At 30.5% G+C, this 72,089-nt stretch overlaps 4 protein-coding genes, 1 long non-coding RNA gene and 1 pseudogene across 8 annotated transcripts in view; 3 read left to right on the top strand and 3 right to left on the bottom strand.

The window, feature by feature from the left end:
* Window positions 1-1,964, top strand: part of LOC145334334 (phenoloxidase-activating factor 2-like) — an 11,800-nt gene extending 9,836 nt beyond the window's left edge. For both annotated transcript variants that reach the window (XM_080179764.1, XM_080179763.1), the window contains exons 24-30: window positions 121-180; window positions 284-329; window positions 565-586; window positions 761-826; window positions 1,139-1,171; window positions 1,508-1,595; window positions 1,789-1,964. In XM_080179764.1, coding sequence (XP_080035890.1) covers window positions 121-180; window positions 284-329; window positions 565-586; window positions 761-826; window positions 1,139-1,171; window positions 1,508-1,595; window positions 1,789-1,809 — 336 coding nt within the window. In that variant the 3' untranslated portion in view covers window positions 1,810-1,964. The remainder of the gene's footprint in view (window positions 1-120; window positions 181-283; window positions 330-564; window positions 587-760; window positions 827-1,138; window positions 1,172-1,507; window positions 1,596-1,788) is intronic.
* A 1,374-nt stretch (window positions 1,965-3,338) lies between these two features.
* LOC145334335 (phenoloxidase-activating factor 2-like) lies at window positions 3,339-9,651 on the bottom strand. 2 transcript variants are annotated; one of them, XM_080179765.1, is made up of 30 exons: window positions 9,450-9,650; window positions 9,305-9,338; window positions 9,109-9,165; window positions 8,867-8,923; window positions 8,706-8,761; window positions 8,493-8,528; window positions 8,362-8,398; window positions 8,180-8,250; window positions 8,044-8,100; window positions 7,816-7,899; window positions 7,724-7,743; window positions 7,563-7,608; window positions 7,416-7,443; window positions 7,233-7,291; window positions 7,106-7,131; window positions 6,884-6,945; window positions 6,763-6,809; window positions 6,644-6,701; window positions 6,458-6,540; window positions 6,238-6,303; window positions 5,913-5,984; window positions 5,769-5,829; window positions 5,351-5,413; window positions 5,175-5,234; window positions 4,935-4,980; window positions 4,591-4,817; window positions 3,951-3,968; window positions 3,784-3,825; window positions 3,590-3,665; window positions 3,339-3,467 (listed from the first exon to the last, which is right to left on the bottom strand). In XM_080179765.1, the coding sequence occupies exons 1-26, from the start codon at window positions 9,521-9,523 to the stop codon at window positions 4,777-4,779; spliced, it is 1,401 nt and encodes a 466-aa protein (XP_080035891.1). In that variant the 5' UTR covers window positions 9,524-9,650; the 3' UTR covers window positions 3,339-3,467; window positions 3,590-3,665; window positions 3,784-3,825; window positions 3,951-3,968; window positions 4,591-4,776. The 2 variants fall into 2 exon arrangements, with proteins under 2 accessions (XP_080035891.1, XP_080035892.1); XM_080179766.1 differs by lacking the exon at window positions 4,935-4,980 and having other exon boundaries at window positions 9,450-9,651.
* A 9,538-nt stretch (window positions 9,652-19,189) lies between these two features.
* LOC145334333 (uncharacterized) lies at window positions 19,190-27,653 on the bottom strand (annotated as a pseudogene). The gene is made up of 29 exons (XR_013884810.1): window positions 27,571-27,653; window positions 27,447-27,510; window positions 26,523-26,696; window positions 26,188-26,250; window positions 25,831-25,992; window positions 25,370-25,750; window positions 25,153-25,194; window positions 24,772-24,897; window positions 24,600-24,695; window positions 24,242-24,306; window positions 24,101-24,185; window positions 23,923-24,012; window positions 23,763-23,801; window positions 23,516-23,641; window positions 22,856-22,948; window positions 22,638-22,702; window positions 22,262-22,355; window positions 22,119-22,160; window positions 22,004-22,019; window positions 21,780-21,852; window positions 21,588-21,637; window positions 21,374-21,428; window positions 21,216-21,260; window positions 21,022-21,148; window positions 20,905-20,962; window positions 20,516-20,580; window positions 20,198-20,305; window positions 19,615-19,748; window positions 19,190-19,344 (listed from the first exon to the last, which is right to left on the bottom strand). The product of XR_013884810.1 is annotated as an uncharacterized LOC145334333 (transcript).
* A 6,750-nt stretch (window positions 27,654-34,403) lies between these two features.
* On the bottom strand, window positions 34,404-45,462 carry LOC145333531 (uncharacterized). Its single transcript, XM_080178687.1, has 11 exons — window positions 45,410-45,462; window positions 41,535-41,603; window positions 40,967-41,102; window positions 40,489-40,508; window positions 39,325-39,378; window positions 38,062-38,128; window positions 37,480-37,535; window positions 37,030-37,100; window positions 36,473-36,512; window positions 35,350-35,423; window positions 34,404-35,010 (listed from the first exon to the last, which is right to left on the bottom strand). The coding sequence occupies exons 1-9, from the start codon at window positions 45,446-45,448 to the stop codon at window positions 36,488-36,490; spliced, it is 537 nt and encodes a 178-aa protein (XP_080034813.1). The 5' UTR covers window positions 45,449-45,462; the 3' UTR covers window positions 34,404-35,010; window positions 35,350-35,423; window positions 36,473-36,487.
* Window positions 45,463-55,490: 10,028 nt separating this feature from the next.
* Window positions 55,491-57,011, top strand: LOC145334350 (uncharacterized). The gene is made up of 3 exons (XR_013884816.1): window positions 55,491-55,664; window positions 55,727-56,413; window positions 56,521-57,011. It is a non-coding gene; the product is annotated as an uncharacterized LOC145334350 (long non-coding RNA).
* Window positions 57,012-66,229: 9,218 nt separating this feature from the next.
* LOC145333214 (uncharacterized) lies at window positions 66,230-67,645 on the top strand. Its single transcript, XM_080178358.1, has one exon. The coding sequence runs from the start codon at window positions 66,230-66,232 to the stop codon at window positions 67,643-67,645; it is 1,416 nt and encodes a 471-aa protein (XP_080034484.1).
* Window positions 67,646-72,089: the final 4,444 nt, after the last annotated feature.

Raw genomic sequence — 72,089 nt, 5'->3', positions numbered from 1 at the left:
TCTAGGGGCGTATCTGCTAGTGTTAAATATAAAGATAAAATATTTGTTTGAAAATTAATTTTAATTTTGTTAGTTACATTTGTTTGTTAATAAATAATTTTGATTTAATTTATTGTTCAGGAAGAGGACACATGCAGAGGAGATGGAGGTAGTCCTCATGTTTGTAAACACAACAATCAAGTATGTTACATTATATTCATCAATTTTATTCAAAAATAATTTATTCATCAATTTTATTCAAAAATAATTAAAATCTTACAGAAAGTTAATTTGTTCAATTTAGTGGGTCCAAGTTGGTGCAGTAGCTTTTGGATTCGGATGTGGAAAAGGTATTTTTTCATTCCAATTCCCTTACTACACCTAAAGATTTTAATATCTGTCTGTGTCTTATGTTATTTATGTTGCAAATATTAGGACAAGCAAGTCTTGTATCTCATTCTCCACCATTCACTCAATTTATTTAAAGCTACAGAATGTATTTAATTTTAAAGTTTACCAGTTGAAATAACTCTTAAAATATTTAAATAATCCAAATTTTAATCAAAATTGTTTTATTTATTTTAGAGGGAATTCCATCAGTGTACAGGTATGAATAAAATGTTTGTATAAACTTCAGTTCAGATAACATTTTACTGTTTAGTGTTTTATTGAAAAAAATATTCATGATTCCTTAACTAGATTTGTTTAAGGTATAAAATGTATAGATTAAAAATAAGTTACAGTCCATTATTATAAATATACTCTCATTGTGTTACTAAAGTGCTGTAGCCCCAGAAATGTGCTGGATTGATTGGGTCATGTCTTGCCAAGAATACCTGCCAGAAAGGTAAGCATCTTTAGCTACTCTATAGCCAAGTTCACAAAAGATTGTAATTTCTGTACAATTGTAAACCAAAAAAGAGCTTAATTAATATGTATAAATCAGAATAAATTGTTTTTTGTCGGTTTTGTGACATGTTAAAATGATTGCTCCACAGGGTTAGGCAGTTGGCCCCGCAGGGGCTAGAAATACTTGAAAAGTTAATGTGAAAATACAACGAAATGCTCTTTAAGATGCAATATCATCAAACCAACAGTACCATAATATTTTATTTATAGTATAGAAATATTTATTATACCAAATCTAATTTTTAATTAGTGTTTCCAATGTTGTTGATCAAAGAACTACTGGGTAAGGTTTTCTAATTATTGAAATATTTAAAGAATAATTCTGGAAATACAATTCATTATTTCCAAAAGTACTCTAATATATTTTCTCATATTTATTTGAATCCGGTGGATAGGAACCGGTTCTCATCCATACAAAAAAAAACTATGTCTAGCATCGTATTATATCCAGCTTTCTACGAATATAAAAATGTACAATCATAAGATTAAAACCAGTTTTTTTATCCCGTGCCTTCGGCACCTCAGGCTAAAAAACTGGTTTTAATCTTTTAATTGTACATTCTATATCCGCGGAAAGCCATTTATAATACGATGAAAGAAAACTATTCTTGAATTTAAGAGCGCAAATAACAGTTGAGAGTGTTAATGGCATTCCAAGAAGAGATTGCTCACAATGGCTGAATAATCATCCAGATCTCTTACAACAGGTAAATCAATATTATAGCTTTATATTAAAATGTTCATTTATTATCTTTTAACTTAATTTACAAAAAAAATTATTTTATATAAGTTTGGGTGTACCAAGAATATAATTCCTAACTTATATATTTATCAAGTTTTAAATTAGTTAATGCCATGTTATTTTAGAAACTTTGTAATTATTTATCATCTTTTTTTTAGTGTAAGGTGAATTATCTGTAACAGAGATAAAACTGTTCATCTGAATATTTGTTGAGTTCACGAAGTAAATTTAGATTTTTGTGTCTCATAACTAACATATTTAATGGGAATAAATGTATCAATAATGCCATCTTAGTTATATATTCAATGTCATAATAATAAATATTATAAATATTCTTCACTGTTAAACCAATTTATTTTTCTAGTTGATAAATCCTTAAAGTTACATAACAGGATGTCTGTTTGTTTGTTTGTCTGTTAGTTTCTACTAAGGGATCTTGCAAACCGCTGAACCAATCAGGTTCTCCGGGAAGGTTTATACCACCACCTCCCAAGAGAAATCACCCCTAGAAAAATTACACCCCTCAAAAAAAGTAATGTTTTTAAAACTAAAATATAAAATGGGGTTTGGGTGGGTTGAACTTTTTTTACTTTACTTATTTTTAAATCTAAAATTTAAAAAATTGGTTTTGGGATTTAACTTCCCCCTCCTAAAGTGCTCCTAAAGGCCTCTAGGGGGCGTAGCTGCTAGTACATAATAAAATATCAGATGATGGGCCAATGGATTACCCCGTTAATTTCATGTAATAAAACAGGGTGGGAGGGAGAGACAACTAGCTAAAAAAGACATACAGTGCACAAAAAAGCTACAAAAAATAAACAAATCCTGGTAACTACATTTTTAACATAAAATTATTGTTTGTTATAATTTCAATCATTATTTCTGATTTCCAATAAAAGTAATTTTTAAACATAATATATAATTTGATTTTATTAGTAAACCCTAGAAATTCTTATTTAATTTTGCCAATTAAATGCCAATTATTTTATTTAATAGTTATTTCTTTCATCGTATTATAAACGGCTTTCTGCGGATATAGAATGTACAATTATAAGATTAAAACTAGTTTTTTAGCCCCGAGTTGCCGAAGGCACGGGCTAAAAAAAACTAGTTTTAATCTTATGATTGTACATTAAGAGATATAAGTTTTCCGGAATTTTAATGTAGGGAGTAGATTTGAAATCTGCATCAAATTTTAAGGATTTTTTATAAAATTCGTTTTTGTAAAATTCTTTATCTAAAAGCGAAAATACATTTTAAGTTAATTAATTTTGACCAATAGGATAGGTGGATTTTAAACTACCTGCGCTCTAATTGGTTGAATGATGTGCGACATCCAATCAGAGCGCAGATTTTTTAAATCCACCAATCACAGATGCCAAAATTAATTAACTTAATTTGTATTTCCGCTTTTAGATAAAGAATTATACAAAAAACGAATATTATAAAAAATCCTTAAAACTTGATGCAGATTTCAAATCTACTCCCTACATTACAATTCCGGAAAACTTATATCTCTTATTGTACATTTCTATATTCGTAGAAAGCTGGATATAATACGATGATATACATAGTTTTTTTCGTATGGATGAGAACCGGTTCCTATCCACCGGATTCAAATGAATACGAGAAAATATATTTATCATATTTTTAATAGAACAAATTATTGATTGTTTACCAAGCAAAAATGTGATTAAAACAATTCAAATTTACTTTTGATAATATATTTCCTTTTTTCTACTACATTTTATAAGAAAAATTACAATATGTACACAATTAACAATTTATTCTTCAAAACTGTTTACCATGATTATTCTCAGACATACTCTACAGTGCACTAAAAACATTACTTTTTAAAATCCATTTCAAAATATTAGAATAAATTCAAATGCATAAAACATTTAAGAAAACAAATTTTAAAAGGAAGCATAATTATCTAATGAAAAGTTTCTATCATACCCTGTTGGTTAGATTTTTATTTTCATTTGTCCATGTATCACAATCTCCATTTTGTATATTGTTGACACTTGGCACTCTAAATATACACAAGAACAAAGGTTGTGTGTTTGATTGAGCCATTCCCACAAGAAAAAATTAATACATATATCTATTGATTTTTCTTAAATATATTAAATTTATTCCAATTTGCTTACCTACAATTTGGTGATAAATTCCTAATGTCAAAATCGTCTACACTGTAACCAAATAGAAATGATAGCTTTTTTGCAAGTTTTTGAGAAATAAAAAGTTTAAATATTGTAAAAGAAATTGTTATGAATAGACAAATAAAAAATTTTTAGAGCTTTTTATCATTCAATGCCTTGCCAAATTGTAACAACTAAAACAAAAAAAGGAAAGTTATACAAATTGAATTTAGATATGAACAAATGAAGCTCAGACTAAATTAAAAATATCATTTACATATGCAACTAATAATTTCTTCAGACATTTTTTATTAATCATTTACCATTTAAAAGAAGCCTTTAGGCTGAAAGATTGCAACAAGTAGACCCAATACCCCTAATTTGAATCCTCCAGCTTCAATAACAAAAAAAACTATAGATATTTTAAATTGTTATTTTAGGGGGAATATTTATCTTTATGCCAAAATATTCCTATGATTTTGCTTCAGGTTGGTAAAATTTTATATTAAAATTCCTTATAGTAGTAGTTGCTTTATTCTAGCTTTAGGGGAGGGCGAGGAAGGTCAGGAAAATAGTCTAAATCTAATAGGACTAACAATTTTTGTGATAATTTACTCCAGAAAAAAACTTTACATGTATATTAGGATTAGAATTAGGTTTTCAATTCCATTAAAATGTCATTTAAAATTGCCTATAACTTTTATGCTATTGTAGCTGGAGGTTTTAAATGAGAAAGTCTTTCAGAAGCTAAAGTGGTGTATATCCTGCAGAATTCCTGTAACCTAATTCATTTAAGCCATTAACAATTTATTATACCTGTCTGGGCAGGACATAACATAGTCAATCCAGCACATTTCTTTTGCAACATTACTTTAAACAAAACACAACAACATAATATTTTCAAAAACAAATCATTTTTAAATGTTTGGTTTATATAGCCAAATTCATTAATTGAAGAAAAGGTTTCATATTCTAAATTGAATGCAAAATCAAAATCTAAAATTATATTTTGTTTGTGTTCCTGCTTATTGATGGAGTACCAGCTGAAAAGTATTTACAATTATCAAATTAATTTGCAACAATTATATTTCTAGACAATTTCTAATTTCTACTTGAGAAAAATTATGCATTTTAAAATATAACAAAGAATAAAAACTAACTCTGATTGCAATTAAATCCAAAGGCAACTGTTCCATATTGCACCCACTGATAAAAATGGTAATAATTAGAAATAAGATAACACATTTAAAATATTCAAATTTACTTACCAACTCTCAAGTATTCAAATAGAAAGTTTGTTTGATATTTTGTTACAGTTCTTAAAAGACCTAAAGTGTGTGACTGACTGTACTAGGCACAAACAAAAAAAAAGACCTCATAGATTAGCTTGTTTCACTTACTTTACCATTAACTTTACAGACATATGGAGAACCACCATCTTCTTTACATATATTTGCAACCTGCATGTAATGTAAATTACAAGCAATTAATTTCAACATAAATTAGTAAAAGAAAATATTTTTCAGTTTGTTTTTATACTTGCTAAAAAAATGTCAACAGACAGAGCAGTGCTTACCCCGTTCCCTCCAGCACAAATCCAATGATCATACACTACAAATGTTTTGCCATTCTTAAACCTGTTTTTAAATTATTAAGATAATTCACTAACATGTAATTGTACATATGTTGTTTACGAAGAATTTATAAAATATTTAACTAGAGAAAATAATATACACTGAAATCAGTGCTAAAGTTACAATGAATTATTAAATTGTGAAATTTAAAAAAAAAAACAAGGATCTATCTATAAAACCTTTCATTGGTCACAAAAAGAGGAATGGAATATATATATATTTTGTAGCTTATCTAAGTAACTGACAGACAGAGTAAGTTGTTTACTGAATACTTTTTAGTAAAGATTTCTTACTTAGCTGAGAAAATCATATTACCCTCTTTGCTAAAACATTTTATTCTATTTCTTAAAATAATTTCCTTGGTAAATTTTGTATAGTGATTTGACAACTGTCACTGTCTACTACTGGCAACTTGATTTTTCTAAATAGTACATTCAAGTTTTAGAATTGTTCAACGTTGTTAAGTTTAATTCTTAATTCTTACATTATAATTACTTAACTTACTTTAGGAGATCATTATATTCTGAGCCATAATACTCCTTAGATCCCCACCCAGAAAAGTAACACTCTTGTGATCTAAAATTTCGATCCATTACTAGTATATTAAATTTAAGGTTAACTAACAAAGAAAATATAGATTATACAGATTTTAAATCAAATTTTTAAAGCATATTTTTGCACATAATATGTCAATGGTATATCTTATATCATTATATATATACAATTCGCAAGCATAATATTTTTCTTCCAACCTTTTTTTCCCCTATAGCTAATTTTATGTAAATTCCATGTTAATCCATACCTAAATTTATACAATATATATACATACCTAGTTTGGTCCTTTGGTTTAGGCAAGCAAACTGGGCTCATATGGTTCATAAAGTTAAAGGGTTTCCTAAAAATATAAAAGAAGTTCTAAATTTAAAGTTTTTCTATTTTTAAATCTAATTAAAACATAAACACTTTCTTTACTTCAAGAAATAAATGGTTATGTTTAAGTTTTAAATTTAACACTATTTTAGTTTAAAAGATTATATAAAATTTCTTACTTAACAACAAGTATAGCAATATTGTGTGTTAAATAGAAGGGATCATATTCAGGGTGCAATAAGATTGTTGCCACTGTTTGGTCCTGAAAAAAAAACAATGTTTTAATTTCATTATCATTTTCTCTTACATTGTATTTAAGATTTTTTTAAATGTATAATCTCTCTAATTTACATATCTTCACATACCTGAGGTGTAGGGAGATTTAGTTCCCTTTGTCCAATATTAACACTTAAAACTCCACATCTGATAATCAATATTTAATACACATTAAAATTATAATTTTGATTTTTATTACTTTACTTACCTTGCAACAAGGTCATCCTTTCTTATGTCATGTATTTTGTTTGTTTTCTAAACAAGTTAATTAAGAAAACTTTGATGATTCACTCTTATTTAATTTTTAAACTTTCAGTAACAAAACTTACCATATAGTACAATTTATGTGCTGATGTTAGTAAAAACTTTTTTCCAATCAAAGATGCTGGACCTAACATTTAAAATTGAATCATTAATACATTTGTATCATTCCTCTTTTGATATATTTAACAACTTATTTATATTGGAAGGTTATCATATTAATACACTCCAACTACATATATATTTTGGAAAGATTTTTTTACATTGTAAAATAAAAGAGCAAATATTACCTCTATAAACAGGAGATTCTTCTTTGCTGTAATAATTCAAAATATTTATGTGTTTTTTGTTATTTGAAAGATGTTTTTCTGTAAAAAAAAGTTTCCCATGATGTTTAAACATTACATAAAATTTAACCTATAAAAAAGACACATATGAGGAAATTCACCAACTTGTGCTGCATAATCTTCAATTTCCTGAAAATATTAGCTTTAAATTGCATAACAACTAAAAAATTTCACAATTGTTGTTTAAAAAAGCACAGCTTCAAGCTTGTTATGTATTTCAAGCTGCACATTTGTAATACAAATTTTATCTTACTTGTCCAGGTTTGTTACTGCTGATAAATCTAAGAAATAGAAATCAATAAATTGTAATCATTTCCAGTTTTAAAAAACAAAAAGAATTAAATTTTCAATGATTGTTGATGAAGTGTGATAAATAATTTGAAAAATAACTCATTCTTACCTTGTTCCAGTATTAGCAATCCTACCACATTCATTAAAGTTGTTCCCTATAGAAAATATTTTTAAAAAGCTATACTAATTGTATTTTTTTAGAAAACTATAATTACACTAAATAAACTCATGTCCAGGATTGACTTTTAAAGAGATTAACAAACTTTTGACCTGGCTCTTGGCATTTTCTTCTAAATTAGAAAGAAAAAATTAATTATAAAGAACTTCATATTTGACAAGTTTTATTTTTTATGTAAACTTACACTTCTGCTTGACTTTTTGGTTTCTTGCAGCAGGTAAGATGACCAGGACAAGTTTTATCGGCTAAATCTATATTTCCAGCATTGCTGTAATAATGATATGGCTATTATTCTATAAAAGTGACAATAAAAATGTAAACCTAATAACATGTAATTATCAAGTGATAATTTATGTAGATTAGAGCAAATTCTTCTACTTCTTAAAGTAATAATTAGAAGAAAGTACATTACCTAGAGCAACCACTACTATCTAAAGAACGAGCTCCAAGATAGTTTACTTTACCATCACTAATAAATAATAGGAAATAGATTTAGAAAAGAAGAATTCTAAATTATTTTTCATTTTTATTGTTTTATTGTTTCATACCTGCACTGATATTTCTCTACACACTTATATTCATCTCCAAGATCTTCACATTTTTTATTGCAGGAACAGTCCTTATAAAAAGCCAAAATTATTAATTCAATAAGTGCTAAATAAATTAGTCAAACATTCTTTTAAATTGATAAAGTCATTTTTACCTTACATAAAATGAATAAATATATTACCTTGGCATCTAACAATCTTACATCAAAATCGTCTGCACTGAAAAAAATAATTACGCTTAAAATTTTTTACAAGTATATGATGTAAAAATATTTTTTTCAAATTAGAATTAAATGTAAAGTATAATGATTACTTTGCTATACAACATCCATTAATTTTGCTGATACATCTAAACTCAAAACAAATATTATTAATGCTTAGTTTGACAGAATCCCTCAAACAACAAAAAATGTGTTCCTTTGTATAATTTTCAATATTTACTAATTTTTAGAAATAGGTTAAGATTTAATATTTAATACAGATTTACACTCACTTTAGTGTAATTGAAATAATAAGAAAAAAGAACCTATATTCTCCATTTTCAAAAACTTTTTCTTCTCCGTTTTCACATGTAATAGATCCCTAAAAAGTTTGATTGTTCTTTATAAAACAAAACACTTAAAATAGGATTTTTAAAACTTGTTTAATCTAATTAATTCTTTTTGATCTAACAAAAAATATACTTACCTGAAAACCAGATTCTATTTCAACACACTTGTCTAACTGTATATCAAACTGTTTGCCCTAAAATAAAAAAAAGTTAATACAATTAGTTATTTATGCAAGGTAACCATAATATAATGATGTTATTTTATTGCAAAGTTTATTAGTCCAATATAAACAAATACAAAATCTAACCTTAAAACATCAAATTGGTATTTGTAATCCGATGTTTTTTTAAATAACTTATTTATTTCAAATATGAATACCTGTCCACAGTTGATAATACAACTTCCTGAGGTTTCAACAATTTCTAAAATGCCACACTACAAATAGAACTCAGGGATAATAAAACTGTGGTCACCCATTAATTTTAATATAGAACAATAAAAGTGAGTTTTAAACTTTTTATTTGCTTTTATAGTAAAAATATTATTTTATATCAATTTATGATGGTAAATTTACCTTTTGTTGGGCTAGTAAGGGCAAAATCCAAGTACTAAATAAACTTTATTAATTGATATATAATAATGATTAGGTATTTAATGTTCTAAATGTAAATTTCTTTGGTAAGTTTACTTGCTGATACACTATAAGTATATACTTGTACCTTACAGACAGTAATATACCTAATCTCATTTTGTTTCCTGTAATTCTAAGTTCAAATTTAAAACAATTTTGCATGTAGCAAGAAAAACTATAGCAATAAATATCAACATTTCTGAGTAATAATTAATTTTTAAAATAGAATAGGGATTTACATAGAACTTTTTAACTTTATGATTCCTTAGTTTTGTGTTATATTTCAATTAGTATTTTTTGTTACGTTTTAATTGTTATATGGATAATTATATGTATTTAACAATGCTAAAGTTGAATATACATCACTGTGGGCTAGAATTGAATCAAGACAAAAGTAAGTGCCGAGCCCTGGGACCTATGTAGGGTGAAAATAGACATAAATCCTTGATGATTCCAGGTGGAGACAAAATATTTCAGCGGGGTCTTTTAGTTTTTTTTCAATTTTAAGTTCTGAAAAAAAATTAAAAAAAATATGAAAATCTTCAATAAAAAACAAACAAAAAATAATTTTTAATATTTTTTTTTATTTAAAGATACAAACAATTTATATAAATACTATAAGCTTTAAAAAAATCACAATTTTTAAATTTAGACTTTCAATATAAAGATTTGTAGAAAAAACCTAACAACAAATTCTAACATATTTCTGATCAACATAGCAATAAAACGTCTTTTGCAAAATCTTTATCATCAAAAATAAATAGCACTTACTAAAGACTTTTTTCCATTTAAACTTATACTTTTCACATTAATTAACTTTAAAGATTGATTTTTTTTAAAAGAAAGGTTGCGTGATTTTTTTATTCATAATTAATTGCCTAATTTTGAGATTCAGATAAAAAACCTTACTGCTTTATATCATGGGATACTCTACTAGCAGCGGCTACGCCTCTAGAGGCATATAGGGGCCCTTAGGTTGGGGGGGAAGACGAACCCCCCTTACAATTTCAGTTTTTTTTAATGAAAAAGTTTAAAACATTTATTTTGGAGAGTTAATTCTCTTGGGATAGTGATGGTACCCTTCCCCAAAATAGTAATAAACCTTACCAGGACATATAAGAAGCTACCATGTAAAGGAGAACCATATTGGTTCAGTGGTTAGTGAGATCCCTTGGTGCACAAAGACTCACATAGAACCTGTTACTTTATTATAAAGATACATATATACACAGAAACTCTACAATCAGAGTATGTCTGTTTGTTCATCCGTCTATATTTATTTGTTACTAGCGGATACGCCCCTAGAGGCCTTTAGGGGCACTTAAGAGAGAAGGAAGGGGTTGAATTCTACAACTAGATTTTTATTTTAGAAAAAGTTATTTTTTGTGTGTTGTGGTCCTTTTTTAAGGGGCGATTTCTCTTCTCTTTCTCAAAAAAAGTTATAAACCTTCCAAGGACCAATGAGAAGCTACATAGTAGAGTAAAAAAAGAACCATGTCAGTTCTTAAGCATCAGAAAGATGTACAAACAGACATCAATCTATTTTGTATCATAAATAGTGCTTTAAAGCAGGGATAGAACTATCATCTGGAAAAAAAAAATTTTCCTATCGTTTAAAAGTTATATCCCTGTATAAAAAAAATAGGATGTCCGTGTGGTTTTTCTGTCTGTGCCTAAAGTTCTTGCTAACCGCTGGACCAATTTGGTTCCTCTTTATTGACCTATCTTTTAGACTGATAATAGGATCAACATATTAAGGAGTAGTTTAGTATCTATTAATCCTTATATAAAAGTAACAGTTTCTGTGTCTGTCTGTTTGTGTGTGTGTGTGTGTGTGTGTGTGTGTGTGTGTGTGTGTGAGGGTGTCTGTCGGGTCCGAAGATTCTTTGTAACCGCTTAACTGATATAGTTCTTCTTGGTTCCAGCTTTTCATGGTCCTGAGAATTTTTTAGTCTAGAAAAAAATGAGTTCCTACCCAACTTTAAAAAAAAAACTTTTCCTTTACATACTATAACTGAAGATAGGGGAGGAGTCAACTTCCCCCCACTTATCAAGGGCCCCTAGATGCCTCTATGGGCAAAACCGCTAGTGATAAAATAATTTTTATCTTGAATTATGATTAAATTATTCTTTTTCCATTTAATAAAATATAATTGTAATTATCAACCTCAAAGAATATCCAGAATTAGGTAATTGGATTTAACAAGAGAAAAAGACAACATCCATAATTAGTGAAGCTCTCAAGTTTAAAAGAATACAAATAAAGAAAATAGCAAATGTAACATACCGATACAAAAATATATTAATCAGAGCGAGATGGGACAATGGGCTGTTTATTAGACTAGTTCCCATAGTTTAATATAGCAATTTGTTATTCGTTGGCTTAACTACTTAGGGAACCTGTTGCGTTGTTGGTTGGATTATTAAATCAAGTGCCCAACGTTTCAACCATTAACTGAAACATACAGAAGGGTTATCCATGTATCATATTTGGGAATGTAAATCAATTTAGCGGTCATTGTCTTATCCCTTTAGATCCCTGAATAGTAATTAACAATGACCAATGGTTCTTTTTTTTCTATGTAACTTCTCATTGGTTCTTGGAAGGTTTATAACTTTTTTTGGGAGGGTACCTCCACCATCCTAGGAGAAATCACCCCCTAAAAAAGGACCCCATTTCACACACAAAAAATAACTTTTTCTTTTAAAGTCTAAAATAAAAATCTAGTTGTAGAATTCAACCACTTCTTCCCCTCTCAAGTGCCCCTAAAGGCCTCTAGGGGCGTAGCCGCTAGTAACAAATAAATATAGACGGATGAACAAACAGACATACTCTGATTGTAGAGTTTCTGTGTATATATGTATCTTTATAATAAAGTAACAGGTTCTATGTGAGTCTTTGTGCACCAAGGGATCTCACTAACCACTGAACCAATATGGTTCTCCTTTACATGGTAGCTTCTTATATGTCCTGGTAAGGTTTATTACTATTTTGGGGAAGGGTACCATCACTATCCCAAGAGAATTAACTCTCCAAAATAAATGTTTTAAACTTTTTCATTAAAAAAAAACTGTAATTGTAAGAGGGGTTCGTCTTCCCCCCCCCAACCTAAGGGCCCCTATATGCCTCTAGAGGCGTAGCCGCTGCTAGTAGAGTATCCCATGATATAAAGCAGTAAGGTTTTTTATCTGAATCTCAAAATTAGGCAATTAATTATGAATAAAAAAATCACGCAACCTTTCTTTAAAAAAAAATCAATCTTTAAAGTTAATTAATGTGAAAAGTATAAGTTTAAATGAAAAAAAGTCTTTAGTAAGTGCTATTTATTTTTGATGATAAAGATTTTGCAAAAGACGTTTTATTGCTATGTTGATCAGAAATATGTTAGAATTTGTTGTTAGGTTTTTTCTACAAATCTTTATATTGAAAGTCTAAATTTAAAAATTGTGATTTTTTTAAAGCTTATAGTATTTATATAAATTGTTTGTATCTTTAAATAAAAAAAAATATTAAAAAATATTTTTTGTTTGTTTTTTATTGAAGATTTTCATATTTTTTTAAATTTTTTTTCAGAACTTAAAATTGAAAAAAAACCAAAAGACCCCGCTGAAATATTTTGTCTCCACCTGGAATCATCAAGGATTTATGTCTATTTTCACCCTACATAGGTCCCAGGGCTCGGCACTTACTTTTGTCTTGATTCAATTGTAGCCCACAGTGACATTTTATCATGTAGATACATCTAGTAAACACAGTTTCAACTATGTTTCTACAGCTTTAAGTTTGCCAAAAATTGTTTTGTCTGTTCATTTTATATACCCCAGTACCATATGGATGGTAGGGAACTTATCTATGGTTAGATGTGAAATTATTATCAAATTAAAACCATAAAGTTAGTAAAACATGTTTAATGATTTCAAGCTTAGATAGTCTTGTATCTAAGAAGCAAAAAGATTAACTGCAATCTACTGGTTATTTACAATACAACGCAATAAACTAGTACAATAAAAACTTATGTAAGCAACCAATTATAGGATCAGCCTATCAGGGAAAAGAAAACAGTTTTTAAAAAGGTTGACAATCTAGTTGAATACACTTCACGTACTTTTAAGTAGCAAATTTACTCTAGAATTTACTTTGTCTCTCTGTCCATCATAAAGTTCATAACGCTATGGGGAATATGTAATTTTCTCGGCTGCTATTAAAGATTGACAGCTGCAATTTTTGGTGAAGATTCCTTTGACTTATGCCTACCTAGTCTAAACATTGTCCACTTGTTGATCGGTTATGCAATGCATCAAAAGTAATAACACTTACTTCTAAAGGTTTCTTTGATTAGTTTGCATATTTTATCTTTTCTTTGTTATGGCAACTGAACATCTGCTCTATTACTCATTTTGTCCATTCCTCAACATTTCTTAAAATTAAAACAAATTTTACACTAGAAGGACACAAAATATAAAATATTGCATAATTTTAACTTTCTCCTTTGTAATTTTTTTTTCGTAATAATTCCCTGAATGAAACCAGACAGACACATAAAAGTAATCCTGATTTTCTAGATGAAAGCAATAGCATACAAAATAAATGGATTTGTTGGCTTATGGTATACGAGCGGCTTCGCCCCTAGAATCTTGGGGCTTCACTCCAAGACGCGTAGGAAAGTCCAACCCCCTCCTCTTATTGACGTTGTTTTGTGTGTTATTATCAGCGTAGCATACAATACCTATTTTTGCGACAATTTTAACATCACAGAAATTGGGGTGGGTTTTCAAAGGAAGAAAATATATGTTTTTTTCCTTATGTTGTCTGCATTTAAATCAATCAGTTACATTCAGTTACCAATCCAAACAGCGTGCGATTATTGCGTATGATATACAAAGTAGCTTATAATATAATAAAATATATTCGAAATACAATGTCATCGTCTGTATTTTAAGCGGAAATGCAGTGAAATTGTCTTTTAAAAATTACAAAAACCCCAATTTTTTTGTGAATTTTTTTTTTGTGGAAAGTGGGAGTTCATTGGGGCAGTGGGGTTCCCCCACCACAATTACTGATTTTTTTAATTTAAAAAAAATGCAGAGGACCAGTAGGTATGTCCCAGAAGATTAGAGCCCAATTTGTTCAGCAGTTACTAAGATTTTACAAAATATGTAAATTAATTTTTTGGGAGGAGTTGGGTTTTTTAGTTTTTTGGGGCGTTGGGGGTGTCCCACCCTCTAGAAAATAGCTTAAAACCATCACAGGACCAGTAGGTATATTTCCTGAAGAGTAGAGCCCCATTGGTTCAGCGATTACTGAGATCTTGAGCTTCAGACGGACAGACAGACGGACGGACATCTTCTTTGTATTATAGATATTAGTAGATACCCCCCCCCCCCCCCCCTAGAAGCCTCTAGAGCACTTAAGAGGAACGGGGAAGGGAGTTGACCATGCCACCTCCCTCCATCTATTATTTCAGTATTAAGAAGTTTTTATGTGGGAGGGGGGCGATTTCTTTTAGACGGGTGGTGGTAACCTCTCTCAAAATAGTTATGAACCTTCCCAGGACTTATAAAAGCTATCCTGTTAAGGAGAACAATATAGGTTTAGGGGTAAGCGAGATCCTTTGGTACACATTAGACCTTTTCATGAAAATACACTTTTTCGAATTTCAGTCTTCTGCTAACCTAAAAAGTTACTTTAGGAGCCTAGAAATACATGTACAAAATTTCAGCTCTCTATCTCTACTGGCGACCTAGCGCCAGGCATGTAAAATATCAACAGATAACGGTAGCACGGCGGTTTTAACAATATCTCAGCAATGTGCAGGTTTTAAGCTCTTCTGTATATTTCAATTTAAACACATAAGGACAAAGGTATATTATCCCAAAAATCTTTTGTCAAAGTCTACTCTACACCTAGCGCCAGTCAGTTTTCTAAAATCATGCATTTTATACCTGTGAAAATAGAAATCGCCAGCGCTAGGTGTAAAGTAGACTTTGACAAAAGATTTTTGGGATATTATATCTTTTGCCTTATATGTTTAAATTGAAATATGCAGAACACCTAAATTCATCTTCCAAGCCGTACCAAACTCAGTAACATTTACAGATTTCATTTTGGGACTTTCCTTCTAAGGGCTTGTTTGGCAAAAGACCCCCAAAACAAAAAATATGCGTTCTGGATTTATTTTTTAAGATATCAACCTAATTTTTGTTTAGAAAACTTTTTCACATAACCAAACTCAGCAACCTCTACAGATTTCATTTTGGGACTTTCCTTCCAGGGGCTAGTGGAGCAAAAGACACCCAAAACACAAAAATATGAGTTCTGAGCTTATTTTTAAAGATATCAACCTGATTTTTTTAAAAGAAAACTTTTAAAATAAAACTGAACTAAGTAACCATTGCACATTTCATTTTTGGACTTTCCTTTGAAAGACTTGTGGAGGAAAAGACCCCACTAAACATAAAAATATGAGTTCTGAGCTTATATTTAAAAATATCAACCTGATTTTTTTAAAGAAAACTTTTTTAACATAACAAAACTAAGTAATGTTTACAGATTTCATCAAAACACTAAAATATGGGGGGGTCTTTTGCTCCACAACAATCTTTAAACATTACTGAGTTCGGTTATGTTCAAAAAGTTTTCTTTAATAAAATCAGGTTGATATTTTTAAATATAAGCTCAGAACTCATATTTTTTGTGTTTTGGGGGGTCTTTAGCTCCACTAGCCTCTAGAAGAAAAGTCCCAAAATGAAATCTGCAAAGGTTACTAAGTTCTGTTATGTGAAAAAAGTTTTCTCAAAAAAAAATTAGGTTGATATCTTTAAAAATAAGCTTAAAACTCATATTTTTAGTTTTGGGGGTATTTTGCCCAACCAGCCCCTTTGAAATAGTCCAAAAATGAAATCTGTAAACATCACTGAGTTTGGTTATGTTAAAAAAAATTTCTTTAAAAAATCGGGTTGATATCTTTAAATATCAGCTCAGAACTCATATTTTTTGTGTTTTGGGGGGTCTTTTGCTCCACAAGCCCCTGAAAGGAAAGTCCCAAAATGAAATGTTTAAATATTACTGAGTTCAGTTTTATTTAAAAAGTTTTCTTTTAAAAAAATCAGGTTGATATCTTTAAAAATAAGTTCAGAACTCATATTTTTGTGTTTTGAGTGTCTTTTGCTCCACTAGCCCCTGGAAGGAAAGTCCCAAAATGAAATCTGTATAGGTTGCTGAGTTTGGTTATGTGGAAAAGTTTTCTCAAAAAAAATTAGGTTGATATCTTTAAAATAAGTCCAGAACTCATATTTTTAATTTTGGGGGTCTTTTGACAAACAAGCCCCTAGAAGGAAAGTCCCAAAATGAAATCTGTAAATGTTACTGAGTTTGGTTATGTTAAAAAAGTTTACAAAAAAAATCAGGTTGATATCTTTAAAAATAAGCTCAGAACTCATATTTTTAGTGTTTTGGGGGGTCTTTTGCTCCACAAGCCCCTAAAAGGAAAGTCCCAAAAAGAAATCTGTAAACATTACATTACAATCTGTTCGGTTATGTTAAAAAAGTTTTCTTTCTGTGTGTTGATATCTCTTTTACTTCTTGAGATAACTACTGTTGGCCGAAGAGGGGGGCAAGCAGGGGCACAGAAGTTTAACTGCCATTTTTTGCCGGTTTTGGTGCTGGAGGCGCCGATTTTTTTTAACTGAGCATAATATCTTAATAAGTTGTAATTATAAGCAGTGAAAAAAGTGACAAAAAAGATATTTTTTAGGCCTTTTCAAAGGGCAGTTTTGAAATCCCGTTATTTAACAAAAAAAAATTAAATGCTCAGAGAATGGCTTGGAAGATGAATTTAGTTGTTCTGCATATTTCAAATTAAACACATAAGGCCAAAGATATAATATCCCAAAAATCTTTTGTCAAAGTCTACTCTACACCTAGCGCTGACGATTTCTATTTTCACAGGTATAAAATGCATGATTTTAGAAAACTGACTGGCGCTAGGTGTAGAGTAGACTTTGACAAAAGATTTTTGGGATAATATATCTTTGTACTTATGTGTTTAAATTGAAATATGCAGAAGAGCTTAAAACCTGCACATTGCTGAGATATTGTTAAAACCACCGTGCTACCGTTATCTGTTGATATTTTACATGCCTGGCGCTAGGTCGCCAGTAAATATGGAGAGCTGAAATTTTGTACATGTATTTCTAGGCTCCTAAAGTAACTTTTTAGGTTAGCAGAAGACTGAAATTCGATAAAGTGTATTTTCATGAAAAGGTCTAGTGCACATAAACAGACAGAAAGATAAATCCTGTTACTTTTATATAAGGATTATTACTTGGATGCTGCTCCAGAATCATAAATAGCTAGAATAACGGTTTCTTCTACTCAATTTCCACCCATTTACTTCATCCCCCCAACTCCTACTGGATTAACAAACTGTCCTATAAATCTCAAAAAACGCGCGGCTAGAGCTAACTACACATGGAAGAACACACTTCTTTGTAGAAAATATATTTCGCTTTATTCAAGCCTTCTCAATTCTATAAAATAATAACCATATTTGCAAAAATTCTTAAGAAAACAACAAGCTTCATACTAGTTAAAATTAATAAAAGTTTAACAAAAAACAAGTTAAAAATATTAAGAACTTTGAAAAAAAGGATTTTTAAAAACAAAATAAAATCCAAATCTTTTTACTTTGAAATATGGTGTACCTAATTGTTTGAGAGTTTATGTACAACTGAATTATTTATTGTAATGGAAGGGGGGGGGGGGAAGGGTTAGCAGATGAAAATTGGCGGTCAAACTTTTCAACAGTGGTAAGAATTTATACAACAACAAGGAAGAAAATATTCAAAATTTTGGTTGGGTTAGCATTTTTAAAAAAAATATTGCAATTTGCAAGTCAAATAGGTATAAATTATGTTACAAGAAAAAACAACATGTATTAGCAAAATTTACTTTCATTAACAAAAATATATAACAATAACAATAATTTTAAATTTTTCTGTTCAGCCCCAGGTGCTTTGTTTCAAATTTATTGATGAAGAAGGATTCTCGACATTTTCTGTACATGGCTGACTCCTGCCTGCAATTTTCTATAACAGATACTTTCATGTTGGCAACACTGTGTCCAGGAAGATTAAAATGAGGTCGATATTAGCAAGTAGATTGATGACAAATTTACCCTGTCAATATATCCATGTATATCCTAAATCCATTGTCCTTTATTTAAAAATCTTTGCTTGTAGTTACTTTTAATCAATCTTTTATGGTTACGTTATTGACTGTAAAGATATTAAAATCATTTTAAATCTAAACGTGCAACCAAATTGTGAAGGGTAGGTGTAAGTTCTAGCACTGCATCTTAACTAAAGATATTAAAAATGGTTCCTACTGGTGCTATGTAAGCTGCGCAACATTTATAGTTAGATATAAAAATGAATTGATCAAAAACAGAAACAAATCGTAACACTGCACAGTTAGGATTTCAGGACAAAAATCATTCAATCAAAAGGTTGACTATCTGAAGGACATGTATCTGTATAATCATGCACTTTATTATCAAAATTAGTTTGTTATGGTGAGCTAACATTTAATCCAACCATAAAGACTATTCAAGTTCACTAGAAACTTCAGTAGTCTTGTTTACTCTAAATTTATTCTGTGGGTGATGGTTGGTACAAATGTATAGCCAGATATTCAGGTTCTATTTAGGGTTGCAGGATACCAACCCTATGATTACACATTTCACAACTGTAATTACTGCAAGAGTGTGTTAATGTTTTTTAGAATGTTTTAAAAATAAATTTGGTTTATGGATTTTAATTTTACTAGTATTAAAAAGTATATATGTATTTCAAAGCAAAATTTCAATAAACAATTATGCAATAATATTAATATAAAAAAAAACAATTAAAGATTCCATCAAGCTTTTGAACAAAGTTTGGATCCGGAAATTGTTTTCTTGATCCAGTTTAGGGCAGCTGTCACTCTAAAATGTATATTTTAATTAAAAATAAGGAAGATGTGCATTTGATTGTTTGGAAGATAAAGCAAAATTATCTTTTGTATCTTGGCTCATAAAAGTCATTAAAAGATGCAATCATATTAGAATTCGCTACATTAAAATGATGGTACAGATACATAGAGTCTATAGAGTTAATCCAGCAGATTTAAGGCCCCACACAGAGATAAGGGACAGGGTACAGTCCAGTGAAGGTGGAATTCTAATTTGAACTATCCAGGACATTTAAATACATACCTTGCATATACTCCAGGATAATTAGCCTGTGCACAACCTGATCCCCAGGAAGTGACTCCAACAATTTCATAGTTTTGTCCAGGAGTGACACCATCACCCAACCTAGATGCTACTAATGGGCCTCCAGAATCTCCCTGAATTAATGATGATATATTCTTTCCTAGTAATTTGGTAAGGACAGCAAGACATGAAAGATTTTAGCCCTATAATAATCCTAAAGGTATCGGTTTTAATATTTTCAAAACAATTAATCACATGAATTTATTATTATTGATCATAGCTTTTAATATTGAGGGAAAATCTAAAATTATTCAAATTATTTCAAGTAACTCCTTTAATAATGATTATACAGAAATGTTCATAATAAATATTTTCAGTAAAATATGTTTATGCTCTTTCCATTGACATAAAGAAGAAAATTGTGTGAAATCTACTTCCAAAAATATTCAATGAAGTAACTTTCTCATTTTTGTTAATCCTTTAATAAGTCTGGGTCTTGCCAAGACTTTAACCTTCCAGACAGCAAGCAATGAAGGATGAAGTCCTAAGTGGTCATGGGCAATTGAAAGCAGAAACATTATACCTGACAAGTATCCTTGCCACCCTCTGGGACTCCTGCACAGATCATAGAATCCATGATTTGTGTGTTACCATAACCATAACCAGTTTTGCATTCAGTATTGGATAGAACCTGAATTACATTAAACATGCTTAATCAATTGCTTATGAAACTTTAGTTTGTACTTTATGGAGTTGAATAAGTTAGTTACTAACAAGATATTAGAAAAGACAACATAATCATCTGTTTTATTATATCATTGTTTTATTAGATGCAGTATTAGAACTATTGCCTTAGAGTTCTAAGTTGCAGTAGACTACAAGAAACATGAAGACGATTCACCTGCACAGTTACTTCTTGTAAGATCTTGCTATGTTCTGAGCCACCTTCTACTGTTTTACCCCATCCTTTTGAAAGAAGTTAATAGCCTCAAAAAATAAATTGAAATCTCATTTTATAGTAATTTACATCTAGACGAAGGTGCATAATCATGTATACACTCCCTAAATAAGATTTCAGTCATCCCCTTTTTTTTATACCCTCTTAGGTTATAAAATATTTGGCTTAATTCTGTGCATCAAATAATGAAATAACCATTTTTAGATGGTCTACATTTGGACATTTTAAGGGAATTGAAATGAAGATTTAAAATAACTAGGTAAATATTTTAATAATGATTATGATTTTAGAAAATGTATTTAAGGTTTAGATTATTTGTTTGAATTGATAACCTGTAGCTACAGCATCTAAGCCAGAATAATCACTACATGTAGACTCTGGCAGACAAACCTAAAAAATTTAAATGTAATCATGTGAAAAATCCACCCTCTATGAAATTCTATTCTTACCGGTCTAATGTGAGGATATGCTTCAAAATCCACTGGAGCTTCAAGCTTCATCAATGCAATGTCATAATTTTCAGTGTTATTGTCATGGTAAGGATGCATAATTACTTTCTGAACTCCAAGTCTAAGTCTTCAAAAAAAGATTATGAAACAAAAATAAAAGAAAATTTAATTATGTAAGGACAAAAAGATCTTACACAGGACTATCTGAACTAGTTGTCATTATGTTCTCCCAATACAACCTGCATAGACATGTTAAATAAAATATTCAATACAAAGATCAAAATTTGAATTATCATAATAAAAACAACTATTTTCTTCTGACAGACACAAAAAATTACTCATATTATTTTACCCTAAAAGTTGAGGCATCTCTTCCCCGAGTACAATGTGCAGCTGTTAATACCCATCTAGCATAAAAGTAAACTTTAATAATTAGTTATGATATTGACTATTTAATGCAGTGAGCTTGTTTGAATCTTATGATATTTTGAGTTTCATTATGAAAAAATTTGTGTTAATTATTTTAAAAGTGCTGATTTTAGTAATTTATATATGGTTAATCTTACATATTAGATAACAGTGAACCACCACACCATTGCTTTCCACCAACAAATACCTGAATTATCAATTTCTTGTGTTAGAATTCATTTGTGTTAGAATGCAATTGAAATGTAGTTTAATAACAATGCCAAACAGAGTATAAAATTTGAATAAGCTTGACAAGAATATGATAATATTTATGGTTCACTGATATTTACCATCCATGGGTACTCATTAACTTCAGTAGTTTCTCCACCAACCACTCTGCTATTTCTATTTGCCAGCCCACATCTAATGTATTTCAATATTTTAGTTATCACTGTAATCTGTTAAGTTCAATTTATTTAATTTTTTATTATAAATTATATAATGAATAGATGAAAGAAAGATCCTGTTTGGCTAAATGATGTATATATATTTTTGATTCTATTAAAACTTATACCTGCAATCTTCAGAACCTGAAAAATCAAGTAATTGCAAATAAAAGGAGGAGAGAATACAAAGTTTAATTTGAATACTAATTAGAAAAGATTTTTTTTTAAATCAATTAAAATTACCTTCTTTTAAAGATGTTTCAAATGTGAAATTTGAACTTTCACCTGAATAACATATTTTCATAAACCTTATACTTAATATTTCATTTGTATATATTTAAAATGCTATTATCATAAGTGTCATGTGAGCAATTTTAATTTATCACCTTGTATCTTACATATATATCCAAGTGATCCATATCTCCCATCACATGGTGAATCATACCATTTCCAATCTCCATTATATTGATTCTTCTTGTACTAAAAATGCCACATAAAATCAAGAACAAAATAAGTTATTTTTTATAGAAAGTTTAGTAAAGTTGTGTGAATTTTGAAAAAAGTTTTGCTTTTTTATTTTTTGTTTTAAAGTATAATTCAATAATTAAACACACCATACAAAAAATCAAAATGTGTCAAACAAAAAGGAAAAAACAAATATTGATATTTTATGGCAATTACTTTTTTTAATGATTAATTTAAAGAGAAGGTGAAAAAATACCAATTTCAGTTTATAATATTGTAAACAAAATTTTGATTTACCGCAATGCAATCTTCATCATTTCCATAATTATTTGGTTCACTATCATCCCAATTAGTGAAGTTGACTTAAATTAAACTTTACAATAAGCCTGTTATGTATGTATAAATGGATTGATGCAAACCATTTTATGATTTATAAAATAGTAAAGATATAGAAAGTAATGAATTTCATTTTTAGATATGTTCCTTTTAAAATTTAATCAAATAGAGTGTATAACCTGGAGAACCATCAATCCACACCCAGGATCCTTCCAGATGAATATCATGACCACCAATCCAAAAACCGGTTTCATTGGATTTCATCATCAGTTCTAAACAGAGAGAATCATTATAGCTTTAACTTATACCAGGTGCATTGCACCTAGCCACTAACGAATGATGGAGGAGGTCAAAAAAATAGTCTAAAATCATCACAAGACATTTTTAAGCTTTCCTAAAGATTAAAACTTATTTGGACCACCATTTTCATAAATATCTAACTTTAGAAAAAAAATGTATTACTTTATATTATGATAGTGCCTGCCTCCCTAGTATTTAGGGATCAAAGGGAAAGAAATGCAGAAAAAAGACAAAAGACCTATCAATACTTGAGTCTAAAATCAAAGTTGCCTAATAAATCCTAGGATATATGTAAAGCATCCTATAAATGGGAAAGCCAGTTAGTTGATTAGGCATTGTTATCATAAGCTACAGATAAAAAATATACTGTTTTATACATGCGGATTTAAAGTTATCTAATTAAAGTTAAAGGCTATTTTCACATTGGTTATCTTACACTGTTTTTGAAAATTGTAAAATAAATTCACATATCTTAACAACTTTTTATAGGGTATAGTGTCAGATGATAATCAATGTGATGTATGGACTAATGATCTTACCTTTAACAAATTCATTTTCTTCACATGTAATTATAGATGCAAGCTCCGAATTTGATTCCAGAGAAGAGCATGCTGATCTTGCAGTATACCAGTTTGTTTTGTCACTTAAAAGTTTGTAACATGATCCTGAATTATTAAACTTCATTAAATCATTATCACTTCAGTTTTTTGAAAATTTATTAGATTATAAACCAAATGGATACAACATAAGTAAATTCGATATTATTGTTGAAAGAGATTAATTTACCTGTTTCTTTATACTCAATCCAACCCTCTATACAATTTCCTAAATGTGAAAATTCTCATATACATATGTTAGAAATAAAATTGCATAGTTTTAATGTTATTTTTATCTAGTGTGTTCATATAAATTCAGAGTATACACCATTTTATTAAAAACCATGTACCTGTTAAAGTTGTAGTTGTTGTTGTTGTTGTTGTTGTTGTTGTAGTAGGTGCAGTGGTGGTGGTTGAAGTTGTAGTAGGAGCAATCCCACCTTAACAAAAGCAAATTGCAAAAATTTATATATTATTTTCATAATATGTAAGTAAAATATTTTATTTGAGGTGATTAACAATCAATACCTGGTAATTTACATACTGTTGGTAAAGTGCCAAACCTTCCATCACATGGTTTATCATACCACTTAAATTCTAATTCAACATTACTCTAAAAATTCATAGATAATAAAATATTTAATTTTAGTATAATTTCTTTATTATTACCATCATACAATCTTCAATGTCATCATAGTTATTTGGTTCACTAACAGCCCAATAGGTAAAATTCACTAAGAACAAGTAAAATGTTTAAGTTTTTTATTAAATGCATATAATGAAACTTATGATGCTATATAAAGAAATAATCACAAAACCTTTTAATACCTTGACTCAGGACAAGTATAAGATGAATTTTATTACACTACAAAGAAATTTAATGTTCCTATATCATCTTAGAATCAACATACCAGCAGACCAACCTGATAATACAAAATAAAATTGACCATGTAGCATCATATTTCCCCCTAATAAGCGGACTTTTGAAATTATAGGGTAATTTTACTAATAAACATTTATATTTGACCTAGAGATCCATAAGTCCACACCCAGGTTTCTTCAAGGTTTAGATCATTGCCACCCAACCAAAATCCATAGATTTCAGTAGAGTTTTTCATTAAATCTGAGAAGAAAAAAAAATTATGGATTATAACATCAAGATATTTTAAATTTTTACTTAATTAAATTTGAATAGGTACCAATAACAAATTCATTTTCTGGACTTGAGTAAATTGATACAAGTTCAGCATTTGTGTCCAAATCAGCACATTTAGATCTTGCTGTATACCAGTCAGTTCTTTCATTAGAAATTTTGTAACATGATCCTGAACATATTTTAAAATCCAAATAAGTTATAAAATTACCATTATCTTCAAACTTGTCTTACGTTAATTTCTTTCAGTATGATCATGAAATTTTTGTTTACAAGCAGGGACTATTACAAAAAATCGATTAGAATCTATTAACTGAACATATTTCTTTAATTTAAATAATTTTTCATATCATTTGACTAAACGAGGGATATACAGACATAATAAAAGGGAAGAGTAACTGCCATAGTAATAATTATTGAATTGTACCTGTATCTGGATTATGCACCCAATCATCTCTGCATTCATTCCCTAGAAAAATAAAAATCATAGCAGCATTACTTCTTATACTAAACCTTAGTTTATTACATATTTTTAGTTTGAAATGTGTGGTACAATCTATTCTGTAAATGTGTAGTTAGTGTGAAAATCCTGATATAAAATATATCTATTGAGTCTTACTAAGATACACATAACATCTTATTACCTGATATAGTTGTAGTGATATTTGTGGAAGTTGTAGTTACAATTGTAGTTGTGGTAGAAGTAGCTGTTGTGGTGGTTGTTGTAGTAGTAGAAGTTGTTGTTGTGGTGGTTGTAGTAGTAGTAGAAGTAGTTGTGATAGTTGTAGAAGTAGTTGATATGGTGGTTGTAGTAGAGGTAGTAGTAGTTGTTGTAGTGGTTGTAGTAGTAGTAGAAGTAGTTGTTGTGCTTGTAGAAGTGGTAGTAGAAGTTGTTGTGGTGGTGGTTGTAGTAGTGGTAGTAGTTGTTGTGGTGGTTGTAGAAGTGGTTGTTGTAGTGGTAGTAGTAGTTGTGGTGAAAGAGTTACAGAAGCCCATTCCAAATAAATTGTTTTTCTTATTTTGTTCTGTAAAAGTATAAAACAATCATAATATTAAAAAAGATTTTGGATAAAAGTAAAACATGGATAGAAAGCAAATCTACTACCTTGGAAATATTCTAATTTACACCTCTTTTTCTTTGCATCATACTCCCAAACCAAACACTTTGATTTAGCATAGCAGGCATCTGCACATTTCTCTGCTTTGTTAACCTTACCAGATACAGTCTTGCTTACAAATTTAGCAGTTCCTTGCATAATCTCACATGCTGAATCATAATAACAATAATAATTAAATTTTACAGAATTGCTTAATAATATAGAATGTAAAGCTGATATCTACAACACTGTAGATAAAACAGTAGTTAAGGATCTAAGCCAGTTTAATTTGAATTGATAATCTTTTTTTTATATATGACAAGGATTTAAACCAAGTTAAAATGTCCCAAGTAAGATTCATATACCTGCATTGGTAGAGATAAAATTGCAGTGTCCCATTCCAAAAAATGTTTTCTTCTTACTTTTTTCTATTCAAAAATGTAAATAACTATTTAATAGTGCATTTGTAAAACTTATATCATAAAGAAATTTTCTTATAGTAAACACAAAGCATTGTATTTATAAAAACTATAAAAAAAAATGAGTTTTTAAAATATGAAAAGTATATTATAATATAATAATAACTACAACTGCACAATGCAATGTAAGTTAAAAGATTTCTTTCTTAAACTGTATACTCCAAAACTGAATGAATGCCCCCAAGAATAAGTAAATTTAAGAAGAAAACAATAAGTGTTACCTTGGTATACAGTTGTTTTGCACTTCTTTTTCTTTGTATCATACTCCCAAACTAAGCACTTTCGTATAGCATAGCAGACATCAGCACATTTCTCCTCAGAGTTTAATTTTCCAGGTTCATTTTTGGTTACCAATTTTACAGTTCCTTTCATGACATCACATGCTGAATTACCTTCTGTAATGATAAGTTTTAATAAATTTTAGATATTAGTTCATAAAACTCTAAAAAAAAACCTATCATAAGTTCTAAGCACTTGACAAATTTTTTCTTTAACTTTAGACAAAACTTTTGTACAAAGAATTTTTTTATCATATAATGAATAGAATACTGGATGCCGCACACAAACTTTTTAAAAAGGTAAGTTTTAGATTTTTGGAAGGTTTTACCTATAATCAAGACCTCTCTGACAAGATAAGAACAGATTATTCAGTATGGCTTTGAATCTGATTAATATCCGCTGGATTAGAACCAATTCTCAGCCATACTAAAAAATTATGTATGTATAGCATCGTATTGCAGATAATTTTCCAAGAATATTAAAATAAAAATCATAACATTTGATTAAACCAAAATTATTTTGACATTCGCGGATAGCTGTTTATAATGCAATGTGATAATAACTATTCTGTCACCTTAATGAAATATTTGTTCTTTTCTTGCATTTTATAAAGTTTAAAAGATAAAGGGAAAAGTAGGTTGCGGGTAAAATCCGTAAAGGTTGTGTGTTTTTAGTTAAAAACAGTAGTAGAACGATAAAAAATTATGTTATAAATAATTGTCTATGGTTCTTTTCAATAAGAAATACACATATTTAGTGAATATTATCGTTCTACTACTATTTTTAAGCCTTAAAACACACACTTTTACGGATTTTACCCGCCACCTACTTTTCCCTTTGTAGCTGTATCCTGAATGTAAATTTACCTTGGGCATTTGAATTGGAAAAACTACACCAAACCACAAAAAGAGAAAATAAGAATCTCATTCTCTAAATTTGAAAAGTTATTTTGAATGAAGATTTAAAAATTTAAATTAAATCTATACTTACCCTCATCCTTTCAGGGCCAACAAAGATCTGAAAATCTAAAATTTTGCAAATAAACACTTTGAGAAAAAAACAAGTGTTTACCAATACAGCATAGATTTATTGAGAGTTGTAAATAGAGCATATCACTGCTTGAAAGAAACTCCGTTTTTAAATTTACTTCAGCATTATTTTTTTGTTATTATAAATAAAAAGGTCAAATAGCTAAGTACTGTATTTTTTAACTAGCGGCTACGCCCCTAGAAGCATCTAGGGGCACTTTACTTAAGGTAGGAGGAGGAAACGTCGACCTCATCCCATTCAAAATTTGAGAGGAGTTGAAGACACCCTCCCCCAAAATAGTTTAAAACCTTCTCAGGACCTATAAGAAGCTTAACTGTGAAGGAGAACAAAATCAGTTCAGCAGTTAGCGGGATCCTTCGGTAAAGACAAATAATACTTACTACTTTATATAAAAGGATTATTTGAATTCAAACAGAAATGGACTCATATGCTAAAAAAATAGTTAGCACCACAAAGTTGTAGATACCTGTCTAAGAGGACTCGATAAACTACGAGATCTTAACACACATTTTAGGCTCAATTTATCATAGTCTAATACTGTACCTTTAATAATTAATATAAAATAAAAGAACATACTTTTTGTTGATGCATTAAAAAACAAGGATGAGAACATAAAGCGAAGATCAAAAAATGATACATCCATACAAAGGAACAAAAAACGCATATGAAAAGCTCCATTTAGAAGTAGATTTATTTGTAAGTCCGATACAATTTACAATAATCTTCTTGAATATAAAAAGCTGTTTAAAGGGATGCTTCACTTATAATATTGGGTCTAATATTCCTACGATTCACAACATTGTAAAAACTATGATAAAAGAATAAAAATAGTTTAAAAATAAAATGTACTGGTAACTTTCTGGTTATAATCATAGAAATTATAGATTTATAAACTGTACTTTTTTCTTTAAGAACCACAATGCAAAGTTTAAATTCAAGTGACAAGTGGACCGTCGCTAAACGTATAAATGCTATGCTTTTAATAAAGCATTGATTAAAAGTACTTTTATAAAGTTCAAACATGTAAGTTTTGTACTTTGCATACAGCGTTTGAAACAAACAATAGTGGTGGTTTACCTTAAGGGGTCCATTGAAGCACTGAAACACCTTCAAACTTGAAATACATTTTAAAAAAATAGCAGGGTTAGATTTTCGTTTTTTCTTATTATTTTAGGTTAGATTATGAAGACCTGCAGGATAAGGACTTAAAAAATACCCGACCCCCAACACCCTAGTTCTATATTATTTCTTTTGAAACTAAAATTAAAAAAAGGGGTCAACAAACCCTCCCCCCCCCCCAAAAAAAAAATCCCCCCACAAAAAAAAATTTTCTTTTTAAACCTAAAATACGAAAGTACCCAAAATTTTAAGCCTATGATTAAGAGAAGGTTGTTATAAATTTTGGGTAATAGTGTAGTTTGTAGTCAAAAGTCCTTTTCCTCTCGAAATTCTGGGGAAAGTTTTTTATATCTTTGAATAAATTAACTCTAACCGCCCAAGATAAATTTTACTATGCAGTAAATTAGAAAATTGGTGAGGTAAATATTCTTTATAGTGTCCTCTAGGAGTGTAGCCGCTACCAAATCAAATTTAGTGTCTTCCCTTTCTTTGAACCGTTTTTTTGGGGGGGAGAGGGATGGAGAGGGCTTTCCCTGCAATAGAATACTTGTTCTTTAAATAAATAGTTAATGAAATATAAAATTGTGTGTATATCAAGAAAAGATGCCTCATTATAAATATTCATTATTTTAATACAACGGAAGTAGAATTTACTTGGATGATATAGCAGGAGAAAAATTGTCGTCAATTTAAGTTGCAATTTTCACCCGTATTTATCAATAGGGCCGTGTATCCAGTAGGAGGAAAGAGGATGGGGTATACGGGGGAGATCGTTATTTTAGCCCTCTACAGAGTTCACTTTGTTGTAAGATCCAAGTAATAAACATCCATTGTAAAAAATACCTGGGCAATTTTTTCTGTTCCAACCTTGAATGTTACTACTTTTATCTAGTAAGACTATAATTACCTTAGAAATCAATAGTTTATAAAAAAAAAATTAGACTGTGTAAATAGCATTTATAAATAATTATTTCATTTACACAAACAAATGTACATATAACCTTAATAATTATTGCTTTTTAAAACAAATGCATGACCTTATTAATTATTGCTTTTTTTCAAATTAAATGATTCATAATTGTCTAATTTGGCGAGAAAAAGCAACAAATAAACGGCGGGAGTGGTGGTTTCACCGTTGTGTCTCCAAAATTCAATACTGGAACCTATTAGAGAAGCTGTCATTTCATTCAAATTTTAGCGTTGTTCTTCTATTTAAAGTCATGGACCACATATATCTACATGTTAGAAGGGTGACGCAATTTTCAGATCTCAGTTTTCGCTAATTGATTTACTATTTTTCTCTGCAAGATAAAAGCGCTGCTTGCAAGATTGTTTGATTCGCTATAATATATAATGATGAATTTTTTTAAATCGCGAATATCTGAATATCTTGTCACCCTTCCAACATAACGCATGAATGCGTACAACCGCGATAAATGACATTTTATTAGACATCAAGCAGAAGTTTTAGGTTAGAATTTTTAGTTCCATAACCTCAAAGACATTCCTTCAAAAAATAGTATATTATTTCAATTACAATTTAGTTTTCGTTCTTTACTTTTCTCTTTAAATCTTTTGTTAATCTATAAAAAAAATAATAGTGTGTCATATTATATGTATATAATACTTCTAATTAAAGATTTAAAAATGAAACAAATGTTATAAATAGATACAAATGAAACGTTTTGACAAGGATTTGTAGGTGTCATTTTTACTGTCAAAATTATCATTTATTCAAAGTCCATTTTTTTTCATTGCAACTACGTGTATTCTAAAAACAAACAATTGAATAAATTATAGTTTACTAATAATTCGGGATTGCAGACCTAAGCGTTAGACTAACCACAGCGTCAGGCTAACATAAACTGTAATAAGCCATAATTAACCTAACCAATGGCTATTTTCAAATTCGGTGATTCCACGTCTACCGTCTTTCATTTTGGTAAACTTTTGCAAATTAAGATTCTTTTTATCTCTATTTCGGGGAAGAGGAGGGGGCTTAAAACTGAACAGTATGTTAATAATACTAAAAAAATCATTATAGCATTGTATTACAACCAATTTTCCATACATATTAAAATACAAATCATAATAGTAATACCAGTTTTGTTACATCGGGCCTTCGGGGCTAACAAAACTAATTTTAATCTAATAAGTTTTCATTTTAATATTCGTGGAAAGCTGTCTATAATACCATGGGATAATAACTATTATCAAACAGCCCTTGGTAGGTTTAGCTTTTGATTCCATGTGAATCATTTTTGAAATGGGTCAATTAATGATTTATACATGGTTTAAAAAAACAGTTAAAAAGAGATGAAATAATAATGTAAATTTATTGCTAAAAAATCATTAATACATACATTTACAACAAAATTTAGATGCAAGAATTGTAAATTTATTTGTACAAAGAAACATAAATATCCTAATCACATTAGTCATTTATCGCATCGTATCCCACAGATATTAAAATGAAAAATTGTAAGATTAAAATCAGATTTATTAGTCATGAAGGTCCGATGGCCCGGGCTAATGAAACGTGTACTAATTTTATGATTTTTATTACCTATATTATTCTTGGAAATTTGTTTGTAATACGATGCAATACATGAATTTTCAATTCCAGTATGGCTGAAAGATGGTTCATATCCAGCGGTTTCGAAGCTACACTGGAAAATGTAATACAGAATTTCATTACTGAGTTAACTGAAAAGAAATATATCAAGAAATTAAAGAATATTTTTGAGTTATATATTAGCAACTGATTATAATAGGTATTTCTCGCATCGTATTATAAACAGCTTTCCGCAGATATAGAATGTACACCTCGGGGCTAAAAAAAAACTGATTTTAATCTTATGATTGTACATTTTTATATTCGTAGAAAGCTGGATATAATGCGATGCTAGACATAGTTTTTTCGTATGGATGAGAACCGGTCCCTATCCATCGGATTCGAATGAATACGAGAAAAACAATTAATAAAAATTTTGAGATTATTCAATTATTGACATCAAGTTTAAAATGGAAAATAAAAAATATTTGTACAAAACACAGGTGTATTTAGAATATATTTACAAATACATAACAAGCGGCTCATACCCTATTCTATAATTTGATCCTGAGAAATGTAAATCATTCAATCAATATTAACGGGTAATCTATTACCAAAATTTAGAGTTTGTGATTTATCCAGAATTTCTCAGAAAGCCTTCAAATCTAGTAGGAAAAAAAGAGCCAAAATTTGCCAGCTATAGCTTGCAGTAATGTAGACAAAAAGAAGGACAGAGAGACATACATCTTACTACTTTATTGTTTACTAGTAGCTTTGCCCCTAGCCTCTTTTGGGCTTTGTCCCAAAGGTTTGATCAACATAATTTTTCGTATTTTAGATTTAAAATAAAAATAAAATAAATTATTTGGGGGGGGGGAGAAGGAGACTCAATCAAATTTATACGATACTTTGCAATGTTACGTAAGAGTCGCTGTTCGAGAAGAAAAAAATTCGATTTAGTGTGATTTCTCTTGGGAGGGTGGTGGTACCCTCCCCCAAATTAGTTATAAACTTTCAAAGGACTTATGAGAAGAGAACCCGATCGGTTCAGCGGTTAGCGAGATTCTTCGGTACAAACACACAGATAGACATCCTGTTACTTTAGTATAAGGATATGATGATTAATAGACTAGCATCTAATTAGTTATGTCAAAATTTACATGAATTATGACATAATGATAATAATCAATACAGTTTTTTAATTAAAATAACTTTTACTTTATCTTTTGATTACGTTAATCGGGAATAGTCCCTTTAGTGGCAACGCCCCTTAAGAGGCGATTTGTCGTAATTTTTAAAATGTTTTTTTTTATAGGTTATTTTAGATTAGGTTAGGTTATATTGAGTTAGGTGATTGCCCCACAGGGTTAGGCAATTGGTTAGAGCCCCCCAGATGGGCTAGAAATAGGAGAAAAGCTACTGTAAAAATACGAAGTATCGCCCTTTAAAGTGCGTTGCCACGAAAGGGACTATACCCCTTTAACCTTTCCAAATTAAATTTTGGAACATTTAGATATTACATTTTCTAAAATTATCAATAATCAAATATGTGCATTATTTTAATGACTATTAAGTTATAAATCACAGTGTTCTAATTTTTACAAGGATCACAACATCCATAAGTAGCGAAACTCAAAAAACATGGAATGGCAAAAGTGAATCAAGCAAGTGTTTAGTTTTCATAAAAAAGAAAGAGAGAGAAGGATTAAAAGATATTAAGAATGATAAAAAATCACGAATCCTGAATTAAAAATAATTTTGTCTTTTGTTGCATGAACCATCAAATATGTCTCATAATGGTGGGAATGTTGACAAAAAAAATCATAGATCTAGCTTTAATACAGCATGACCCTCAAAAAAGTATTTTTAAGCATCTGCAGCCCTTATTTCTCAATGAATTATTAAAAAATGCATATGTCCTTGTTCTCCATAGTATTCCACGTAAGTAGATATAAAAATATTTTTTTTACCTCCATTAACACCGGAGATTTTTAGAGCTAAAGTTTTGAAAAAGTGACTGAGAAAAAGAATTTTTTTTTGTTTCTCTTATTTTTTGGATGGTTATATTATGTTTTTCTGGCAATTGAATAATGAGACATAAAGAAAAACAAGTTAACTAAATATTTCTTTTTTATTACACCTAAAAATATCAATTTTTAATGGCAAAAAATACTACTGAATGAATTGATTATTTGCAAATTTTAGGTTATTTATTAACCCTTATTTATAGAAAAGGATTAATTATGACAGTTGCTCCGCCTACTTTTCTGACATCTCAATTATTTAATAAGGGGTAAATTGAGCTTTTTAGACTAAAAAATCATTATGTGTTATTTTTATTTTCTTTATAACTTTTTTGTTATTAAAGTTAGGATTGTGAAACAAAAACAATTTTCCTGCTATATTCATAGAGATTTATTTGGTTTTTTAATCTTAAACAATTTTGCCTAATAAGTAAGTTTTCAAAATATCATTAAACTAAAAAGACTCAAAAAATATGTGTAAAAAAATGCTTTTTACTAAAAAACTAAATTTTTTATTTCATTTTTGTATAAAGTTTCTGCTAGTAACAAAAATAAAAGGATTTCTAGCTTAATTTTGCTAAAAAAGTCGTATCATGTTAAAAGTTACTTTTTCCTCAGTCACTTTTTCAAAACTTTAGCACTAAAAATCTCCGGTGTAAATGGAGGTAAAAAAATATTTTTTTATCTACTTACGTGGAATACTATAGAGAATAGGACATATGCATTTTTTAATAATTCATTGATAAATAAGGGCTGCAGATGCCTTAAAATACTTTTTTGAGGGTCATGCTGTAGAAGCTGTGTGAATACCATTTCCTCACGGTTGGACTGACGGACAGACAACGTGAATTATAGAGTAGCTTCGCTTCTAAAAATTAAATATTATTTACATAATCTATATATTATAGAATAAAGGCAAAAAGTTTTCTTAAAAAAGAGCCTATATTTGGATATTTTAGAACATTTTCCCGATTTTCTGACACAACAAGAAGTAATACAAAAAAATGTATGTCATTGTTCTCTGTAAAAATACATTTATATTTTCAAAAAAATGCTCTGGGAAAGGAGTAGTGAAAGAAAAATTAGTTATAACTATTTCATTTTGTATGAAAAAATCTTAAAATATCAATATTAATTTAGAAAAAGCTTCTAAGTACTTTTATGAGTTTCAAAGATGAACTACTTTTAAGCTCCCCATAAAAGCACTTTTAGGAAACTGTTATTTTTCATATTTGGTTGTGTCAGAAAATCGAAAAGCCCAGTTTTATTATACACTAGCGGCTACGCCCCTAGAGGCCTCTAGTGGCACTTTAAATGTTTTTTTAAAATATGGTTATTTTGCGTTTGACGTTTATTTTTTCTTTCTAAAATCGAGAAATTTTTAAAAATTTAATTTCTCTAGGGAGGGTGGTGGTACCCTCCCCCAAAATAGTTATAAACCTTCACAGGATCTATGAGAAAAACCCTGTTAAGGAGAACCCGATCGGTTCAGCGGTTAGCGAGATCCTTCGGTACAAACATACAAACACACAAACATCCTGTTACTTTATTATAAGGATATAATTAAACTAGAGGCTGATAACTTGTTCATCACAGTGATCAATATTTGGACATTTTGATGATAAGACTAGTTTTCCCTCTTTAAACTCACAAGACAATTTGCCACCAAGATTTTCTTCAATTCTAAAACAGATGATGATAAAAAAAGCATTTTTCATAACTCTATTATTTGTCATAATTTGTAATTTTATAAACCTATTTAATCTTCTATTTGATCTTATTATTGTTATATCATACATTGGTAACAATAACTCTTGTAGAGTGTCAGAACTTAAAAGGCAGAATATTACTTTCTAAGTCTAAACGAAATTGTATATAAATTTGTTGCAAAATTGTGTAAATAAAAGGACATTATTTCACTTTTAGGATTTGATTATAGAGTTACCTTGCATATAATACTTTACCTTACCGAGATTCGAACCTCCTAGTAACAACTAACATACGTAATTAAAACTGACTTACCCGACAGCCAGATTAGACCTGAACAGATCCTGTTTGGAATCCTCGACCGTCAAGGTCAGTTCAGTGCCCTCTCTTCAGGTACACTCATTTACAAACATTTTTTCAAGGGATAATTTCTGTAGTGGGACAAAGTGTCTCAAAAATCAGCCATGTGACGTCATAAAAATGAGGGATTATCCATCTCTTTTTTAGGGGTTTTCTTCCCCACTTCTCCTCTCATCTCCCTCATTTTTATGACGGCACATGGGTGATTTTTCAAACACTTTGTCCCGCTACAATATTTCCCTTCTGAGGGATAAGATAAAGGATATATTATTACTTGGAGAATCCACCAGCTTTTTAGTTCTCTAATATAGTGAAACTTGTATCGGACTATAGTAACGATAACTTGCATTTACTCCCTTTACCTACTGGATGAAAGAACGATTTCCATCTTAGCAAGCTAACTTGACGACACTTTTTTCGACTGTCATAATATCCACTTATATTCTACAACCATTAATAAGAATTTGAACTCTAACACAATGGATAAAAGCCATGATTGTGTACCTATAAAGAGCTGTATACAGAGAAATAAGAGTTGGGGCAGAAGTTTTAAGTACTTACAGATCGACATTCTTAATCTTATTTAAAGCGAAGCTTTTCTATAATTATGGTCGGTCTATTCGTCCGTAATGGATATCTCTTATCGGTAATTTAGGCATGTTAGAATTGCTAAATCGATTGGCATGGTGATTCCTGTAGTTGTTAGGAACAATTTAGAAAACATAGCAACTCTAATAACTAATCAGAATGTTCGTACGTTCATTTAAAACAAGTTGATTTTTAACTTTTTAAATAAAAATATCTATGTGATTTAGTTAATACGCGAAGCATCTCAATAATCTAGTCCTAAAAATGTTTGTATGTCCTTAAACAGTATCCTGTATTTACGCAGTTTGCAACAATTTTTTTTTTAATTTAGTTTAGACTTAGAAGTTTATGTATATTCTGCTTATTCAGTTCTGACACTCTACAAATGTTAATGTTCGTTTGTCCGTTTTATCTTTCTTCGAATAACTTTTTTTTAATGCGTTGTTATGATCACAAAAGCCCTTGACCAAAGTTTGTTAATGATTTTCCTGGCTGTCACCTCTAGTCAATCGATCAGAACCCCGTCAATCCTTAAAAATAAATATATTTTTTCTGTCCATAATAATCTTATTGGTATTATCCCTCCTACGGGATTTTTCAACAAAAAAAAATAAAATAATTGGGAAAGATCTAATAAAGTGCAAGAATAATTGATTTAGAATAGTTTAGGTTAGGTTAAGTACAGAGAATAAAATAATATAAAGGAATCACATTAATCCTTAAGTGGTAAGGTTTTTTTTTGCTATGAAGCATAGGTCTTGGGATGGGTTTAATTTATATTTCTGGTCCCTGTTACCCCTTTGAATACAAAGTACCTAGATGCAGGGGCGTCCAAGCTTTTTTATTTTTTATTTTTTTTTGGGGGGGGTAAAATTGCAAATTTTTTATATAGGGGTAAATTTAAAATGGGGGGGGGGGGTAAAATGAAAACTATTTTTTTTTTGGGGGGGGAGAGGGGTAATCACCCCTTTACCCCTTCCCCTTGAACGTCCTTGCCTAGATGCTAGGGCGCAGCTGCTAATAAATTTGGTAATTTAATATTATTACCTTAAAAGGTAAGCACTTTCAGATTGATTCAAGGAGATTTCTATTTTCTTCTTTGGTGGAGGCTTCAGTTCCTGATAATTAGTAGTAGTAATACTTAAAAATTATATTTTTACTTTTAAATAAAAATGAAAAAAAATCGATATACTATTTCTTGGATGTTACACCAGATTTCCATGTTCTATAATAAAGTGAATAGTATAGCTGGCTAAAATAACGATAACCTATTCCTCTCCATTTACCCTATCACCTCTTCTCCTATTAGATGAACGAACTGACCAATAGATGATGGCCATGATAGCAACCTAAATGAGCGAGAATTTTTTCCCTGTCTTAATATCCACGTATATATTGTACAATCATCCATGACAAGTTGGTAGTATTTTTGTGATGCTTATAATTCTAACAAAGAGGAATACTTTCGGCAAGTAAAAGATATAAAAATGTATGAACCTTATTTTTAAAGACCAAATTATATGCAGGTCCATCTCTTTTCTCAGGAATTTTATCTAGAAAAAATATCATTATCAATTCGATTTATAATAATAATAATAATAATATATATTTCCTACAAGCCGCGGCTTCCTTTTAATATTCGTGGAAAATTATGTGTATATGATTTTTCAGTATGGCTGAGAACCGATTATAATCCAGAGAATATTTATCGGGTTCGAAGCCTTACTGGAAAATTAATTTCTAATCGTTCTTTCTACCTGAAATTAATTTACATTTTATCGTCCATCTTTAAACCAGTCGCGTGCATATGATTTTGCCAGGGGGGGTTTGGTATATTTCATAAGGGGTCGAAAAAATAAGGGTTTTTGACATGCTAATGCTTTGAACACTAACAAATGTATCTTGACTTCTAGGAAAGCTTTGTCCATTGCCTTAATTTAATAGATATTTTTGGCAAGAAAGGGGCGAAAATATAAGCTCAATCTCCCTAAAATTAGTAAAGCCAAAACAATTATATAAATCACTTTATGTAAGCCATACTAACGAAGGTAAGGGCCTGCTTGGATAAATTTAACTTACCTAATACTGATTCTTTGGCAAGGACTGTCTGTATCAAGAATTTTTGTGATAGCACTGTAAGATACATCTAAATATAAACAATTGGTATGTTATTTAGATGGTGTGCACAGGGTTCTGTAGGGGGTACGTCAAAGCGCATTAAAAAAATTGACACCCCAATGAAACCAAAATCGAGGGGAAAGGCTGATCTTAAGGTGTGTGTAATTCAGACAAGAGGAGTGTAATTTCATTGACAGGGGGTGGATCCACTACCCTAGTTGTCCACCATCTTACAAAATTAACAGATGTTGAAGTCCAAAATATGTTTTACTAGAGTTGGCTCGATATAACTATCTCACTATTGGCTAGTTTTCTATAAGTACATATCTATTTATCTATTTCAATTTTTCTCCCTCGCCATTACTATCTAAAAGAAAGAAGTAAATATTTAATATTTTAAATGATTTTAAAAATATTTCTTCAATTATATTTTTTATTTACATTACCATCACCAAAGGGTTAATATGATTAAAATTTTAGTTTTAATATTTGAACACTACGGAAGTGTCGCCACAATCGAATTCTTTTAAAACAGAGTTTTCTTTGATTTTCTATATTATGAACGTATATTTTTTGTTTATTAAATCAAGATTAAATACGTCAATGTAATTCAAATATCAACATGGATTGAAAAACTTTATTCATTCCATAAACAAATAGAATAAAGGTTTTATCGCTTTGGTCAATGAGAATTTAATGAGGATTATTGGAGCACTATGAGTTTTGAACATATTTTCCTTGGAAAACTTGAGCTCATTTATAGACATTTATTTCCTATATAGATCTGACATGGATCTTTAAGCAATATAGCAGGCTGTTTTGTAAATGTTAAAAATTGGAAGAATCTATTAAATAAAAGTTATCGCAAATATACTTAGTAAATGACTGGTATATTTTCACGCTTTATTGTTTACTAGCGGCTATGCCCCAAGAGGCCTCTAGTGGGACTTTAAATGTTTGGTTTTAAAAAAAATAATAAGACACTTTGCAATGTTAGTCTTTAGGAGTCTTTATTCGAGAAAAAAATACGATTTTTGTGATTTCTCTTGGGGGGGGGGGTGGAGGCTGGTACCCTCCCCCCAAATAGTTATAAACCTTCCAGGGACCTATGAGAAGCTACCCTGTTAAGGAGAACCCAATCGGTTCAGCGGTTAGCGAGATTCTTAGGTAAAAACACACAGACACACAGAAAAACATCATGTTACTTTATTTTATTGTTTATACCTTTTCTGTAGTTTCCATCAGTCTTCTAAGTTTTGTACTTCTATAGGTTGTCTGTGGATTTAAAGCAAGCAATTCAATTTTCAAAATATCTTATTTGTAATATATTTTTTTAAATATATGATTTTAAAGGGAGTGTGAACGTAAATATTTCTCATCTGATTATCAAATCTTAACATTTTCTAAGCACATTTCACTACACTGATCAACCAAAAACGTCCTATTAACAAAAATATCCAGAAATAAAGCCTTGATTTTATGGTATTTTGGAAGGGAAAAAGGAAAAACCAGGGAAAATCTTAACGTTTTTGTTTCTTATAATGTTTGTAGGAATATTTAACTTGTCATATATAGTTGAAACAATTTACTTACTGTTAAGGATTTATTTTATGATATAAAATTGCTAATTAGATTTTTTAGAACGTAGTAATTAGGTAATAAAGACCTATTTTAAATTCGTATTATTGACAAAAAAATACCCCACTGTCTACAAAGGGTTGAATCTCATAGGTTATTTAAAATAAGAATATCCCTTTTTATTGTGTTGGACAATAAATAACCCACTTTCGAGAATTAGTTTGCACTTTTATCAGACTGTTTATGAAGAAATATTGCGTCTTTATTATTTACAAATTTGTAATTAAAGGTGGGCGAGAGATGGGCCATCTAAAGTTAAATGGATACTAATAAAATAACCTGTTTCTAGCTTTGTTATTGTATTTGGTTTTCAATAAAAAATATTGCTTATTTTATCAATTTCTAAGTAACTATACATTGGTTTAAAGCAAGGATTATGTTAAAAGTCAGCTTAACCGTTAGGAAAAATCCAGAACTATGTGAAAAAGTTTAATTTTAGCTATAATGGAAGAAAAAAGCAATTTAATGCACATTTTATATAATACGGAAAATTTCTTCCTTTCCCTTTACCTTATTAAAATCGTCGGAAAAAGCCGTTTTTTAAGCAAACAAAAGCGCGTTTTGCTCTATCTGTGAGATATTATGAATGAGATAATGTTAAGATTTGATATTAAGATGAGAAAAATTTACGTTCACAGTCCCTTTAATGAAAAGAAATTATTAGACCCATTTTTAGAATTTAGAAGTACTTATATATTATGAAACATTTTATTTCTTTTTAAATTATTTTTAAAATCGAATTTGTCCCTGAGCTCCAATCAGCTTGAATTCTAGACATAAATAAAAAAAATTAAACTATGATAGTCATATAAAATTAAATGTTTTGAACATCGTTTTATAAACTAAATCTATGAATTAATGTTTTATGAATCCTATTCTTTTTTGGCAGTATCCATATAACCTTTTGAATTTTAAGTTTTTAAGCTGGTTAGGAGATACAACTCTAGAATGTTCATATTATATTTCTATTTAATTGTAGGGGCCTAATAACATTTCTTATTAGAAACTTATTTTTGGTTAATCTAATGGATTTATTTTCAGATTATCATGTACTTTAATATGTTCAAATTTGTAGCTGGCTAAAATAACGATCCACCCCCTTTACCCCATCCCCTCGCCTCCCAGGAGGAACTAATTGACCAATAAGTTATGTCCATGTTAGAAACTCCTATCATAATATCCACGTATATTTATACATCCATTATTAATCTACACTAGATCCACTTACCTTTAGCTTCAGGATTAAGGGTGACAACGCATCTTTGTTGGTGATCCTCATCTATACTTGATCTGCCATTACCAAATCTGTTCAGCTTTTTAGATTTTATGGTTTTCCTCAAGAAATCGTTTGCATGGTTTAGCATCTGAAAATTAATTAGATTATGTTTCAGAAAGAAAAAAAAGTGAAAGTATGCATACATACCTTTACCAAAAAGAACCTTATTTGTCATCTATTCTTTTGAGTAGCGAAGCATCTCTGTAACTTACTTTGTCTGTCCGTCATTCAGCCAGTCCGAGAGTCAGTCAGTCAGTCCGTAACGCTATAAGGGAAATTTGATTGCAGAATTTTTAAGTAAAGATTCCCATGAAATTTGCGCATTTAGTCTATACATTGTTTTGTCCGTCTGCATTTCGGTCATGCTTCAAAATAAATTAACCTTATTTTAAGGCTTCGTGATTTTCTTAAAGTTTCTGTTCTGAGAACCGAGCTCATAGATTCCATACTTGTTATGGATGTTGCTAAACTTTTGTGAAAAATAATTTTACAATAAATCTTCAAGAAAAAATATACTTACACTAGTTTTGATTTTTTGATCAAATTCAGTTTTTTGTTCTGAGAGCTTGACCCATATATCTGATTCTGTCTAAATATATTTTTTAGTTTAAACAGTTATTATAGATATTTAGCGCATCGCATTATAGAAAGCTTTCCGCGGAAATTAAAATAAGCTTAAAACCAGTTTTGTTAGACCCGAGGGGCAGAAGTCCTATGCTAACAAAACTGGTATATATCGTATGATATCTATTTTAATATTCGGGGAAAATTGAATTTAATAACATGCTATATATTTTTTAACATTTTGTTTACAATTATTGGGGATGTACGTACATTGTACATACATAAATTTTTCGGCCAATTTCTTATTTCTTTATATCCCTGAAAAAAGCTACTTTATAGTTCTGTATCTGACTGTTGACTGGTGACCTGAGTATTATTGCTAAACCATCAAAATAGAAACATTTGAAAAAAGGACAATATTGTGAAGGTCACTCTAACAAGATTTTCTTATAGTTACACTGATATTTGTACTAACCGGGGTCTGACGAGCAAAACCCATTATTCTTTCATTTTCCTTGTAGATTTTTTCTCTTTTATTTGCTTTTTAGTGGCTACGCCCCTATAAGCCTGTAGGGGTAATTAAGGGGAAAAATACTTATAATTTTTTTTTTTAAATTGGGGGATGATTTATCTTTGGAGGGTGGAGATACCCGCCTCAAAATAGTTATAAACCTTCCTTGGACCCAAAAAAAGCTTCACTGTAAAGGAGAACAATATAGATTCAGCGGTTAGCGAGATCCTTTGCTACAGACAAAAAAAGGTTACTACTTTATACAATAGGATTGGGCATAATGCTCTATGTCTATGGTCTAGTACGTATTTTTATTGACGAAGCCCAATCTGTCCCACTGCACTGTGAGGAAGACGATTCCCTTTTCTCACATCTCTTTTGAAGAGATTTTCTTCCACCACGTTTCCCTTTTTCTTTTCCCTTTATATGACGTCATATAGGAATCGTCTACCTTACAGATGGGCTTCGTCATTTTTATTGACTCGACATTTCAAGGCCTATAAAATGCTATGAAATAGAAAAAATCTTTTTAGGATCTTTTGAGGATAAACATCCTTTTGACATCAAAGCAAAGAAAAAAGTGCAAAATATTGCATGAAAATTTGCATTAAATTTTTTATGCAGTTTCCATTAACTCATGAACAGAAAAATAATAGAACTGTCCATGCCTTGCCTAGACTTGAATTCTTTCTGTTAAGCTAAAGTGCCAAATGGTTCTAAAATTCATTGTTTTATGCAATTAATTTGCTTAGTCTTATAAAGTTATTACATAAAAAAAAATTATTTCATTTCTTTTCATTTTGATTTGAGTGTATCAATTAAATTAACAGGATTTCCATCAAAGTGCCTTTTTGAGCACAAATAATCTTCCGATTCCCCTTCAGGTTAGGTCATATTATGTACCACAGGTGTTGGTAGGCATAGTGTAGAAAAACCCCCCTTTGAAAAATAAGGGGGGTTGAATGCTCGACAGGTCCTTTTTGGAAGCAACTTAAAAGTATTAACTTTCAACAAATTATTTGCATCAACACTTATATAGTAGCTTTACTTCTAATAGGTAGGACCAATCATAATGCCCAATGCAAATTTAATAAATTTTGTGAAAAAATGAATTACATCAAAAATCAAGAATTTGTCTGACTTTGTCAAAATAACAATGAATTTAATAATTTTTTATCATAATTTTTTCACATTTACATTGCATTTTTTAATTAACACTAAAGAAAAATCTTACGCAATTTTTTAAAGTAATAACATTTAAGATGACTAACTTAAATTTGACGAGTAGCGAAACAAAAAAATAAGGGAGAAAACGCATTTTTAAAGAAAATGTCCTTTTTGTACTGTAATTATAATCATTATATTATAATTATTACAATGAAAACTAAATTCTTAATAATAATTAGGGATAGTTAACAGTTTTCGGGAAAAGATTTAACACACTAACAAAACTGGTTTTAATCTTTTATCTTTTTTATTTTAATATCCATGGAAAGCTGTCTATAATACGATACGATATATAACTATACTCTGTTAGGAAATTAATGTTATCATATATAGATTGTTTTTAAGAAATCCATGAGAGTGTTGTTTTGTTTTGAAAATATTTTGTCAGGACACTTGTCTGCAGTCGTGGGAAAATTTTGATCTCCGTAATTATTTGATTTTCTTGACAAAAACATAGGATGTTACGTTGGTTATTTTCCACAGAGATTTAGTCATGATCAAATGAAAAAATATATCTTCTATTTCAAAGTAGAATATTTTGTTTGTTTCAAGGAAAAAATGGTTTTAAGCTTTTGTATTCCCGTTGTAGAGCGGAGCCCCTGAAGTCTAGAAGTGCAGCCGCTAGTCCTAATACTAAAGAGTTAAGCGTATTCTGTATGGTTTTCATCCAGAAGCAATTGTCAGGGACGTAGTTACCCTGAAACGTTTTTTTAGAAAAAAAATGTTATCACTTTTTGTTGTGTTTAAGTAGTATTATGATTATGTTCGAAAAGATGCAAAAAAATTATCAAAAAGCCTCACCCTTTATATGTTTGTTTTGAATTAAAGTCATGAAAAGTGTTACAAAACTTGAAATTATTGAATTAATATATGTTTTTTTCTGTTTTTCTTCAACAGATTATAATTGATTTACATTTTTAAGCTTCGTGAGCCATTTATTTAATATTTTTTAAAGGAATTCAAATTTATTTCATTGGCTAGTCCCTTTATTTCTATACAGTTTAATGTAAATAATTTTCAACTGGATTATTATTTTTTTGGCACCACCACCTTTACTTTGCATAATACTTGATTATGACAATTCATTAGAAAGCAATTTTATTGTCCCTGAAAGTTATACAATAAATAGAGGCGAAATAGAGAAACTAAAAAGCTAAGACGTCCTTGTGCTTTTAGTTTTAAAGACATATTATCAAAGTTATTGTGTGCTTGAGAGTTAGTAAAGGTATCCATAAAATGTAGCTTTAATTTAAATATTTGTTTTACATAAAATTTATCTCTAAAATATCTATAATACAAAGTAGCTTGATGTCTGTCTGTCCGTCCGTCCGTCCGTCTGAAGATTAAGATCTCGGTAACCACTGAACCGATCGGATTCTACTCTTCAGGGGATATACCTACTGGTCCTGTGGTGGTTTTAGGCTATTTTCTTGGGGGATGGGACACCCCCAACCCCCAAAAAACAAAAAATTCCCCCCCGATTTTTTTTTTTTTTTGCAGAACATTTCCTTGGTCCTTTTTTTGCAGAACATTTCCTTGGTCCTTTTTTTTGCAGAACATTTCCTTGGTTCTTTTTTTTGCAGAACATTTCCCTGGTCCTTTTACGAATTTCGCCTTAATTTTTTTATCACATCTTGGGGCAAAGCCCCCTAGAGGCTAGGGGCGAAGCCGGTAGTTTACTTGTATTTCACCATTCTATTTGGGTAATTTATCCGAATAGGTGTTGATACTAAATTACTATTGGAAAAATTGTGGATATTCAAGTACTATTGAGTCTCGGGTTCTAAGCCAGCTTTTTTTTATATTTTGCTTTGATTATATTTTTATAAAGTTATCTAAAGTGATAAGACATTGGCCAATAATTTGATTTTGATGTACATCTGCATTGATGATACATAAAATTACCCCTTCTGTAGATTACAATTAGTGGTTGTTAAAACGTTTGGACACTCATAATAAACTAAGCAATTAAAATTCAATAAAAGTTCCTAAAGTTGTTAAACCAACAATAAAAAAAATGGTATTATAAAACTTTGGGGACTAGTGTAATAAACAGACAAATGTTCCCTCCCTCTCTGATTTTTATACTTTACCTGATTTCTAACTTTAAATTTAGACTCGGCGAAGCCCATTTTATATCAATTCTGAAAATTAAATACATTGTTTTACTGGTTCTAAAATAATTAAAAAACAATAAGAATTTAAGTTAATAGAAATATATATATTATTACTTGGATGTTGCACCAGATTTTCATGTACTCTGATAAAGTAATGCTCTCAGCTTGCTAAAATAACGATCCACCCCGTTAAACCCCTTTACTCCATTTCCTCCCCTCCTACTGTATGAACGAACTGACCAAAAAAATGAGGTCCGTTTTATCAAGCTAAATTGACGACAAATTTCCCATGTCAATATATCCAAATATATCCTTTATCCATTTTAACAAGAATAGTTTTGAGTAGGCGTGTCTAAAAAAAATTAGGTTTGTAAATTAGAATTACATAAAATAAAAATTAATTAAATCTATCATAAAGAATCTTGTTTAGTTATATATTTAAAATTTCTTTTAAATTATAAGATTTCTGAAAATTATTCTCATGAATTTCATATACACATTTCTTTAAGTTTATACAGTTTTAATTGGTTAATATAATTAAATCATTTTCCAGTATTTTTCGAAACCGATTAATATCCGCTGGATTAGAACCTCTTCTTAGACACACTGAAAAATCATGTATAGCATTGTATTACAGACAAATTTTCACAAATATCAAAATAAAAATCATTAAATTAATACCAGTTTTGTAGCCCGGTATAATATGATAATTTTTCATTTTAATATCCCCGGAAAGCTGTTTATAATGTGATGCCATAAATAACTATTTATCATTTTTTTTATATTTCAGTAAAAATTTCTAATGTTTTCTTTTGGTTGAATGTTGTACTTTAAAAATAACACAAATTTTATTTATTTGATAACTTTTTTAATGTTTAAATCACACACAAAAATCTCGTGACTATTATTAAAGGCTTGGCTTAACAAGGGTTTATGTTGAAGAGTAAACTGAGATAAAAATGTTTATGCCAAACCAACTAACTCAAGTCAGGCTAGGTTTTAAAAATATTTTTATTTCTTTTTTTTCCTGCGTAATAGCTTAGATACCAGGATATTAAGGAATAAATTGATATACATCCCCAATGATAATATACTAAATTATATGATCTCTAGATTACACTTTATGTTTGATACGTTTAAACACTGTACTTGATTAGCCAACCAATCAAATTCACAACTTGCCAAAGTTGTTGAGTCAACAAATAAGACAACGTTATTATCAAACTTAGGGGACTAGTCAGGGGAGTCCAATCTTTTTTTTGAGGGGGGGGGGGAAATTTTGTAAAGGGGGGGTGGGGGTTATTCGTTTTTTTTTGGGGGGGGGAGGGTAATTTAAATTTTATTAAATATTTAGTATTAAAAATTTTTTGTTAGATATTTTTCATTTTTGGGGGGGGGTATTTACCCCCCCCAAATTGTTTTTTGGGGGGGGGTAAACACCCCCTCCTAACTGATTGGGAGTGCCTATGACACCCCCAGGGTAGGGGTAAATTTTAAATGGGGGGGGGGTAATCCCCACTTTACCCCCCCCCCTCCTTGGACGTCCTTGGGACTAGTGTAATAAACATCTCCCTGATGATAAAATGAAATAGTTGTCTGTATTATATCCCATTGGCAAAACCCGGTGTATGCCGTTGGCTCAAGAATAATCCTTTATTTAATTTCAAGTGATTCATTTTTGTTTTAAGACTAAATTATTTGTTTAAAGACTGCGTTTGTTATGCCTACTACTTTTACGTATTATGGAGATGACTGACTCAACCTACAAAGACTGCATTTCTTCATTTTTTTTTTCTCAACAACAAAAAATCAATAGTATTGAGTAAAATAGTTAAAAAGTAAAGTATATGAAATATGGGAGTTATTAGAAACCTGAAGTCTACACTCCCACTTATAATTATTGCATGTCTAATTTGCATTTAAATCACTCTTTTCAAATCTAGTATACTTTTTATAAAAAAATGTATCTTTTTTTGAGATGTACAGTCTTTTTTTTCGGCTTGGGCAACAATAACAATTCTTGAGAGTAAAGATTTTCATAGTGTTCATACAAAATAGAAAAAAAATTCCATTGCTATGAAGCTTAAAAAACTGATATGTATTTAGATTAAGTTAGGAAATATAACACAAAAAATAGAAGATTTTTAGTGAAGATTCGGAAGATTTCTGTTAAAAATTCTGGGGCCTTTTATAATTTTCTGTTGCTTTAATTTTAGAAACACATTTGTTTTATGTAATTTTTTATTTTGGACATTTCTTCTATGGTGGTGGTATACGACCTCTTCACCCTCATTCACCAACCGCTAAATAGCCTAAACTTATACTGAGATCTTATCAGACAAACAAACTCACACACACATTTAATTTGCAATACTCAACTTGCGGATAATGAGTTTTTTAGAGTAGTTTTTTCGCCAAAAATTCATCAGTCTTCTATTCTAAATAGCAAAAGAGAAAATCCCATTTCTCCCATATAATTTTTCAAAAAGTTGCTGACCTAAAAAAAAGTTGTATCGATGAAACATCTTTTTTTTCAGCATGCACTGTTAACACTTAAAACTAAGAGCAACGTATTCATTATTATTCTTGATTCTAACTAGTAACTATACTATAATATGAAGTTTTTGTCTGTAGCTTAAGTTTTTGATAACCAATTAACCGATTGGGTTCTCCATTTTAGTAAAGCTTCACATAGCTCTTGGGAAGGTATTATGATATCTAAAATTTTTAGGTATACATTTACAGAATGATATTTTTCTTCCCTTACTTTATCCCTTTGAATACAAAGCATCTATATGCTAGGGGCGATGTCGCTAATTTGCATTCAAAACAAGCAAAAATATTTCACAATTTTTCATATGAATCAATACACAGCATCAACTAAACAAAGTTGTTAAGTTCTCATTGTTGGTATCATTCAAAGGGATAAAAAAAAGATAGGAAAGAAAAGAAAAGAAAGAGAAACAATGGAAGATAGTTATAATGATAAAAATCACGAAATCTTCATCGAAAATATTTATATTTCATTTTTGCATGACCCATGGACTGGCAAATAAAATAAAAAGATAATGATACCTTTACAAAAAAATGAACAATCTATCTTTAATCAGCTTTTACCAGCAACGAAATTAATTCTAAAAAAATCACGAAACTTATGTGTAATTTTCAGGTTTCATGAAATTTACAAAAGTTCCAAAAATTAGAGAACGTTGGTATAGATTTTGCCTATTAATTTTTTTAAATGCAGCTTGAATGCTATCTACAGGGTGCGCCACATAAAACCGGACTTTTTCTAATTTGTGAACAAATGAACATAAAATCGTCAATTTTAAAGATTTTATTAAATTTTAAAAACTGGGAAGCTAACTAGGTATATGACTATTAGATCATTCAATAAAATCGCCGCAAGGATCAATCACCGCCTCCACCCGCCTCCTCAACCGCCGGCAGGCCCAGGTAAAAATGTACCTGTCCAAGCTGGCGAAGTTCTCCTTGATAGTGGCAATAATGGAGGTCTTTATGGTATGGGCACGTCTATTGGTACATGCTTCAAAGTAGCTCCATGCCCAAAAGTCCATTGAATTAAGATCGGGCTGCTGGGAGGCCCCATTTCCTTAAGAAAGTGAGTAACCGCAGGATCCATATTCACCTAAATACCAAGCTGCCCTTCAACACGGCGGCTCTCATTTGGGCCACAGTTGAGCTAGAACGACGTTCTATACCTTTTTGGAAATGGCATGAAGATTAAGCTAGGGTTGTAAGCGCAATACATAGTCAAAAATGAGTTTTTGACTTCCATATGGGTCTCTAACGTCGAGAGTCGAGAAATTTTCACGATTTTTGACGTTTTTGTCATCTCTAAATCTGCCACGTTTCACTTTGCCGTAGTATTACAGCCAAGCCATTTTAGATAAAGAGCTCTAGTCTTTTCTAGTGTCTTACTTATGTATCTAACAGTATCCCCAGCAAGTTGCATAACTCTACCTCATCTACAAATGGGCTGAGGTCCGATTTAGTGGGCCCTAGTCGAGAATCAATATTATAGCACCAGCGCATTTCGAATCTGCCTTGTTAAACATAAGCGCCGCCAGCTTGGAGTACGAGCCAATCTTCGTCTAAAGATTTTTTTGTGCTAAAAGGTCACTACCTAAGCTTTTTATAGTGGGGTCAAACGTCCTGATTGGTCAAGTAGTTTTGACGCTATTGCCGTTTTAAAAAAGTCCGGTTTTATGTGGCGCACCCTGTATAATGTCAAATGCATTGCATACACCATTTACAAATAATTTTCAATTATCACGCAACCTTAATAAAAACCATCTTAAAAATAATTAAATTACTCCAACAAAATCCACCTAAATAGATTAAAGTTTTTATAATAATAAAAAGTAGGCACCAATTACAATCTTTAGATTGTAAAACAAATATACTTTAATGGAAAATTAATCAAGAAAACAAACAAATTAAATCCAATGGAAGAAATTATTTACTTTTATGGCCCTTACTTATTTATTAAAGTATAATAATAGAGTGGGCACGCGCTATATGTATTATGTAACCTTTCCCACAGGGCGGTGACCATGTCCAGATAATGTATTTGGGTTTTCACCACTTATACATCTTTACTTATACATTGATTATCCAACCAAGTCAAAGTCATCCATTATTTAAACACTAGTTCCCACAGCTGCAAGATTTTGGCACTTTCTAAATCACAGTCGCAAACAACTTAAGTAGCCGAGGGTAAATAGATAAAAAAAAACAGCTTGAACAGAAGTTTTTTCAGCATGGCTTCGAAACCGATTAATATCCGCATGATTAAAACCGGTTTTCAGCCATACTGAAAAATAAAGAGATAACAATATAGTCAGTCTTCTACGAATATGAAATAAGTTATAAGATTATTATCAGTTTTGTTAGCCATGGACTACGGCCCCTCCAGCACTAACAAAACTGGTGTTAATCCTATAATTTTTAATTTTAATATCTGTGGAATCTGTCTACATTACGATGCGAATAATCATTATACATTATTGTTGAGTTTCCATTTTTTATGTAAAGAATTATATATTGAACCATTATTGTAAAAGAATAAAATTCAGGGATCTTAAGGGATAAGAAAATTTACGATTAAATGATATACATCCACAATGATGATAAACAAAATTACTCATTCTGTGCATTAAATATTGGTTGAAAAGTTTGGACACTATTATTTCTAAACCAACCTATCAAAATTCACCCATTGTTTTTGTGCTTTGTGTGGCTTTAAAACTTTGGGTCCTGATAATTCCTGAAACTTCCTAATCCTTGTGCCGTTTGTTTGTTCATTATATATCGATTCAAATTAAAATATTTGGACTTCTTCTTTTTTTCTTTTGCCAAAAGTACTGATAAACATTTGTGTCTCAATAGTTATTTATTGCATCGAATTATAGACAGCTTTCCGCGGATAGTAAGTGACAAATATAAGTTTAATTCCAGTTTAGTTTGCGGACAAGTTCCAATCCAGCAGATATTTATCAGTTTCAAAGTCATACTGGAAAGGATTCATCAGAAAATCTGTTCTTTGCTTATTATTTCTAAAACTAAATTTTCTAATGATGACTAAGAAGATTAGGTTTTTCCATGATACCATGAACCAATAAATTTAATGATATCAATGTTTGTTTAACAGAGAACTTTTTATTTGTTTTAATTGGTACCACAGTATTAGTTTGGTTTAGCTCTTATTGCACATTATTCCATACAAAAATCCACGTATTATTTTTGCAATAAAATATATGGTTTTGTTTGATAAAAGAATAGTCGGGTATAGTACCTTTCGTGACATCGCATCTTAAGGGGCGTTTCGTCGTATTTACACAGTAGCTTTTCTCATATTTCTAGCCAATCACCTAATATAACCAAACTTAAAGTAACCTATCCAAAGCTACTGTGAAAATACGACGAAACGCCCTATAGATGCGATGTCACGCAAGGGACTATAGCCGATTAGTCTTTTTCTGTAAAGCTTCCCTCTTTGGAGCTAAGCCCTTGGAGGCTATAGTCCAAGTTATCTTGCGAGTTTTTACTATTGAACCTAATAAAATAGTCCATAGTTTGTTTTTATTTATGTGAAAGACAGGGGGGTTGGGCAAACAAGTCCGCACTTTTTCCAACTAGTTTTAAGTTTTGGCAGGTCAACCTAACAAAAGTTTAGGTAGGTCTATTGGACTAAAAATATATTTTTCAATAACTTTTCAACAGAGTCTTTAGATTAACCTGGGAGGGGTAAAGACACTAAATAATATTTTCAATGCTAAATTATAATTCTTATAATACTTATTACAGATAAAGACTTATATGATTGAACAGGCTATGTTGATGAAGATTATATCTTCAGTTTTCTTGGACAGGTAGTCTATCCCATTTCAATAGCTGTAATAACTTTAATACCAACCTCTATCAGTTTTATAAGTCCAAGTTTTTCATCAGGTACCAAGGTAAGTATCATTTTCTCAAATAAAAAAAAATTAAAAAATTCTCAATATATACCAGATATAAAGTTGAAAGTAAAGGAATTCTTCAGATATATATAAATATGGATATATACCTTCTAAAATATGTAGCTGTTGGTAAATTACGTCTTTTCTTCTGTAAATGGAAGTTGAATTTGATAACCCAATTTTTTGCTTTAGATTTAAAAAGAATATTTTGTAAAAATTTGCGGAGGGGGTATTTTTTTCAATTTAGTTTTTAGAAATTAAATTTTTTTAGGGGGAAAGGTAATTTTTCTATATGCGATTTCTCTTGGAAGGGTGGTGGTAACCTCCCCCATTATAGTTATGAATCTTCTCAGGACCTATGAGAGTCTACCTTGTAAAGTAGAACCATATCAATTCAGCAAGATCCTTTAGTAGAAACAGACAAATAGACAAACAGACAGACATCCTGTTCCTTCCTGTGGCTATTTGTGGAATTTCATTCAATATTTCAGAATGCAAACAGGTACCTCAATTGAAGGCCTAGATCTTGTCTATTTTTGATTTCTTAAAGATATAAAGTAAATATTTCAATATATTAATTTAAAATCATGGAAGGCACCAATAAGAACATAAACCAAGTTCTTAAAACATTTCTTGAATTTCAAAGTTATTGTGAGAATTGCATTCTTGTTAAAGGTCTTAAAACATGCCTGAGGTAACAGATAGTATTCAGTAAAAATCAAGTATTTATAACACCTATAATTTTAACTAAAATTGATTTACTATTATGTAGAACTTTCCTGCATGCTAATGATGATCTTGAGATAAAGGATGAATATTTTCTTCTGCTACAAAAACTTGATGACATTGAACTATTTACAGCCTGTGGATTTTTAAGTTGACAGAACAACCTTATTTTCCATACTTTGCACAGTTTTAACATATTTTGTAATTCTCAGTGTTATTCAGTGTTAATTTATTTGTAAACTATTAGCTACGCTGTTAAAGGCCTCTTGGGGCACTAGATGTGGGGTGGGGGGGGGAGTACATCAGCTCATTTACAATTTAAATTTGAAAGTAAAAAAAATGTTTAGAGGGAAATTTTTTCTTTGGACAATAATTAATTGGATTCTTGGAAAGTAATAATTATGAATAACAGATGGAAAGAAAAAAAGACATACTTAATAAATTTTAAGGAGGTTTAGGGAATTTTTTTCTGGGGTTGGTTTCTCTTTATGAAAAATCTTTGCTGTAAAGATGAGTCATATCTGTTCAGCGGTTTTCAAGACTCTTTTTTACACAATCATAAATTTTCTAAAACGATTTCTAGCTTAATGTTTGCACATTTACTAATATTATTAGAAAATTTAATTGTATAGAACAAACCAAACAACAATGTTTGTACAACAGAGAAATTTTTGTGCGCAGTTAGACATTGTATTACAGCTTTAATATTAAAGGACGCCTGCAAGAAATACCACGCTTTAACTGCTGAAAGACTGCCACAAGTAGACCCAATACCCCAAATTTAAAGCCTTCAGCTTCAATAACAAAAAAGTTCTAGGCATTTCAAAATAGCATTTTATGTACAATAAATATTTTGAAAGATTTCCAATGCTCATAAACGAAAAAAGAATATTAAATTACGTCACCTAGACACAAAAGCATAACCTTAACTTTGTCAGAAACTTAGATTTCCGGTAACTGATTACATTTTTACAATAAAAACACCACATTTCATATTCAAAATCTATGAAAAAAATTCGATTTAAATTACATTTTTAAACAAAAAACATAGTGGAAACAAAGGGGAAAACCAATACAAGCTAAGCTGTGATTGGTTGCTTAGCTGATTCAGCCTTCTGATTGGCTACAGTACACTCGGTACAACGCAAGTTAAACTTAATTTTTTTAATGATTTTGACTATAAAAATGGGTATTTTTATTGTAAAAATATAATTAGTTACTGGCAATCTAAATTTATGACAAAAAATAAGCTTATAATTTTGTTTCTAGGCCACGTAGTTTAATTTCAAAATTTCTAACATTAACATTGAAATTCTTTCAAAAATTTAATGTACATAAAATGTCATTTTAAAATGCCTTGAACTTTTTTGTTATAGAAGCTGAAGGCTTCAAATTTGGGGTATTGGGTCTACTTGTGGCAGTCTTTCAGCAGTTAAAGCGTGGTATTTCTTGCAGGCTTCCTTTAATTTAATATTTTGTAGTAGAATAATTTGTTCTCTTTAACTCACAATCTTGAACCTTAGATAAAATGTATACCAACAATGAAGATAAAGATGTTTCAACGCCACCATTGGTAATGAGAGTGATATCCAAAACTGGTTTATTTACTAATCTTGGAACAATATTGTATCCAGTTATAGGAACTACAATTTGGGTAGTAGTACTTTTCTTAGCAAAAGATGTATGGATGCCTCAAGATCAGAGGTACTGCTACAGTTTCAATTCATAAATGAAATATCATAATATATTATTATATTAACTTTATTATATGCTTAATTTTTCAGCACATCCACTGTTGCAATATCTTGGGTGACTAATGTACTAGCGCTAATGGTGCCTTTTCTTTTACCACACTGCTGCAAACCAATATACAAATTTTGCATGCAGAATTCATCAAAAATAAATGCAAAGATGATATTTAATCTTATACTTTTTATAATTGTGGAAGTATTAAATCTAATATTTATCTCATCTGGCATACTAGTTCATCTAAAGACTTACCAAATTATACTTTTTATTGGAGCCTTCTTTGTACTAAAGACAATTTTGCTTATAGCCTTGTATCTATTGGCTTCAGGAGTTGCTTTTATTTCTTATGAAAGTAAAAAGGTAGGTAAGTTTTTTTTTGTAATATAGATTTTTATTTTTTTTACCATATAACAGCTAAGTTAACTTAACATATTTTACTAGGGGAACAGTTGCAGACTTCAACAGACTAGAAAAGTACTTGATCACTATTCAATTTTTCAAGAATGCTGTAACAGATGTCTTATGGTGAAATACCTGATCATGACTGTCCAGATTATAATTCTTGCTTATATAATTGTTACAATAGGATGTTATAAGCAAAACATGGTAAACCAAGTCTTACTATTGCTCAATACCATATGTCAAATAATGGAGCCAGTTCTATGTTTAACGTTTCCTGCAGTAATATTGGACGACTGCTATAAAGATGTAAAATCTTTAAAAACAGAATTAAGGTCACTTTTTTAAAATTCATTTCTGTTTCTTAAAATCAGTTTTTAAAGTTTTTAAAGCTTCTTTGTTTGATGACTTAAATAATGGTTTAGATCAGCTTTGAGATCTACTATGGATGAGAAAGAGAAAGAAGAGTATTATCTTCTACTTCAAGAACTTGATGATATTGAACCATTTACAGCATGTGGATATTTTACAGTAGATAGAACTACTATTGTATCAGTTCTTAGCACTGTTCTTACTTACTTTGTTATTCTTTTTCAAACCATTCAATGTTAATAAGAGAACATTTGTATTTTGGTGTAATTGTATTTATTGTACTTATTGTATTAATGTTACATATTAATAATAATATTTTCAGATAAAATGATAAGTGATATAAATCCCATTGTACCAAACAGACCTTTGTGGATTAGAATTCTATCAGGAACAGGATTATTCACTTGGTTGGGTCAGATTCTTTATCCTTTCATAGCAGTTGGACTAATGGTATTTGCGTTATATATTGAATACTTCTATTTCAATTCAACAGACTCAAGGTATTAAATTAATTTGAATATTAGTATTTGATATCAAAATCTAAATAATTTTCTTTTTCTAGCATTTTGCAAAATGTTGTGAACTTGCTGATAAATATTATTCAAGTGTGCATCTTATTTCTTCTACCATGTTGCAGCAAATTTATGTTTACTTTCTGTTCAACAACTGCTGGTTATCAAAATTTTTCTGAACTTATTTATCCTTTTAGTAATTGAAATTTCAAACATTATCATTATAATTCATACTTTTTTAATTTATATGAGCGCTTTAAACAGTATGATGTTTACGATTTCCTTTATTATACAAAAGATAATTTTTATGACAACAATGATTCTGATAGCTTCTGGTACAGGCTTTTTAGCCTACCAATGTCAACAGGTACTTTTACCTTTTTTTTAATATCAGTTTGTATCAAATATTTTCTAATCTTCATATTGTAGTTTGTTTTTATTTTCTAGACAAAGGGCTGTAAACTTGAACATATAAAGATGATCTTTGAGTATTTCCATAAATTTAGAAAGAGCTGTCAAAAAAGTCTGTTAGTTATTTACTTTTTCATGACTGTAAATGTTGTAATGCTAGCTTTTGTAATAACTACAATACAATGTTTTAACAACAAATTTGACAAATTAATGACAATTCTAAGTATAATTTGTCAAATTTTTGAACCTACATTTGGAATTGTTTATCCTGCTATTGTTCTGGATGATTGCTATCAATGTGTGAAATCATTGAAAACAGAATTGAGGTAACCATGACATTTAAACCATTAACCTAGATATGTTTAACTTATTATCTTCATGAAATCTACTAAGTCTGTTAAAATAATTCTAGCATATTTTTTTCATTTTATAGATCAGGTTTGAGATCAACTATTGGTGAGAAAGAGAAAGAAGAGTATTATCTTCTGATTCAAGAACTTGATGATATTGAACCATTTACAGCATGTGGATATTTTACAGTAGATAGAACTACTATTGTATCAGTTCTTAGCACTGTTCTTACTTACTTTGTTATTCTTTTTCAAACCATTCAATGTTAATAAGAGAATATTTGTATTTTGGTGTTATTTGTACTGATTGTAAAAATGTTTTATGTTGGCATTTTTATTTTATGTCTCACATACTTAATATTTTTTTCAGATAAAATGATAAATGATATAAATCCCATTGTACCAAAAAGACCTCTGTGGATTAGAATTCTATCAGGAACAGGATTATTCACTTTGTTTGGTCAGATTCTTTATCTGCTCATAGCAGTTGGACTAGCAGTATATGTAATTTGTAGTTCATTATATGAACTAAATCAAACAGACTCAAGGTATTCACATCAATTTCTAATATTTAAACTATCAAAGTAACATTATATTTTTCAGCTCTTTACAATATGTTGTACAAATACTGATGAATATTCTTCAAATGTGCATCACCTCTCTTCTACCATGTTGCAGCAAATCTATGTTAATTTTCTGTTCAACAGTTTCTGGTTCTCCAAAATTTACACTAAAAATTGTTCTAAATTTGTTTCTTCTTTTTGTAATTGAAATATTAAACATAATTATGATGATTGCAAATTTTTTAATTAACACAAGCACTTTAAACAGTATACTGTACTTAATTTCCTTCATCATGCAAAAGATAATCTTTATGATAACAATGGTTTTGATAGCTTCTGGAACAGGCTTCTTATCCTACCAATGTCAACAGGTACTTGACAATAATTTAATAATTCTTTTTAATATCATTTTCTAACAAATATGTGATAATTGTACTAATGTAGTATGTTTTATTTTCTAGATAAAAGGCCGTAAATTTGAACAAATCAAGAAGAACCTTGAGCATTACCATAACTTTAGAAATTGCTGTCAGAAAAGTCTCTTGGTAATTTACTCTTTTATGACTGTATATCTTGTAATTCTAGCTTTTGTACCACACAATTTCTAGTCACAACACAATGTTATAACTTTAACAGCTTAATGATTATTCTAAGTATAATTTGTCAAATAATTGAACCTACATTTGGTATTGTATTTCCTGCTATTATTCTGGATAATTGCTATCAAGATGTGAAATCCTTGAAAACAGAATTAAGGTAATCATGACTTTTAAACCATTGTTATGCTTATCATCCTTACAAAATCTTACAAGTCTGTTAAATTATTCTAGCATTATCTTTTCATTTTTTAAGATCAGGTTTGAGATCAACTATTGATGAGAAAGAGAAAGAAGAGTATTCTATTCTACTTCAAGAAATTGATGATATTGAACCATTCACAGCATGTGGATATTTTACAGTGGATAGAACTACTATTGTATCAGTTCTTAGCACTGTTCTTACTTACTTTGTTATTCTTTTTCAAACCATTCAATGTGAGGGAACCAATTGAAATTTTTTTTGGACAGGCATTAGTTTTTCTAGTTTTTTTTTCAAAGAAAAACCATAGCATTAGGCTACTTGTCATGGTAATGTATAGGTGTATTGTATTGATGTTGAATATGGTAATTGTTTTTCTCTCTATAAATGGATATATATATTTTTTTGAAATAAATGTTAATATTTTCTATTCAAAATTTTGATTTTCTAATCAAGTACTATACTCAAACATTGCCCCACATGATAAACCAACAATATTTTCTTGAATTAAAAATAATTGTTACACATAGGAAAGTACTTAGAGAAGTTGATTAAGATTTTAAATTTATTGTAAGGTGACTTAATGTACTAGAGTGTTGTGGACATGTTTAGAAATATTGTCAGAATTTAATTCAGACAACAGACTTTTCCAAATGTGGAGAAGTAATATTAATTTAAAGAATAATATATTCTGTTACACTAACAAAGATACATTTCATTTTCATTCAATAATTGAATAATATATTAATATATAGTTATTAGTTAACACACACATAATTTACTAATTTATAATATGTAAAGCACTGCAATAATAATATTTTAATTACAAATATTAACAAGTAAATATTTATCAAGATTTCTAAATATCAAATTTATGTCAAATTTAGTGTCTTACATGTCATTAACTAAATGTTACTCTACTATTAGAAATAGAAATTTAGATTCATACAATCAATGCAAAGATTCAAATAAGGGGCGTCCAAGCTTTTGGGGGGGGAGTAATTACCCCCCCTGAAATCTGTTGGCAGGGGTAAATTTTTGGGGGGTTATTAAATAATGTAAAAAAGTACCTACCTAATTATGAAATATTTAGTAGTAAAAATGCGTGCAAAGGTCGCCAAAAAATTTTTTTGTTAGAGATTATTTATTTTGGGGGGATGGTAAATGGTTGAGGTAGGGGTAAATTTTAAATGGGAGGGGGGGGGGGGGAATGGAAAAAATTCGTTTGGGAGGGATAATTACCACTTTACACCCCCCTTGGACGTCCTTGATTCAAATATTGAGCATACTATTGTTTCATCACATATTTTTATTAGCTTTTCCCATAGCTTACCCATAGAATTTAGAATACTTTATTTGAGTGATGCAGGTTCAAACTCACCTGAGGGGGAAATATTTTGTAGTTGGCAGTTTCTGTGTAGTAATACTAATAGTTGTTGCAAATTTAGGTATTAAATAATTGTGATCTAGCTGTCTTTTAAAAGTAAATCAAATGCATTTACTCGGCTGCTATAAAAGATAGACACTTGAAATTTTTGGTGTATATTCCCTGTATCAATGAACATCAAACGTACAATATACTTTGTCCGTCAGTCTGTAGGTCATGCATAAAAGACATTGAAAATATTTTTTATTAATATTTTAGAAAAGTTTTGTGATATTATAATAGGGGTGAAGCGTTTCAAGCCCCTATCTGGCGAAGTCCGGCGAAAGAGCCCCTAGCCTAGTGATTCTATCCAACAAAATACTTCAAGTGTTTACAGATTGAAGGTTTATTCAGAACTAAAATTATATTACAGAATTACAGTTCCCCTTCCCCCCGTTATCTGCTGGCAAGGTAGGTGACCGTGTTAATCCATCGATGAAAACAATGGATGTTTGGCTGAGGGATCTTTGTGATGAGATTAGAACACCTGATAACTTATCTTCAATTTGCTAGTAGCAAAGCTTCTCTGGGAAGCGACAGTCTTGGACTATCACAATATCTAAGAACTATTGCACATTGATCAACTGAACATCTTCATTCATTTTGTCTGTTTGACCTTCCATGAATTTTAGTGCTTCGCTATTTATGGATGTTGTCATCCTTGTTATTATCCCACCCGCTGCGGAGCCTTAGATTTACTTGTTGTACATAATAGTTAATTAGTTTTGTTAACAACCTAATCATAGATTTTTATCCGAAAATACACCATTTAATTAAAAATGAGGGACAGCTTTTATGCTGTAATATTTGAGTATTCAAAAATTAATTTCGTTAAAATAATAATGTTCATTGTACTGTATTACGAGAAAATAAAAAAACTTTTGGTTTTACTTTTATAGAGAACTAGCGGCTACGCCCCTAGAAGCCTCTAGGGGCACTGGTAGGAAGGGAAAAACTCGACCTCATCCCATTTTAAATTTGGGTTTCAAAGAGTTTTAAAAAATATTTTTTTTGTGTGTGGGGGGGGATGAAGACACCCTCTCCAAAAATAGTTTAAAACCTTTCCATGGCCTATAAGAAGCTTCACTGTAAAGGAGAACAATATCGGTTCAGCGGTTAGCGAGATCCTTCAGGACAGACAAAAAACGCTTACTACTTTATATAATAGAATACATCTAAATTATCATCTATTTTTATTTTTTAAATTCTTCTCCCCATCCCTTATTAATAGCAAAGCTTTTCTTAATTTAGGTGTATCACGCATCTTACCTCTATTCAACCTAAACAAGTACAACCCACAATATCTTTAAAAAACCGGTCAACCTAAAGCTTCTATAGGTTGACCTAAAATTTTCAGAGGTCGACCTTTGACTTTTGTGAACTGGGCTTATAGCAACAAGGTAAAATATGAAAACCATCTCTTTGTTTAATACTTGCGGATTTGCCCCTACATAACTTTAGTAATTCGTAAAAAAATTTGAAGGGGGGATTTTTTTTCCTGGGAACTTCGCCAACCCCTTTATTTGTTTTTGTTTACAAAAAAATATTATTTGGGATGGTATAGCAAACGCAACCCCCAAGAAAATCGCTTAAAACCAACGCAGGACCAGTAGGTATATTCCCTGAAGAGTACTGTCTAATAGGTTCAGCGGTTATGGAGATCTTAAGCTTCAGAGAGACATCGTTCTACTTATAGATAATGTCGATAGCAACATCTCAAAATGTAATTATCTCAATCTTAATTATCTTGGAATTCAAACAATTTACAACAGATCTGCACTTTTATAGATGTTGTCATCCTTTTTTCCTCTATTATCTCTTCATATTAATAGAAAAAGAAAAAAATGCTTAGTTGTATCTTTTTCTTCACATAAGTTAATACATGTATTAATATCTAATTTATATCAATAGTACAAATATTAGACAAAATAGTAATAATATATTTTTAAAAATCTAAAATTAAACCATGTATTTTTCAAATTGACTGCTCGAATTTAGAATTTAAGATTTTATGCAAACTTAAATACTGTGCTTTTTAGAATTTAAATTTGTATCGGTTGGTATGTGTTTATCGATCTCCCCTCCAACTGTATGAGCGAACTTACTCATAAATGAGGTCCATATAAGCAAGCTAAATTGACAACAAATTTTCTCCTGTCAATATATCCACGCTTATTCTATATCCATTCCTCTGTTTGATATGTTCGGTAGAAAACTTCCAAAGCATAAGACTTTTAGAATTCTATAACGTTCAAAACAAATTCAAAAGTTAGCGCAATTTTAAATGATCATGAAGTCAGACACCTATTTATTCTTTTTATGTTTGAATTCTAAATATATAAATACACTTTTCCGTTGAAACGTTTATGCATAAATTTGCCAATCTATAATACAAAGTAGAACGATGTCTCTCTGCCTGTCTGTTTGTCTGTCTGTTTGTTTGTCTGTCTGTTTGTAGCGAAGGATCTCGCTAACCGCTTAACCGATCGGGTTCTCCTTTACAGAGTAGCTTCTCATAAGTCCCAGGAAGGTTTATAACTATTTTTTGGGGGGAGGGACACCCCCAACCCCCCCAAAAAATGAAAAATCCCCCCCCTAAAAAAAATTTCTAAAATCAAAATAGGCGACTTCCGCCTTCCCCCCCCCCCCCAAAGAAATTTTTTTAAAATTTTTCTTTTAAATCTAAAATACGAAAAATTTGTTTTGATCAAACTTCTTGGGGCAAAGCCCCTAGAGGTTAGGGGTGAAGCCGCTAGTATAATAATAAGATAATGCTGAAATTATGAAGGTTTCTTTGTTTACATGTTATACATCGTGATGCTAGTTTTTTCCCAACATAATATTTTCAAGGAGGAGAGGGGATTCAATTCAAACAGGTGACAGGTGTTTTTAAAAGCTTTTCTATAATTAGGGTCGGTCCGTTCGTACGTCCGTGATAGCTAGCTTTTATTCGTTAATTTAGGCAGGTTAGAATTGTCCTATCGATTTTCAATTGTGCATGATGATTTCTGTAGTAGTTAGGTACGATTTAGAAAGCGTAGCAACTCTATAATCATTACCAGAATGTCCGTACGTCCATTTTAAACATGTTAATTTTTCTACTTTTTTAACAACAAATTTTTATGTGATCTAGTTATCCGTTTGATCTAATTTTTTGTATATTGATTCATGGGACAACAAAGAACAATAGTATAAGCGAAGCAACTCTATAATCAAGTCCTAAAAATGTAAGTATGTCCAGAAACATTATCCCGTATCAAGCAGTTTTTGAACAAATTTACTTACAATTTTGCTTCGACTGTTTCGATTCTTTTATATTCTGATTATTCAGTTCAGGCACTATACAAGTGTTAATGTCCGTTTGTCCTACCGTTTCAGTGCTTCGCTTTTATGGATGTTGTCATCCTTGTTTTATTTATTTGTACAATAATTTTAAATGACACTAGGGGCAATGGACGTAATATATCAAGTTGACTTTCATTAATTGAGAAATTTCCATAAAAATATTTGATGCATATCTCATGCGCCAGAGTAAATTCTTAAAATACACAAATAGTACAAGAATTTTTACTTTCATTCCACATAAAAATAAATCCCTTTGGGACTCAATACCAACATATGAATTTCATAATTGCCTTTTGAGAAAGGTTGTGCAATGCATTCCCCATAGTTGAAAAAAAATTCAAATGTTTAAAGAAGGGAAGAGTCAATGTCGATAAAATTGATTTTCTCGTATTCATTCGAAAACGGTGGATAGGAACCGGTTCTCATCCATACGAAAAAACTATGTCTATCATCGTATTATATCCAGCTTTCTACGAATATAGAAATGTACAATCATAAGATCAAAGCTAGTTTTTTTTAGCCCGTGCCTTCGGCAACTCGGGGCTAAAAAAATAGTTTTAATCTTATAATTGTACGTTCTATATCCGCGGAAAGCGGTTTATAATACGATGAAAGAAATAACTATTAAATCCTTTCCAGTATGGCTGCCAAACCAATTGATATCCACTGGATTAGAACCTGTGAAAGACCATGCATAGCATCGTATATCAAACATTTTTTTCATGAATATTGAAATGTCATACAATTAAAACCAGCTTTGCTAATCCCAAGTAAGCAAAGGGCTAACAAAACTGGATGTAATCAATCTTTTTATATCCTCGGAATGATGTCTAGACTATAATACGATGCGATAAAATTTTTCCTTCTGATACTTTAAATTAAAAACTACAGGTATTAAATAGGCGTACAGACTTTCTGGCAACGATAATAGAGTTGCTATGATTTCTAAATCGTTTTTATATGTTACAGAAATCATTATTCAAAGTTTGAAATTATTAGAAAATTCTAACTTGCCCAAATTTCATAAAATTGCTAACTGTAACATATGGACGTACAGACTCTAATTTGAGAAAAACTTCACTTTTAAAAAGCATATTTTAAATTTTTACATTTTAAATAAAAGTAAAATTGCTAATCCTATTGTAAGTAGAAGATCAATATAACAATAATTGAAGTTTTAGAATTTATTAAAGTTTAATGGGATCAATTCAAAAAAATTATTTACTCCTCACTAAACAAATTTATAAATATTGAAATAAACGGGTATAATGAAACAACCTAAGAAATTCTAAATTTAGTTCTGCTCTTGTCAGAAATATGGAGTAATATTCAGGTAATTTAACCATTTAACTCATGAGATCGGTTGTTAACAACGTAGAGCTACACCTGAATAGTACACTTGCGGCTACGCCCCCCCCCCCCACCTAGAGGCCTCTAGGGGCACTTGAGAGAGGAAAAGGAGTAGACCTCGCCCCATATCAATCTTAAAAAAAGAAAGTAAAAAAAGTTTCAGGAGCATTTTTTTTTTCTCGGGGTCATATCTCTTTGAAGTGAGGAGTTACCCTTCTTTAAAATAGCTTAATACCTTTACGTAGATTCACTATAAAGGAATCCCATATCTGTTCAGTGGTTAGCGAGATCCTTCGTTAGAAACATAAATCTTATACTACTTTAAATAATAGTAAATAGGACATAGTTGAAATGTTACACTCTAGTCATTGACACCCCAACTGTTGAAGATAACCAACCCTTTGATTGCACGACCTTTGTCTGAAAGTCTGAATTTGTGCATGATACTAAGTTGTGCATGTTTTGGGACAAGCCATTCCCCCTATTCTTACTCTTAATGTCGTGCATTGGATATAACATCAGTAGGTACAACTCTTAGCGTCTTTAGTTAGTAGGCGATTTTGGCCGAGATTCGAACCCATCATCTATCCAATTTGATATAAATAGAAGATGTTTTAAAAGCAATGTAGAACTAGAAAGCACACCAACCTAACACAATTAAAATTTGTGAATATTTATCATTTTCTACGACTCGGTACTAGTTTAAGTGGGAAAATTTTTAGTTTAGTTAAACATTTAGTATAGAACTGAGGGCAATGGTTTTCTCTCATTTTATTCCTTTTTTGTTTTGTTTTTCACTTAAAAGCTCAGGAATTGCATAACTGTACAATTGATATTGATAAGTGAAGCTTTTAAAAAAAGCCCATAAAAAAATTATGTCATACTGGCCTACCATTGGTCAATTTAAATGGAAAATGGCCTGCCAATAGTAATTTAGTATGTGTATTGGCTTATCATTGGTCATTTTTTATAGGCAAAAGACCTTCGTGGATAAGGGTAACTGCCCTAGTCCTACTCCTGGGTTACGAGATATTTTCACTAGAAATAAAAAAGCAATGGATATATTATTACTTGGATCTTACACCAGATTTTTATGTTCTCTAATAAAGTGAAACTTGCAGCGGGCTAAAATAACAATTCACTCATTCCACCCCCTTTATCCCATCTCCTCCCGACCTACTGGAAGAACAAGCTGACCAATAAATGAGTTTCATGTTAGCAAGCTAAATTGACGACAATATTTTTCCTATCATTATATACAAGTATATTTTATATCCATTAAACCAGCAACCCATTTCCCACCCTACAACTTTACAACATTTGGGACCTATATTGAATTTTGACTGTTAGGTTTATTATGTTGAGTGTCAACCACTACTCTTAATCTAAAGATGGGGTAATTTTGTGTATTATCATTGTGGATATACCACAATGTATCGGTCATTATCCTATCCCTTTAGATCCCTGACTAATTTAATTCCACTCCCACTAAGTTTTCGGGCTCCAAGACTGAGCAAAACTTTTAATCTAAGAAAATAGATCTTTAAAAATCATCTACTATAAGTTGATTTTGAAGAAAATTGCGATTTTTGTCATCTGAAGAAATTGATAAATATATCAAATACATATTTAATTGCTATTTTGATTTTTATGGATATAAAACAAATGGTTCCATTGGAATTCAGCCCACACGGGATTCAACCCACGGAATTCAGACCAGCGGGATTCAACCCAACGGAATTCAGTCCACACGGGACTCAACCCACACGGGACTCAACCCACAGAATTCAGCCCACACGGGATTCAACCCACGGAATTCAGCCCACACGGGATTCAACCCATGGAATTCAGTCCACACGGGATTCAACCCACGGAATTCAGCCCACACGGGATTCAACCCACGGAATTCAGCCCACACGATATTCAACCCTCATGGGATTCAGCCCACACGGGATTCAACCCACGGAATTCAGTCCACAAGGGATTCAACCCACGGAATTCAACCCATACGGGATTCAACCCACGGAATTCAGCCCACACGGGATTCAACCCACGGAATTCAACCCATACGGGATTCAACCCATGGAATTCAGTCCATACAGGATTCAACTAACAGAATTTAGGCTTTAAGTTTATAAAAAAAAAATTTTTTTTAATTCTGAAACTTGATTTTGTTTATATGAAATATTTTGAATAACTTTCATTTTACAAAAAAAATTGAAAAATAAATATTTAATGTATTTTACATTTATATGTTGTTCATGTGTTATATGAAATTCTATGTACTTTATTTTCTCAAACTACTGAACTATGGAAACTTCTACAACTGAAAGAGGAGGGAATGTAATCCTTGTTAATGGCCATCACTATATTGAAAGAAAGGATAGAAGAGGCAGAGATGGGTCCAGAACATGGAGATGCAGAGAGTTTGTTAAATTCAAATGTCCTGCAACTGTTAAAACCCTCAATGGGCAGGTTATGGAGGGAAAAGGAAATGATAGACACTCCCACTCAGGTGATCCTTTAATTCCAATGATCAGGAAGATTCAATCTGATGTGCGCACCAAGGCAGCAACAAGCATGGACACAACACGGTCCATTGTTTCTTCTGCCTTGGAAGATGTGCCCATGGATGTTCTACTGAGGCTTCCTAAGAGATCAACCTTGGATGACAATGTCCGTGGTAAAAGGAGAGCCTCAAATCCAGTGGAACCAAACCCTCACACAAGGGTATTTGATATTCCTGAGGAATTTCAGGATGTAGTATTATTTGATTCTGGTTCAGAGGATCCTAAGCGATTTCTCATTTTGGGAAAACTGGAATTATTGGATGTACTTGAAGGAGCAGACTTATGGCTTGGTGATGGCACTTTTGATGTTAGCCCAGATATGTTTTATCAGCTATATACTATTCACTGTAAAATCGGTGTAAATTATCCTCCTTGTGTGTATTTTTTATTACCTGATAAACAACAAGTTACATACGTTAGAGCATTTGAAGAACTTAAAAATCTCATCTTCCAGGCCAGTCCAATCACTATACTAGTAGATTTTGAGGTTGCTCCATCAAATGCATTTAGATCAGTGTTTGAAGGGTGCAGAATTAAAGGCTGTCTATTCCATCAGGGTCAAAATCTCAACAAGAAAGTTAATCAACTTGGACTAAAGAGGAGCTATGAATCAAATGTAGAATTTAATATGGCTGTTAAATCTTTGCTTGCACTGTCTTTTGTACCCGAGGAGGAAGTTCTTCAAAGGTTTCAAGATATTTTAGCTAAATTCAGGGACCTCATGGCAAGATTTCCAGAGTTGGAGAGGGTGGATGAACTGTGTTACTACTTTGAACTAACTTATATACGTGGTATGGACATGGGTGAGAATAGAGAGAGGGCTGATGCAAGGTTTCCTCCTGCAATGTGGAATCACTTCAGAGATCCCGAAAATAAGTTGCCAAGAACAACCAATGCAGTAGAGGGATATCATAATGCCCTGAATTCTCTCTTCCTGGCCAAACATCCATCATTGTGGAAGGTGCTATCTGGCCTGAAAAAAGACATGGCACTCCACAGAAAAACATGGGCTGACAGCCAGGTTGTGAACAACCCTGCACCAAGATTGAAATATGTCCTTTTAACAGAGAGACTTGCCACAAAAATCGCCTCTTATAACGAAGAGGCAGACAAAATGGCTTATTTGAGTGCAGTGGCTCATATTTTCAGCTCATAAAACTTTAAAAAAATTTTTTTAGAAAAAATAAAAAAATACAAAAAAATTACAAAATTTTTTTTTAAAAAAATTCAAAAAAATTACAAAAAAATTTTACAAAAAAAAACATAATAAAAAATATCAAAAAAAATTTAAATGGCTAAAAAAACATGAAATATTTTTTTTACCTAAAACAAAAAAAAAAAAAAAAATTACAAAATTTTTTTAAAAAAAAATTATAAAAAATTACATAAAAATTTAACAAAAAAAACAACAAAAAATTACAAAAAAAATTTAAATGGCTTGCTTAAATACTTGACCTCCTCGTGGTGCAGGCTGGAATAACCAACAAAGTATTACAAAATCTAAGAATTATTTTAAAAATTTTAATATAGGGTTGAATCCCATGTGGACTGAATTCCATGGGTTGAGTCCCGTTTGGGCTGAATACCATGCGGGCTGAATTCCGTGGGTTGAGTCCCGTGTGGGCTGAATTCCGTGGGTTGAGTCCCGTGTGGGCTGAATTCCGTGGGTTGAGTCCCGTATGGGCTGAATACCGTGGGCTGAGTCCCGTATGGGCTGAATACCGTGGGCTGAATCCTGTGGGTTGAGTCCAGTATGGACTGAATTCCGAGGGTTGAGTCCCGTATGGACTGAATACCGTGTGGACTGAATTCCATGGGTTGAGTCCCGTATGGACTGAATACCATGCGGGCTGAATTCCGTGGGTTGAGTCCCGTGTGGGTTGAATTCCGTGGGCTGAGTCCCGTATGGGCTGAATACCGTGGGCTGAATCCCGTGTGGGCTGAATTCCATGGGTTGAATCCCGTGTGGGCTGAATTCCGTGGGTTGAATCCCGTGTGGGCTGAATTCTGTTGGGTTGAATCCCGCTGGTCTGAATTCCGTGGGTTGAATCCCGTGTGGGCTGAATTCCAATGGAACCAAAACAAATGTAACTTTAGATTACCAAGTTTAAGATGATAAGGTATCTTCCTGCAGTAATCATTGGTTTCATTGTATGTACTACAGGTAATGACAGGACTTTCATGTTTTCTTATTCTTTGACTTAATAACTTTGGATAATTGTTAAATCTTGATTGGATTACACAAACCAGCAGTGTCTAAATATTTCAACCAATAACTTTAACTAAAATTTTTTTTGGTTTATCATTATTGGAGATAATATTTAAATCAGTTTATCATCAATTATCTTATCCTGAAAATTGTAGAAATGTTTTAATCTTTTTTTTAATGTCTAAGGAAAGGTTTAGTGATTTATAAATTTTAATTATAAATTTTATATGTATCAATTGAATACTTTTTGATTAATTATATTTATTAGAATTCACTTGTTCTTATAAATTTAAAATATTTCAAACATATTTGAGAAAATAAAAACATAAAATAATAAAATATCTTTAGTTCATTGCATTAAATTCACACATAGGTTCAACTGGATGTCTTGCTTATAAATCCCTCTTTTAATATATTTTTTCATGTTACAGAAATGCCCTTCATGCCATTGTTTGTTCGCGTTATCATTGACATCATCACCTCTGTTCTCTCCCTGACCTGTAATATCTTCATCTACAACTATTATGGATCACTCATGGAGACTCAGAAAACTTTGATCACCTTCTTGATGAGAGCACTCATGGTCACAGGTAGGGTTGCCATGCATCAGAGAAAAATATTATCCATTATAGAAAAAAACGGATGCAAATATGTATCTTAAGAATCCGCTAACCGCTTGACCAATATAGTTCTCCAGTACAAGGTAGCTTTTTGCAGGTCCAGGCTATTTTTGAGGTCCCCTACATCATCCCAAGAGGAATCACTTCTAAAAAATTTCCTACAATTATTTTTTTACTTATTAAAAAATAAAATGGAAAGTCGTCCTAAAATTGGCAACTCTTAAATTGTAAAGGTGGTGCGCTGATGTCAAGTTATATGATCATCATCAACATACATCAGCTGTTTCCTGACACTGTCAAGAACTGGTACACTCAGGGATGCCAACATTTTATACCATTGTTTAATTTTATTGAAGAATCATTTAATTAAATTAGGTGTTATTATGCCCTGTAATTATTTATCTTTTTATTATCAAAGCTGCTTTCCAAGTGTTTGTGTCTGTCTATCCTTCTGTGTGTTTTTTTGATAATTGCAGGTTTGTATGATTTATATTGCTAACCTTTTAACAATGAAAAAAAAACATTTTAATAGCCACATTCTGCTCAGTGAATGTGTTTTTTATTTATATTTCTCTTTCTCTCTAATGGTTGACAATATGTTTTGCAGTTAGAATTTTATACAGCTTTTCTAAAAGTAAAATTTTTGTTATCTTTACATTATTTCAGCAAAGCAAATTACAATGAAATATAAATATTTGAAATCCATCAGGACACCCAGTTAGCCTGCAGTCTTCTAACAACTATGGTCCCTGGTGTAGTCTTTCTCAACACCCTCTTCCTAGTTCTTTGCACCAAGAACTACATGATGTACAGTACTATCAAATATCTCAGCTTAGACCATGATAGACTTACACGAATTGTTCTAATATTACTTGTTACAGTTAATATTAGTGAATTCCTGTGTCTATTTGTAATCTATGGAACCTTATGTCCGAAAATGAAGCTAGAGGTTATACGCGAAGTGTATAAAGTTGAGTTGCCTGATGATTTCCCCCACACTCCACCTGTTGTAATCATACATGTTCTTCTACTTATCCTACCAAAGACCTGTTTCAAGATTCTCACCATTTTAAAGCACACATTTAATTTCAGGTAAACTTTTATGAAAAGATTTTAGAGTCATAACTGGACAAAAATAATTTTTTTTTAAATCAAAGCTTTTCTATAATTAAGGTAGGTCCGTCCGTTCGTCTGAGACAGTTGGCTATTTTTGTAGATTTATACATTTCAAAATTGTCCTGTTTATTTCGAACTTTGCATGATGATTCCTATAACAATTATGTACGATTTAAGAAGCATAGCAATTCATTAATCGTTACCAGGAAGTCCGTAGTCTATTTAAACATGATGACTTCTACTTTTTTACAACAAAGTTTTGCATTTAGTAATTATCCTCTTTATCTGATTTTTGGAATACTGATTCCTATTACAACAATGCTATATATTAATGTTATAAGAGAAGCATCTCTATAATCAAGTCCTAAAAATGTAAGTATGTCCTTAAACAGTATCCTGTATTTAAGAACTTTTGCAACAAATGTACTTTATAATTTATAATTTGCTTATTCAGTCTGTCACTATAAAAGTGTTAATATTTGTTTGTCTTGCTTCGCTTTTTTGCATGTTGTCATCCTTGTTATTGAAAAAAATTATAAAAATGTGTTTTATAAATTGCATATTTTTTAGGTGTAATTCCAGGTTGTATACTCCATTGTTGAATCTAGCCCAATCAAAAAAGAAAATATCTTTAAAATTTAAAAAGAAATCTTTCAGTATTCCAGCTCAAGAAAACATTGAACATCAACTTAAAGACGAAACATTTCATCAGATAATAGAACCTATTGCTGAAAGAAAAGTAATTAATACCAATATAACAAAAATGGATAACATCATTTCAGAGGATATCCATATTATACCTGAAACTAAAGACATTGTTGAAGAGTACCAAGGTCTAGACATAGAAAAGATGTCATATGATAAGATTAGAAATAAGACAATAGTTCCTAATATAACCTACACAACAGTTATTGTAGAACCTCATGAAAAATATTTAGAATCAGAAACAAAAATTTTCATAGAAAACCAAATTGTAAATACTGAAAATAAAATTTTGAAAGTAAGTCTTGAAGATTTTAAGCATGAAAACTTTGGTAAACAGTTATTTAATAGCCCAAATGAATTGGATGAAATAGAACAAAGTTTCTTCAAATTACCTTCTAAATCTCTATCAGAATCAAAGTTATATTTTGAACAACTCAAAGAGAAATCTTTAGAAGTAACCAAGTCAGATTTTGTGATTAATCTAAATTTACAGAAAAAAGAGTTATTAATAAACAAAAATGTACCTTTCAATCCATTTTCTAAAGAAATCAAAAACAAATTATTAAAAAATAAACAAAATAAAGATGATCTAGAAAATATAAAAACTATCATGAATACTACTCAGTTTATACTTCAAACAGATAAAATACAAAATAAAACAATCTTAAAGGAAGCAACAAAAAATAATGAAATAAATTTAAAAATAGGTAACATTGAAACTGACAATGTTACTAAAATTCAAAGTTTAAATCCCAATAAATTCAAATCTAATCCTAGCCCTAAAAGAATCTGTGTTAAGCCAATTAGTTTTCAAGATGAGATCCAGTTAAAACCAGCTAACAGCTTAACAGCACTAAAGACCAACCTTTCAGTGATGATTTGCTTGCTCATAGCAGCTTTGTATGTCATTTATCTTGTATCAAATATGAAAGCCAAAGAATTGGTTGGTT

Source organism: Acartia tonsa, chromosome 12, assembly GCF_053477335.1.
Source record: "Acartia tonsa isolate MP-2025a chromosome 12, ASM5347733v1, whole genome shotgun sequence".
NCBI classification, from domain to species: Eukaryota; Metazoa; Arthropoda; class Copepoda; order Calanoida; family Acartiidae; genus Acartia; species Acartia tonsa.
This window is presented reverse-complemented; position numbering and strand designations above follow the sequence as displayed.

Bases quoted from the DNA above. Each gene is read 5' to 3' on its own strand.
- LOC145334335 (XM_080179765.1), bottom strand. From the start codon at position 9,523: ATGCAAAATTGTTTTAAATTTGAACTTAGAATTACAGGAAACAAAATG. The intron at 6,946-7,105 runs GTAATATTTGCT...TTTAAATGTTAG, and splicing joins AGAATCTCCTGTTTATAGAG to GTCCAGCATCTTTGATTGGA. The intron at 5,414-5,768 runs AGGAAATTATTT...TAATTTAAAAAC, and splicing joins TCACTATACAAAATTTACCA to AGGTTTAAGAATGGCAAAAC.
- LOC145333531 (XM_080178687.1), bottom strand. From the start codon at position 45,448: ATGGGCTTCGCCGAGTCTAAATTTAAAGTTAGAAATCAG. The intron at 38,129-39,324 runs GTATAAACAATA...GTTTATATTTAG, and splicing joins TGATGGAAACTACAGAAAAG to ATGTATCTTACAGTGCTATC. The intron at 37,101-37,479 runs GTTCATACATTT...ACTAATTATCAG, and splicing joins ATTTGGTCTTTAAAAATAAG to GAACTGAAGCCTCCACCAAA.
- LOC145333214 (XM_080178358.1), top strand. From the start codon at position 66,230: ATGGAAACTTCTACAACTGAAAGAGGAGGGAATGTAATCCTTGTTAAT.